Genomic DNA, 71,766 nt, shown 5'->3' on the forward strand with positions numbered 1-71,766 from the left:
GCAGAGACTGAATTCAGGGTAAACGCTGAATATGTTGTATTGAATAAATGTTCAATTGTTTTAGGAATTTAGACTGTTGTTGTCATTAATTTCCACTGACTGGAGAAATGAACAAATCAAGAGCTTTTTCCCACTTGAAATGAATGTTGAATATCAGTCATACGAATTGTACAGTGCTTAGCTGTGTCTGAGCTCTGGCCTTGATGTCAGAACATCAATGTTCCAAAACACCTTGTTCTTCATTTTAACTCCAGTGTGGATCCACATAACTGTTCCAAAACACCAGAGAATCTTGTCCTTCATTCTGACTCCAGTGTAGATCCACATAACTGTTCCAAAACACCAGAGAATCTTGTCCTTCATTCTGACTCCAGTCTGGATCCTCCCCACAGCCCATTGGCTCAGAATAACACTTTGTATGTAGGAGGTATAAAACTTGGGCTGATTTCCCAGACACAGATTAAGCCTAGTCCTGGACTAAAACGTGTGTTCAATGAGAATATCAATGGAGAATGTGTTTTAATCCAGGACTAGGCTTAATCTGTGTCTGGGAAAATGGCCCGGGTGTTCGGGCTTGGTTTCAACAATAGACATTTTCACATAAATACATACAAACTAATATACAATATATATTCACATATTCCAACCCAGTCAGATTAGTAGTTACAACCAACCCTAACCCTAATACAAGTATTGCCAGTAAATAAACTGTATTGTGACTAAACATCAAACATGACACACAATATGAGGAGACAAGGGAGAGGAGAATCTTGACTTTTGTCCCAGTAATCTTTGCTCTGTAGCCTGAGCAATGAGGGCATGCCTTCCTTTCTGTTGACTCCACTGGCACGTGACCATGATGCAGTCTTCGGTAATATTATGATGCATCAAATGCTGATGGGTAGGTTAGGGTCAGGTTAGGGTTAGGGTTAGGGTCAGGTTAGGGTTAGGTCACTGGTGCTGGTTAGGGTCAAGTTAGGGTTAGGGTTAGGATCAGGTTAGGGTCAGGTTAGGGTTAGGGTCAAGTTAGGGTAAGGGTTAGGGTTAGGGTTAGGGTCAGGTTAAGGTTAGGTCACTGGTGCTGGTTAGGGTCAAGTTAGTGTTAGGGTTAGGATCAGGTTAGGGTCAGGTTAGGGTCAAGTTAGGATTAGGGTCAGGTTAGGGTCAGGTTAGGGTTAGGGTTAGGGTTAGGGTCAGGGTCAGGTTAGGGTTAGGGTTAGGGTTAGGGTCAGGTTAGGGTTAGGGTTAGGTTAGGGTTAGGATCAGGTTAGGGTTAGGGTTAGGGTTAGGTTAGGGTTAGGATCAGGTTAGGGTTAGGGTTAGGTTAGGGTTAGGATAAGGTTAGGTTTAGGTTAGGGTTAGGGTCAAGTTAGTGTTAGGGTTAGGTTAGGGTTAGGATCAGGTTAGGGTTAGGATCAGGTTAGGGTTAGGTTAGGGTTAGGATCAAGTTAGTGTTAGGGTTAGGATCAGGGTTAGGGTTAGGTTAGGGTTAGGTTAGGGTTAGGATCAGGTTAGGGTTAGGGTCAGGTTAGGGTTAGGTTAGGGTTAGGGTCAGGTTAGGGTTAGGGTTAGGTTAGGGTTAGCATCAGGTCACTGGTGCTGATGCTGGTTTTGAAAGAAGGGATTCAGGGTCAGTGCCAACCTTTGCTCCGTCCATGGCTGAGATTTTTCCATGTGTGGAAGTTTCCTTCAGGATTATGACTGGACCACTGGAGTATTTACTAATCGTCATACTAACCTACGCTACTCTAAACATCAACATTAATCAGTGTTGGGGAAGCTGCTCTAAACATCAACATTAATCAGTGTTGGGGAAGCTGCTCTAAACATCAGCATTAATCAGTGTTGGGGAAGCTGCTCTAAACATCAACATTAATCAGTGTTGGGGAAGCTGCTCTAAACGTCAACATTAATCAGTGTTGGGGAAGCTACTCTAAACATCAACATTAATCAGTGTTGGGGAAGCTGCTCTAAACATCAACATTAATCAGTGTTGGGGAAGCTACTCTAAACATCAACATTAATCAGTGTTGGGGAAGCTGCTCTAAACATCAACATTAATCAGTGTTGGGGAAGCTGCTCTAAACATCAACATTTATCAGTGTTGGGGAAGCTGCTCTAAACATCAGCATTAATCAGTGTTGAGGAAGCTACTCTAAACATCAGCATTAATCAGTGTTGGGGAAGCTACTCTAAACATCAGCATTAATCAGTGTTGGGGAAGCTACTCTAAACATCAGCATTAGTCAGTGTTGGGGAAGCTACTCTAAACATCAGCATTAATCAGTGTTGGGGAAGCTACTCTAAACATCAACATTAATCAGTGTTGGGGAAGCTGCTCTAAACATCAACATTAATCAGTGTTGGGGAAGCTACTCTAAACATCAACATTAATCAGTGTTGGGGAAGCTACTCTAAACATCAGCATTAATCAGTGTTGTGGAAGCTACTCTAAACATCAACATTAATCAGTGTTGGGGAAGCTGCTCTAAACATCAGCATTAATCAGTGTTGGGGAAGCTGCTCTAAACATCAGCATTAATCAGTGTTGGGGAAGCTGCTCTAAACATCAACATTAATCAGTGTTGGGGAAGCTGCTCTAAACATCAACATTAATCAGTGTTGGGGAAGCTACTCTAAACATCAGCATTAATCAGTGTTGGGGAAGCTACTCTAAACATCAGCATTAATCAGTGTTGGGGAAGCTACTCTAAACATCAGCATTAATCAGTGTTGGGGAAGCTGCTCTAAACATCAGCATTAATCAGTGTTGGGGAAGCTGCTCTAAACATCAGCATTAATCAGTGTTGGGGAAGCTGCTCTAAACGTCAACATTAATCAGTGTTGGGGAAGCTACTCTAAACATCAGCATTAATCAGTGTTGGGGAAGCTGCTCTAAACGTCAACATTAATCAGTGTTGGGGAAGCTACTCTAAACATCAGCATTAATCAGTGTTGGGGAAGCTGCTCTAAACATCAGCATTAATCAGTGTTGGGTAAGCTACTCTAAACATCAACATTAATCAGTGTTGGGGAAGCTGCTCTAAACATCAGCATTAATCAGTGTTGGGGAAGCTACTCTAAACATCAGCATTAATCAGTGTTGGGGAAGCTGCTCTAAACATCAACATTAATCAGTGTTGAGGAAGCTGCTCTAAACATCAGCATTAATCAGTGTTGGGGAAGCTACTCTAAACATCAACATTAATCAGTGTTGGGGAAGCTGCTCTAAAAAGATAGATTACCAAGATACCAATTACTTCACACTAGAAGAAGTTCATCTACACTAAAGCTAACCTTAAGTATAGTTTAGTTAACTAAAGTTACTTTAAAAAAAGTAGTTCACTACATACAAAGTACTTTGTGAAAAATGATCATATGTAAATCTGAAATGTCCATACAAACTACTTTGTGAGAAATTATCATATGTAAATCTGAAATGTCGTGGACTACAAATGGCAAGAACAGTTTACTCTGGAGTCAGATGTTAACATAATGTGTGTTTTAGCCTATTAGACACAAAAACTATGTTTGAAAGTGAGAATAAGGTAGGTCTGATGCTGGTAAACTCTGAAACATTAGTACACACATCATAGTCTGAAGAGGTTGACCTTAAGCATGTAATTCTACTAATTGAGTATGATCAAGGTTGTAGGATAGATAGAACAGTAGCTTTCTGACCCTAACGGGCATTAACATGACAAACACCCCCCCTTACTGGTTGGACATCTTTATTACACTCAGTGTGGCTAGGAAGTAAGTGTAATGTACCAGTGTGTTCCGACGGATGGAATTCGTGTAACACTCATTGAACAGCGTGTTCACGTCACCGTTTGTTCTAGTAATGTAACGCATCCCTACAAGAGGAGAAGCAAATAACATATGTGTTGTCAGATACGTCCATATTTAACGCCATGATGGATGCGGTGTTCCAGGCACCCAAACGGCGGCCCAGAGTGTATGAGGCGTACGACGCCCCGTTTCCGGTCCCTCTTGCTGCGGTGGATGCGAGGCTGCAGCAGACCCTCATCTACAGAGCAGATATGGTCAACCAGCATGTCGTTGTCAGGGACCCTGAACACATACAAGCTCTCTACGGCAAGGTGTGTAGCAGCCAGCAGGCTCTGTTGATAAAATACAGTTGTTTAGCTAAATATTCAATAAACATTCACTGTTGAGAGGAGCCTACTAACGGTAGTATGATGAAGTTAGCTACTAGTCCCTCACTACTTCAGTAACTAGCCATAGTAAAAGACTTCGTTCTGTTACAAGATTATGGAGCTGCTCATTTTGACTTTGTCATGTTTTTTTTTATTATCAAGGGTTACTTTGGTAAAGGCATCTTGTCAAGAAGCAGACCAGACCACAGTATCTCACACCAATGGGAAAGTGAGTATTAACCAGGCTTGTCGATAATTGGATTGGTCAACAGTGTTGTAGAGCTGGCCCATCTTAACGTGTCCTCTCTCTCTCTCTGTCTCTGTAGAGTTTGGTGAGAGAGTTCTACCTGTCATCTCCCTGTTCAAGTAAGTAGCTGCTGATAGAGCAGGACTAGATGGCTACAGCAGTCGACACAAACAGTAGTAGTTTTCATCTGGATGTTCTGCAGGTACACTATATATACAGCAGTATGTGGACACCCCTTCATACACTATATATACAGCAGTATGTGGACACCCCTTCATACACTATATATACAGCAGTATGAGGACACTCCTTCATACACTATATATACAGCAGTATGAGGACACCCCTTCATACACTATATATACAGCAGAATGAGGACACCCCTTCATACACTATATATACAGCAGTATGTGGACACCCCTTCATACACTATATATACAGCAGTATGTGGACACCCCTTCATACACTATATATATATACAGCAGTATGTGGACACCCCTTCATACACTATATATACAGCAGTATGAGGACACCCCTTCATACACTATATATAGCAGTATGAGGACACCCCTTCATACACTATATATACAGCAGTATGAGGACACCCCTTCATACACTATATATACAGCAGTATGAGGACACCCCTTCATACACTATATATACAGCAGTATGTGGACACCCCTTCATACACTATATATACAGCAGTATGAGGACACCCCTTCATACACTATATATACAGCAGTATGAGGACACCCCTTCATACACTATATATATATACAGCAGTATGTGGACACCCCTTCATACACTATATATACAGCAGTATGAGGACACCCCTTCATACACTATATATAGCAGTATGAGGACACCCCTTCATACACTATATATACAGCAGTATGAGGACACCCCTTCATACACTATATATACAGCAGTATGAGGACACCCCTTCATACACTATATATACAGCAGTATGTGGACACCCCTTCATACACTATATATACAGCAGTATGAGGACACCCCTTCATTCACTATATATACAGCAGTATGAGGACACCCCTTCATACACTATATATACAGCAGTATGAGGACACCCCTTCATACACTATATATACAGCAGTATGAGGACACCCCTTCATTTACTATATATACAGCAGTATGAGGACACCCCTTCATACACTATATATACAGCAGTATGAGGACACCCCTTCATACACTATATATACAGCAGTATGAGGACACCCCTTCATTCACTATATATACAGCAGTATGAGGACACCCCTTCATACACTATATATACAGCAGTATGAGGACACCCCTTCATTCACTATATATAGCAGTATGAGGACACACCTTCATACACTATATATACAGCAGTATGTGGACACCCCTTCATACACTATATATACAGCAGTATGAGGACACCCCTTCATACACTGTATATACAGCAGTATGTGGACACCCCTTCATACACTATATATACAGCAGTATGGGGACACCCCTTCATTCACTATATATACAGCAGTATGTGGCCCCTTCATACACTATATATACAGCAGTATGAGGACACCCCTTCATACACTGTATATACAGCAGTATGTGGACACCCCTTCATACACTATATATACAGCAGTATGAGGACACCCCTTCATTCACTATATATACAGCAGTATGAGGACACCCCTTCATTCACTATATATACAGCAGTATGTGGCCCCTTCATTCACTATATATACAGCAGTATGAGGACACCCCTTCATACACTATATATACAGCAGTATGAGGACACCCCTTCATTCACTATATATACAGCAGTATGTGGACACCCCTTCATACACTATATATATACAGCAGTATGAGGACACCCCTTCATTCACTATATATACAGCAGTATGTGGCCCCTTCATTCACTATATATACAGCAGAATGAGGACACCCCTTCATACACTATATATACAGCAGTATGAGGACACCCCTTCATACACTATATATACAGCAGTATGAGGATACCCCTTCATACACTATATATACAGCAGTATGAGGACACCCCTTCATACACTATATATACAGCAGTATGAGGATACCCCTTCATACACTATATATACAGCAGTATGAGGACACCCCTTCATACACTATATATACAGCAGTATGAGAACACCCCTTCGAATAGTGGACTCTGCTATTTCAGCCACATCCGTTGCTGACAATGGTCCGTACAGAAGAGCTCAGTGACTTTCAACGTGACAGTCATAGGATGCCACCTTTCCAACAAGTCAGTTTGTCAAATTTCTGCCTTTCTAGAGCTGCCCCGTTCAACTGTAAGTGCTGTTATTGTGAAGTGGAAACGTTTCGGAGCAACAACGGCTCAGCCGAGAAGTGGTAGGACACAAGCTCACAGAACGGGACCTCGGAGTGCTGAAGTGCGTAAAAATCGTCTGTCCTCAGTTGCAACACTAACTACTGAGTTCTAAACTGCCTCTGGAGCAAGTCAGCACAATAACTGTTTGTTGGGAGCTTCATGAAATGGGTTTCCATTGCCGAGCAGCATCACACAAACCTAAGATCACCATGCACAATGTCAAGCGTCGGCTGGAGTGGTGTAAAGCTCACCGCCATTGAACTCTGGAGCAGTGGAAACACGTTCTCTGGCGTGATGAATCACGCTTCACCATCTGGCAGTCCAATGGACGAATCTGGGTTTGGTGGATGCCAGGAGAACACTACCTGCCCCTATGCGTAGTGCCAACTGTAAAGTTTGGTGGAGGAGAAATAATGGTCTGGGGCTGTTTTTCTTAGTTTGAGCCCCTTAGTTCCAGTGAAGGGAAATCTTAACGCTACAGCATACAATGACATTCTAGACGATCCTGTGCTTCCAACTTTGGGGAAGCCCTTTCCTGTTTCAGCATGACAATGCCCCCGTGCACAAAGTGAGGTCCATACAGAAATGGTTTGTTGAGATCTGTGGAAGAACTTGACTGGCCTGCACAGAGCCCTGACCTAAACCCCATCGAACAGCTTTGGGATGAATAGGAATGCCGACTGCGAGCCAGGCCTAATCTCCCAACATCAGCGCCCAACCTCACTAATGCTCTTGTGGCAGAATGGAAGCTGCAGTCTCTGCAGCAATGTTCCAACATCTAGTGGAAAGCCTTCCCAGAAGAGTGGAGGCTGTTATAGCAGCAAAGGGGGGAACAACTCCATATTAATGCCCATGATTTTGGTATGAGATGTTTGACGAGCAGGTGTCCACTTACTTTTGATCATGTAGTGTATTGCTGTCTACCAGTTACACAGCATGAGTCTACCTGTCTCCTCTCTCCCAGGTACCAGAAGCATTTGAGCTGGGCACGGGACGTACTCCTAGCTCAAGGATTGGAGGAGGAGGTTGTCAATCAGATGCTGCAGAGACTTAGTCAGCCAATGGAGCCAGAGCTCAGAGAGGAAAATGGAAATGATGACTGCCCAGCCAGCCCTCACAGAAGTGAGGAAACGGGGTCAGGGGCAGGTAAACCCCAGGACATGGCCTCAGAGCAGGCAGGGACAGGGAGACAGCAGGGCCAGGCATCAGCCTCCTGGAGCCCAGAGGACCAGGGGGAGCAGGACAGTCAGTGTCCCCAGGCTAAGAGGCCTAGGAGTCAAGGAGATGGTCGGTTCGACCCACTGTCTGAGCTGTACCCCCAGGAGCCCCAGCAGATAGACCCAGCGGCCCTGGCTACGGTCCGGTGCCCCAGGCATGATGACTGGCTGGTTGACTGTGGCTGTCGCCTGGAGGACAGCGTGCTGGGGACCCTCACCCTGCAGAGAGACAGACAGACAGAGGCAGGCCGACAGGGGGCAGACCGTGGGTATGAGTATGTACTGGTGATGGAAGAGGAGAATAGTGTTGTCAAGGTACGGTGTAATTATCAGGACAAATCATTTAACACATTTTCTCACAAGTTGTTCCTGACCAGGTGGCCCAACCAGGAAAACCTCTGGGCCCTAGTTGTAGTCAGGAGTTTGTCCTGGTCAGGTCTTGTGGTCAGGAATAACCCTGGTCTGACTTGTTATTCAGTGTGATGGTCTGTATGAACTAGAACCATGTGTTCTGTGTAGCCTAGGCCTACTGTGTCAGACCTTGCTGACAGTGTTCTTATTGACATGTAATATAATAATAATGTAACTGATGTGTTTTATATATATATTTAATTATTATTCGTTGTAGAATTTTTTTTCTCCCCTTTTTCTCACCAATTTCGTGATATCCAATTGGTAGTTACAATCTTGTATCATCGCTGCAACTCCCCAACGGGCTCCGGAGAGGCGAAGGTCAAGTCATGTGTCCTCCGAAACGTGACCCGCCAAGCCGCGCTGCTTCTTAACTTCTATGGGCTAGGTGGGACGCTAGTGTCCCACCTGCGGGACACAGCCAGTGAAATATCAGGGTGGCAAATTCAAAAACAACAAAATGTCATAATTCAACTTTCTCAAACATACAACTATTTTACACCTTTTTAAAGATACACTTCTCCTTGATGTAACCACATTGTCCGATTTCAAAAAGGCTTTACAGCGAAAGCAAAACATTAGATTATGTTAGGAGAGTACATAGACAAAAATAATCACACAGCCATTTTCCAAGCAAGGACATGTGTCAATAAAACCCAAAACACAGCTAAATGAAGCACTAACCTTTGATGATCTTCATCAGATGACACTCCTAGGACATTATGTTACACAATACATGTATGTTTTGTTCGATAAAGTTTATATTTATATCCAAAAACAGCATTTTACATTGGCGCATGATGTTCAGAAAATGTATTCCCACCAAAAAGCCTGGTGAATGTGCACATCAATTTACAAATATACTCATCGTAAACGTTGACAAAATATATAACAATTATTTAAAGAATTATAGATAGACTACCCCTGGATGCAACCGCTGTGTCAGATTTTAAAATAGCTTTACAGAGAAAGCACATTTTTCAATATTCTGAGTACATAGCTCAGCCATCACGGTGAGCTATTCAGACACCCGCCAAGTTCGGGGCAACCTAAACTCAGAATTAGTATTAGAAATTTTCTCTTACCTTTGCTGATCTTCGTCAGAAGATCGTGCACTCCCAGGACTGCTACCTCCACAAGAAATGTTGTTTTTGTTCAAAATAATCCATTTTTATGTACAAATACCTCAGTTTTGTTCGTGCGTACAGATCGCTTATCCAAAGGCATAACGCGCGAGTGCAGAACGAGAGATGAAAAGTCAAAATGTTCCATTACTGTACTTAGAAGCATGTCAAACGCTGTTTAAAATCAATCTTTATGGTATTTTTTACGTAAAATTGCGATAATATTCCAACCGGACAATAGCTTATTCATTCAAGAAGAAAAAGGAGGGGTGTGCTCGCGGGACCGAGCATATCCAATCCCTTTGTTGCCAGGCAGATAACTCAGTAACTGAGCTCCTATTATCTGCCCAGTGACAGGAAAATGCTCAAACCACTTTTTGAAGGCTTTAGACAGCCAATGGAAGCCTTAGGAAGTGCAACGTCCCCCACAGACACTGTAGCTTCGATAGAGAATCAAAAGAAGAACTACAATTCTTTCCACTTCCTGCTTAGATTTTTCTCTGGTTTTTGCCTGCCATATGAGTTCTGTTATACTCATACACCATTCAAACAGTTTTAGAAACTTCAGAGTGTTTTCTATCCAAATCTACTAATAATATGCATATTCTAGTTTCTGGGCCAGAGTAGTAACCTGTTTAAATTGGGTACGTTTTTCATCCGGCTGTGAAAATACTACCCCCTAGCCCAGACAGGTTAACACCCGCTCGCTTAATCCGGAAGCCAGCCGCACCAACGTGTCGGAGGAAACACTGTTCAACTGATGACTGAAGTCAGCTTGTAAGCACCCGGCCCGCCACAAGGAGTCGCTAGAATGCGATGGGCCAAGGAAAGCCCCCCGACCAAACCCTCCCCTAACCCGGTGCGATGCTGGGCCAATTGTGGGCCGCCCAATGGGTCTCACAGGACCGGGCTGTGACATAGACCACCATGGGATCATGTTTTTAACTGATGTTTTGTGGTTCTGTGTGTTCCAGCAGGGCAGAGCAGGGCCAGGGACGACACTGAGGAGAGTGTGTAGAGTCAACCCCTTCAGACTGCTAGAGTACCTTCAACTGACTCTGGAGGAGGTAAGACACCATCCACTCTGCTCTTCTCTGTATTCTTCTCTACTCTAGTTGTCCTGAACAATAGTTTGGCTGTGATAGAGGGAATCAATAACATGTTAATGAGGATTGTATTGTTACAGCTGGATCTGATGATGATGAGGAGGAGTTGTGTTATTGAAACGTGTTTGTCAGTGCTAGGACCAACCCTCAGTCCTCATGACTCTGGAATAATCAACAGCTCAGCTCTGGCACTCCAGCAGAATACATGGTTTTCTTTTTTCTGATGAGCTGCTGGTGTGAGGTCTGATTGGGTCTGCTGGTGGTGTGGGGTCTGATCGGGTCTGCTGGTGGTGTGGGGTCTGATCGGGTCTGCTGGTGGTGTGGGGTCTGATCGGGTCTACTGGTGGTGTGGGGTCTGATCGGGTCTGCTGGTGGTGTGGGGTCTGATCGGGTCTGCTGGTGGTGTGGGGTCTGATCGGGTCTGCTGGTGGTGTGGGGTCTGGTCGGGTCTGCTGCTGGTGTGAGGTCTGATCGGGTCTGCTGCTGGTGTGAGGTCTGATCGGGGCTGGTGTGAGGTCTGATCGGGTCTGCTGCTGGTGTGAGGTCTGATCGGGTCTGCTGCTGGTGTGAGGTCTGATTGGGTCTGATCGGGTCTGCTGGTGGTGGGAGGTCTGATTGGGTCTGATCGGGTCTGCTGGTGGTGTGAGGTCTGATTGGGTCTGATCGGGTCTGCTGGTGGTGTGAGGTCTGATCGGGTCTGCTGGTGGTGTGAGGTCTGATCGGGTCTGCTGGTGTGAGGTATTGGAGGTGATTGTGTGACCTCACAGAGCTGTTAGTGTTCTGAAGTGAGGCTGAGTGACTCAACTCACCGCCGTCTCCACAACCCTCCCTGTCCACTGTCCCCACAACCCTCCCTTGTCCCCACCACCCTCCCTGTCCACTGTCCCCACCACCCTCCCTGTCCCAACAACCCTCCCTGTCCACTGTCCCCACCACCCTCCCTGTCCACTGTCCCCACCACCCTCCCTGTCCACTGTCCCCACAACCCTCCCTTGTCCCCACAACCCTCCCTTGTCCTCTGTCCCCACCACCCTACCTGTCCTCTGTCCCCACCACCCTACCTGTCCTCTGTCCCCACCACCCTCCCTGTCCTGATGACACCTCCACTAGCACCACCAATACTGTGCCCCTAGTGCACTAGAGTGCCATTATCTAGAGTGTTGTAAAGCAACCTTTTCTGAGCCAAGATCACTTTCTGAGTCAAAATGCATGCCGAGATCTACTGCTCAAACTTTTTTTAAATTACTTTAAAAAAATCGTAAGCCTATGCAACATTAACCTATTAAAAAGTACTGTAGCAATGAGGTTTGTGCAGTTGGCTATAGGCCCAATACATTATCACTGCATATTGGCTGTGCTTGAATTGCCCTGCCAATGTTGTTCTTCACCAACCATTTTAAAATGATATTTCAACACGTGAGGTATACAGTGCATTCGGAAAGTATTCAGACCCCTTGACTTTTTCCACATTTTGTTACATTACAGCCTTATTCTAAAATTGATTAAATTGTTTATTTCCCTCGTCAAATCTACACACAATACACCATAATGACATCACAATACCCCATAATGACAAAGCAAAAACAGATTATTAGAAATGTTAGCAAATTTATAAAAAATTAACAAAGTATCACATTTACAGAAGAATAATTCAGACCCTTTACTCAGGACTTTGTTGATGCACCTTTGGCAGTGATTACAGCCTTGAGTCATCTTGGGTATGATGCTACAAGCTTGGCACACCTGTATTTGGGGAGTTTCTCCCGTTCTTCTCTGCAGATCCTCTCAAGCTCTGTCAGGTTGGATTAGGAGAGTCGCTGCACAGCTATTTTCAGGTCTCTCCACAGATGTTCGATCGTGTTCAAGTCCAGCCTCTGGCTGGGCCACTCAAGGACATTCAGAGACTTGTCCGAAGCCACTCCTGCATTGTCTTGGCTATGTGGTTAGGGTTGTTGTCCTGTTGGAAGGTGACCTTTGCCCCAGTCTGAGGTCCATAGCGCTCTGGAGCAGGTTTTAATCAAGGATCTCTCTGTACTTTGCTCCGTTCATCTTTCCCTCGATCCTGACAAGTGTCCCAGTCCCTGCCGCTGAAAAACATCCCCACAGCATGACGCTGCAACCACCATGCTTCACCATAGGGATAGTGCCCGGTTTCCTTCAGACGTGACACTTGGCATTCAGGCCAATCTTGTTTTCATCAGACCAGAGAATCTTGTTACTCATGGTCTGAGAGTCCTTTAGATGCCTTTTGGCAAACTCCAAGCGGGCTGTCATGTGCTTTTTTGCTGAGGAGTGGCTTCCGTCTGGACACACTAGCATAAAGGCCTGATTGTTGGTGCTGCAGAGATGGTTGTCCTTCTGGAAGGTTCTCCCATCTCCAGAGTAACTCTGGAGCTCTGTCAGTGACCATCGGGTTCTTGGTCACCTCCCTGACCAAGGCCCTTCTCCCCCGATTGCTGTTTGCCCGGGCGGCCAGCTCTAGCCAGAGTCTTGGTGGTTCCGAACGTCTTCCTTTTAAGAATGATGGAGGCCACTGTGTTCTTGCTTCAATGCTGCAGAAATGTCTTGTTACCCTTCCCCAGATCTGTGCCTTGACCCAATTCTGTCTCAGAGCTGTACGGACAATTCCTTCAACCTCATGGCTTGGTTTTTCTCTGACATGCACGGTCAGAGAAATCATATCCAATCAGTTGAATTTACCACAGGTGGACTCCAATCAATTTGTAGAAACATCTCAAGGATGGTCAATGGAAACAGAATGCACCTGAGCTGAATTTCGAGGCTCATAGCTAAGGGTCCATATACTTATGCAAATAAGATTTTTCTGTTTTTTTTTAAATACATTTGCAAACATTTCTAAAAACCTGTTTTTGCTTTGTCATTATGGGGTATTGTGTGTAGATTGATGACGGGAAAAAATATAGATTTAATCCATTTTAGAATAAGGCTGCAACGTAACAAAATGTGGAGAAAAGGAAGGGGTCTAAATACCTTCCGAATGCATTGTACGTTAGAGGCTCAGTAATCGAGGAAGACACTGATTTCACCAAAGAGGCACCAATCTCATCATGACCTGCTGCTGATATCTTTAAGTTACCAATTACCTCCATTACATCAGGAGATGTAGTTGACTATCAACTTCGCTGTGGGATCGTGGAAGCTGCAGGTGATCTGAGCTATTTGATAGGCTAGCGCTAGTGTAACGGTTGTCGTACTGTAGAGAAGACCAAGGCGCAGCGGATTGCGTGCTCAACATCATAATTTATTAAATAATGACAACACGGAAAAACAAGAAAATAACGAAGGACAAACCGACAGTTCTACAGGCTATATAGATACTTACAGCAGTGCAAAATAAACAACCCACAACCCCAAGAGAAAAACACACACCTAATATATGACTCCCAATCAGGAACAACGATATCCGATATCCGGGAGTCACACAGACTAACACAGAAACAGAACAACTAGAAACTACATACAACTTCTGCCACGTCCTGACCAAATACTAAACAACTACTCCCTCTGCTGGTCAGGACGTGACAGTTAGGCCTATAAGTGCACTTGATTTGCTCTCTAGGCCCGCCCGGTAGGCGGAGTTTGTACCTTCAGACACATGAAATGGTTCAAAATCAGAACACTTTGACTACCCGCTGCGCTGGTCAGCTGAATCAAGTGCACCTACCGCTACCAGACAGAGCTAAACAAAATAGGAATGCAAGGCTTTATCATTGGGCTTTTTACAGAAATGTTTGGCGATCAACTAGGAAAGGCTTGGAGATAGACCAGTCGCTCACGCAATCGTGACCACTGATCAATGGGATAGATGCCATTTTAAACGTTAGGAATAGGCTCCTCCCTCTAAGACTGCACTGTATTTCTCCTCTTTTTCCTGATCTTTTGAACATTTATTTTCTTCTTTCAGGCTTTCTTCTTGGTCTATGCATTAGGATGCCTTTCAGTTTACTACAATGAGGTAAGAAGCTACAGTCTTATAAACATATACGTCTTATTAACTAAAGCCTTTGCTGTTATGGTGCATGTTTGTTTAGTGCGAGTCTTGCTTATTCTGACTTCCTCTTCAGGAGCCATTGTCGGTGCTCCAGCTCTGGGAGATGTTCCGGTCGGTTCAGCCCCACTTTGAGACGTCATACATGGCCTACCATTACTTCCGCAGCAGGGGGTGGGTGCCCAAGCCTGGGGTGAAGTACGGGACTGACCTCAGTGAGTTAATAATTCATTAATTGTAGACTGTTCTAGTGCCCTTGCCAAGTGTGTGTGTGTGTGTGTGTGTGTGTGTGTTCACACTACCTTTCAAAAGTTTGGTGTCCCTTAGACATAGTTTTTGAAAGAAAAGCACATTTTTTTTGTCCCTCAAATTGATGAGAAATACAGTGTAGACATTGTTAATCTTGTAAATGACTGTTGTAGCTGGAAACGGTAGATTTTTCTTTTAACAGTGCCACCGACACGGCCCGCTACCAAGGACTGTGGGCTCTCCTTCTCTGTGGCCGACGTAAGACATTTAAACGTGTTAACCCTCTCAAGGCTGCCGGCCCAGGCGGCATCTCTAGCCGCGTCCTCAGAGCATGCACAGACCAGCTGGCTGGTGTGTTTACGGACATTTTTAATCTCTCCCTATCCAAGTCTGCTGTCCCCACATGCTTCAAGATAGCCACCATCGTCCCTGTTCCCAAGAATGCAAAAGTAACTGAACTAAATGACTATCGCCCCATTGCACTCACTTCTATCATCATGAAGTGCTTTGAGAGACTAGCCAAGAATCATATCACCTCCACCTTACCTATCACCCTAGACCCACTTTGCTTACTGCCCCAATAGGTCCAGAGACGATGCAATTGCCTGCACATTGCCCTATCCCTTCTGGACAAGAGCAATACCTATGTAAGAATGCTTTTCATTGACAATAGCACAGCATTCAATACCATAGTACCCTCCAAGCTCATTAATGAGAGAGTCACTGATATGATGTCAGCTGGTCTTTTTGTGGCAGAGCTGAAATGCAGTGGAAATCTTTTTGGGGGATTCAGTTCATTTGCATGTCAAAGAGGGACTTGGCAATTAATTGCAATTCATCTGATCACTCTTCATAACATTCTGGAGTATATGCAAATTGCCATCATACAAACTTTATGAAAATTAATATTTGTGTCATTCAAAACTTTTGGCCACGACTGTAGGCTGCAGTCTCTCTGTGCTAGTGATAGCTATTTAACGGTCTGATGGCCTTAAGATAGAAGCTGTTTTTCAGTCTCTCGGCTCCCAGCTTTAATGCACCAGCACTGACCTCACCTTCTGATGCACCAGCACTGACCTCGCCTTCTGGATGATAGCGGGGTGAACAGGCAGTGGCTTTGGTGGATGTTGTCCTTGATTATCTTTTTGGCCTTCCTTTGACATTGGTGTCTTGGAGGGCAGGTAGTTTGCCCCCAGTGATGCGTTGGGCAGACCGCACCACCCTCTGGAGAGCCCTGCAGTTGTTGCCCTACCAGACGGTGATACAGCCCGACAGGATGCTCTCAATTGTGCATCTATAAAAGTTTGTGAGGATTTTAGGTGACAAACCAAATTTTTTCAGCCTCCTGAGGTTGAAGAGGCGCTGTTGCACCTTCTTCACCACACTGTCTGTGTGGGTGGAACATTTAAGTTTATCGGTGAGGAACTTTCCACCTTCTCCACTGGTGTCCTGTAAATATAGATCAGGCGGGTGCTCCCTCTGCTGTTTCCTGAAGTCCACGATCATCTCCTTTGTTTTGTTGACATTGCGTGTGAGGTTAATTTCCTGACACCGCACTCTCAGAGCCCTCACCTCCTCCCTGTAGGCTGTTTCATCGTTGTTGGTAATCAAGCCTACTTGTCGTCTGCAAACTTGATGATTGAGTTGGAGGCGTGCATGGCCACGCAGTCATGGGTGAACATGGAGTACAGAAGGGGGCTGAGCACGCGCCCTTGTGGGGCCCCAGTGTTGAGGATCAGCGAAGTGGAGCTGTTGTTTCCTACCTTCACCACTTGGGGGTGTCCCGTCAGGAAGTCCAGGACCCAATTGCACAGGGCGGGGTTGAGACCCAGGGCCTCCAGCTTAACCTCTCTGGGCCACCTACTCAACAGCCAGTGTAATCCCGTGGCGCGATATTCAAATACCTTAGAAATGCTATTACTTCAATTTCTCAAACATATGACTATTTTACAGCATTTTAAAGACAAGACTCTCGTTAATCTAACCACACTGTCCGATTTCAAAAAGCCTTTACAACGAAAACAAAACATTAGATTATGTCAGCAGAGTACCCAGCCAGAAATAATCAGACACCCATTTTTCAAGCTAGCATATAATGTCACATAAACCCAAACCACAGCTAAATGCAGCACTAACCTTTGATGATCTTCATCAGATGACAATCCTAGGACATTATGTTATACAATACATGCATGTTTTGTTCAATCAAGTTCATATTTATATCAAAAACCAGCTTTTTACATTAGCATGTGACTAGCATGTGACTAGCATTCCCACCGAACACTTCCGGTGAATTTACTAAATTACTCACGATAAACGTTCGGTGAAAGCACATTTTGCAATATTCTGAGTAGATAGCCCGGCCATCACGGGCTAGCTATTTTGACACCCACCAAGTGTGGTACTCACCAAACTCCGATTTACTATTAGAAAAGTTTGATTACCTTTGCTGTTCTTCGTCAGAATGCATTCCCAGGACTTCTACTTCAATAACAAATGTTGGTTTGGTTCCAAATAATCCATAGTTATATCCAAATAGCGGCGTTTTGTTTGTGCGTTCAAGATACTATCCGAAGGGTAAAGAAGGGTGACGCGCCCGACGTGTTTCGTGACAAAAAAATTCAAAATATTCTATTACCGTACTTCGAAGCATGTCAAACGCTGTTTAACCTCTCTAGGACCGGCGGGACGAATTCGTCCCACCTACGTAACAGCCAGTTGAATCCTGTGGCGCGATTTTCAAATACCTTTTGAAATGCTATTACTTCAATTTCTCAAACATATGACTATTTTACAGCTATTTAAAGACAAGACTCTCGCTAATCTAACCACACTGTCCGATTTCAAAAAGGCTTTACAACGAAAGCAAAACATTAGATTATGTCAGCAGAGTACCCAGCCAGAAATAATCAGACACCCATTTTTCAAGCTAGCATATGTCACAAAAACCCAGAAGACCGCTAAATGCAGCACTAACCTTTGATGATCTTCATCAGATGACACACCTAGGACATTATGTTATACAATACATGCATGTTTTGTTCAATCAAGTTCATATTTATATCAAAAACCAGCTTTTGACATTAGCATGTGACGTTCAGAACTAGCATACCCCCCGCAAACTTCCGATGAATTTACTAACAATTTACTAAATTACTCACAATAAACGTTCACAAAAAGCATAACAATTATTTTAAGAATTATAGATACATTACTCCTCTATGCACTCGATATGTCCGATTTTAAAATAGCTTTTCGGTGAAAGCACATTTTGCAATATTCTAAGTAGATAGCCCGGCATCACAGGGCTAGCTATTTAGACACCCACCATGTTTAGCCTTCACCAAAGTCAGATTTTCTATTAGAAAAGTTTGATTACCTTTCCTGTTCTTCGTCAGAATGCACTCCCAGGACTTCTACTTCAATAACAAATGTAGGTTTGGTCCAAAATAATCCATAGTTATGTTCCAACAGCGACGTTTTGTTCGTGCGTTCTAGACACTATCCCAATGGTAAATAACGGTCGTGCGCACGGCGCATTTCGTGACAGAAGATTTCTAAATATTTCATTACCGTACTTCGAAGCATGTCAACCGCTGTTTAAAATAAATTTTTATGCAATTTTTCTCGTAAAAAAGCGATAATATTCCGACCGGGAATCTGCAATTAGGTAAACAGCCGAAAGAAAATATATCACTGGGTCGACTCGGGCACGAGCCTAAGCCCTTTGTCCTCTGATGGGCCACTTTGGCAAAGGCGATAATGTGTTTCAGCCAGAGGCTGCCTCGTCATCGTTCAGGTTTTTCCCGGGCTCTGAGAGCCTATTGGAGCCGTAGGAAGTGTCACGTTACAGCTAAGATCCTGACTCTTCAATAAACAGAAGCAAGAACAACAACACCTTGTCAGACAGGCCACTTCCTGCATGAAACCTTCTCAGGTTTTTGCCTGCCAAATGAGTTCTGTTATACTCACAGACACCATTCAAACAGTTTTAGAAACTTTAGGGTGTTTTCTAAGCAAAGCCAATAATTATATGCATATTCTAGTTACTGGGCAGGAGTAGTAACCAGATTAAATCGGGTACGTTTTTTTATCCGGCCGTGTCAATACTGCCCCCTAGCCCTAAGAAGTTAACCTCTTACATCTAGACGTTCCGCTAGCGGAACACCTGCTCCAATATCCAGTGATGGGCGTGGCGCGAAATACAAACTCCTCTAAAATCCGAAAACTTCCATTTTTCAAACATATGACTATTTTACAGCATTTTAAAGACAAGACTCTCGTTAATCTAACCACACTGTCCGATTTCAAAAAGGCTTTACATCGAAAGCAAAACATTAGATTATGTCAGCAGAGTACCCAGCCAGAAATAATCAGACACCCATTTTTCAAGCTAGCATTTAATGTCACAAAAAACAAAACCACAGCTAAATGCAGCACTAACCTTTGATGATCTTCATCAGATGACAACCCTAGGACATTATGTTATACAATGCATGCATGTTTTGTTCAATCAAGTTCATATTTATATCAAAAACCAGCTTTTTTACATTAGCATGTGACGTTCAGAACTAGCATACCCCCCGCAAACTTCCAGTGAATTTACTAAATTACTCACGATAAACGTTCACAAAAAACATAAAAATAATTTTAAGAATTATAGATACAGAACTCCTCTATGCACTCGATATGTCCGATTTTAAAATAGCTTTTCGGTGAAAGCACATTTTGCAATATTCTCCGTAGATAGCCCGGCATCACAGGGCTAGCTATTTAGACACCCAGCAAGTTTATCCTTCACCAAACTCCGATTTACTATTAGAAAAGTTTGATTACCTTTGGTGTTCTTCGTCAGAATGCACTCCCAGGACTTCTACTTCAATAACAAATGTTGGTTTGGTCCAAAATAATCCATAGTTATATCCAAACAGCGGCGTTTTGTTCGTGCGTTCAAGACACTATCCGAAGTGTAAATAAGGGTCACGAGCATGGCGCATTTCGTGACAAAAGATTTCTAAATATTTCATTACCGTACTTCGAAGCATGTCAACCGCTGTTTAAAATCAATTTTTATGCCATTTTTCTCGTAAAAAAGCGATAATATTCCGACCGGGAAAGCGTGTATACGTACAAAGAGAGAGAAAATAAAAGCATGCTATCCCCTCGTGCACGAGCCTGAGTCTCATAGTACTGTTACTGGCCACTATCCAAACGCGCTAATGTTTTTCAGCCAGAGCCTGCAAAGCCACGATTCAGCTTTTTGCCGCCTTCTGAGATCCCATGGGAGCCGTAGGAAGTGTCACGTAATAGCCGAGATCCCCTGTAATGGATAGAGATAATCAAGAAGGGCAAGAAATGGTCAGACAGGGTACTTCCTGTACAGAATCTTCTCAGGTTTTGGCCTGCCAAATGAGTTCTGTTATACTCACAGATACCATTCAAACAGTTTTAGAAACTTTGGAGTGTTTTCTATCCAAAGCTAATAATTATATGCATATTCTAGTTTCTGGGCAGGAGTAATAATCAGATTAAATCGGGTACGTTTTTTATCCGGCCGTGAAAATACTGCCCCCTAGCCATAACAGGTTTTAACACAGGTGTGAGTGTTGACGAGGACAAGGCTGGAGATCACACTGTCATGCTGATTGAGTTCGAATAACAGACTGGAAGCTTCAAAAGGAGGGTGGTGCTTGGAATCATTGTTCTTCCTCTGTCAAATATGGTTACCTGCAAGGAAACACGTGCCGTCATCATTGCTTTGCCCAAAAAGGGCTTCACAGGCAAGGATATTGCTGCCAGTAAGATTGCACCTAAATCAACCATTAATCGGATCATCAAGATCTTCAAGGAGAGCGGTTCAATTGTTATGAAGAAGGCTTCAGGGCACCCAAGAAAGGCCAGCAAGCGCCAGGACCGTCTCCTAAAGTTGATTCAGCTGCGGGATCGGGGCACCACCAGTACAGAGCTTGCTCAGGAATGGCAGCAGGCAGGTGTGAGTGCATCTGCACGCACAGTGAGGCGAAGACTTTTGGAGGATGGCCTGGTGTCAAGAAGGGCAGCAAAGAAGCCACTTCTCTCCAGGAAAAACATCAGGAACAGACTGATATTCTGCAAAAGGTACAGGGATTGGACTGCTGAGGACTTGGGTAAAGTCATTTTCTCTGATGAATCCCCTTTCCGATTGTTTGGGGCATCCAGAAAAAAGCTTGTCCGGAGAAGACAAGGTGAGCGCTACCATCAGTCCTGTGTCATGCCAACAGTAAAGCATCCTGAGGCCATTCATGTGTGGGGTTGCTTCTCAGCCAAGGGAGTGGGCTCACTCACACTTTTGCCTAAGAACACAGCCATGAATAAAGAATGGTACCAACACATCCTCCGAGAGCAACTTCTCCCAACCATCCAGGAACAGTTTGGTGACGAACAATGCCTTTTCCAGCATGATGGAGCAACTTGCCATAAGGAAAAAGTGATAACTAAGTGGCTCGGGGAACAAAACATCGATATTTTGGGTCCATAGCCAGGAAACTGCCCAGATCTTAATTCCATTGAGAACTTGTGGTCAATCCTCAAGAGGCGGGTGGACAACCAAAAACCCACAAATTCTGACAAACTCCAAGCATTGATTATGCAAGAATGGGCTGCCATCAGTCAGGATGTGGCCCAGAAGTTAATTGACAGCATGCCAGGGCGGATTGCAGAGGTCTTGAAAAAGAAGGGTCAACACTGCAAATATTGACTCTTTGCATCAAATTCATGTAATTGTCAATAAAAGCCTTTGATACTTATGAAATGCTTGTAATTATACTTCAGTATTCCATAGTAACATCTGACAAAAATATCTAAAGACACTGAGGCAGCAAACTTTGTGAAAATATATATTTGTGTCATTCTCAAAACTTTTCGCCACGACTGTACATAGACTTGAAATCATTGGCCACTTTAATAAATGGAACACCAGTCACTTTAATAATGTTTACATATCATGCACCACTCATCTCATATCAATTGTATCTCAGTCTATGCCACTCTGACATTGCTCATCCATATATTTATATATTCTTAATTTTTTAAACTTAGATTTGTGTGTATTAGGTATTTGTTGTGAAATTGTTAGATATAACTTGTTCAATACTGCTACACTGTCAGGAACTAGAAGCACAAGCATTTCGCAACACACGCAAAAACGTGCTAAACACGTGTATGTGACAAAGAAAATTTGATTTAAGGTGAACTTCAAATCAAATTTTATTGGTAACATGCAGATGTTAATGCGAGTGTAGAGAAATGCTTGTGCTTCTAGTTCCGACCATGCAGTAATATCTAACAAGTAATCTAACAATTTCACAACAACTACCTTATACACACAAGTGTAAAGGAATGAATAAGAATGTGTACATATAAATATATGGATGAGCGATGGCTGAACGGCATAGGCAAGATGCAGTAGATGGTATAGAGTACAGTATATGAGATGAGTAATGTATGTAAACATTATATGAAGTGGCATTGTTTAAAGTGACTCGTGATACATTTATTACATCCAATTTTTTATTATTAAAGTAGCTAGAGATTTGAGTCAGTATGTTGGCAGCAGCCACTCAATGTTAGTGATGGCTGTTTAACAGTCTGATGGCCTTGAGATAGAAGCTGTTTTTCAGTCTCTCGGACCCAGCTTTGATGCACCTCTACTGACCTCGCCTTCTGGATGATAGCGGGGTGAACAGGCAGTGGCTCGGGTGGTTGTTGTCCTTGATCTTTTTGGCCTTCCTGTGACATCGGGTGGTGTAGGTGTCCTGGAGGGCAGGTAGTTTGCCCCCAGTGATGCGTTGTGCAGACCTCACTACCCTCTGGAGAGCCTTACGGTTGTGGGCGGAGCAGTTGCCGTACCAAGCGGTGATACAGCCCGACAGGATGCTCGCGATTGTTTATCTGTAAAGCTTTGTGAGTGTTTTTGGTGACAAGCCAAATTTCTTCAGCCTCCTGAGGTTGAAGAGGCGCTGTTGCGCCTTCTTCACCATGCTGTCTGTGTGGGTGGACCATTTCAGTTTGTCCGTGATGTGTATGCCGAGGAACTTAACTTTCCACCTTCTCCACTACAGTCCCGTCGATGTGGATATGGGGGTGCTCCCTCTGCTGTTTCCTGAAGTCCCTGAAGTTCATCTCCTTTGTTTTGTTGACGTTTAGTGTGAGGTTATTTTCCTGACACCACACTCCGAAGTCCCTCACCTCCTCCCTGTAGGCCGTCTCGTCGTTGTTGGTAATCAAGCCTACCACTGTAGTGTCATCTGCAAACTTGATGACTGAGTTGGAGGCGTGCATGGCCACACAGTCATGGGTGAACAGGGAGTACAGGAGAGGGCTGAGAACGCACCCTTGTGGGGCCCCAGTGTTGAGGATCAGCGGGGTGGAGATGTTGTTTCCTACCCTCACCACCTGGGGGCATCCCGTCAGAAAGTCCAGGACCCAGTTGCACAGGGCGGGGTCGAGACCCAGGGTCTCGAGGTTAATGACGAGTTTGGAGGGTACTATGGTGTTAAATGCTGAGCTGTAGTCGATGAACAGCATTCTTACATAGGTATTCCTCTTGTCCAGATGGGTTAGGGCAGTGTGATTGCATTGTCTGTGGACCTATTGGGGCGGTAAGCAAATTGGAGTGGGTCTAGGGTGTCAGGTAGGGTGGAGGTGACTAGTCTCTCAAAGCACTTCATGATGACGGAGGTGAGTGCTACGGGGCGATAGTCGTTTAGCTCAGTTATCTTAGCTTTCTTGGGAACAGGAACATTGGTGGCCCTCTTGAAGCATGTGGGAACAGCAGACTGGGATAGGGATTGATTGAATATGTCCGTAAACACCAGCCAGCCAGCTGGTCTGCGCATGCTCTGAGGACGCGGCTAGGGATGCCGTCTGGGCCGGCAGCCTTGCGAGGGTTAACACGTTTAAATGTTTTACTCACGTTGGCTGCGGTGAAAGAGAGTCAGCAGGTTTTGGTAGCGGGCTTTGTCAGTGGCACTGTATTGTCCTCAAAGCGAGCAAAGAATTTGTTTAGTTTGTCTGGGAGCAAGACGTCGGTGTCCGCGACGGGGCTGGTTTTCTTTTTGTAGTCCGTCATTGGCTGTAGACCCTGCCACATACCTCTCGTGTCTGAGCCGTTGAATTGCAACTCCACTTTGTCTCTATACTGACGCTTAGCTTATTTGATTGCCTTGCGGAGGGAATAGCTACACTGTTTGTGTTCGGTCATGTTTTCGGTCGCCTTGCCCTGATTGAAAGCAGTGGTTCGCGCTTTCAGTTTTGCGCGAATGCTGCCATCAATCCACGGTTTCTGGTTGGGGAAGGTTTTAATTGTCGCCGTGGGTACAACATCACCGATGCACTTGCTAATAAACTCGCTCACCGAATCAGCGTGTACATCAATGTTGTTCGACGCTATGCGGAACATATCCCAGTCCACGTGATCGAAGCAGTCTTGAAGCGTGGAATCCGATTGGTCGGACCAGCGTTGAACAGACCTGAGCATGGGCGTTTCCTGTTTTAGTTTCTGTCTATAGGCTGGGAGTAACAAAATGGAGTCGTGGTCAGATTTGCCGAAAGGAGGGCGAGGTAGGGCTTTGTATGCGTCGCGGAAGTTAGAGTAGCGATGATCCAGAATTTTGCCAGCCCGGGTCGCGCATTCGATATGCTGATAAAATGTAGGGAGCCTTGTTTTCAGATTAGTCTTGTTAAAATCCCCAGCTACAATAAATGCAGCCTCAGGATGTGTGGTTTCCAGTTTACATAGAGTCCAATGAAGTTCTTTCAGGGCTGTCGAGGTGTCTGCTTGGGGGGGATATACACGACTGTGATTATAATCGAAGAGAATTCTCTTGGTAGATAATGCAATCGGCATTTGATTGTAAGGAATTCTAGGTCAGCTGAACAAAAGGACTTGAGTTCCTGTATGTTGTTATGATCACACCACAACTCGTTCATCATAAGGCATACACCCCCTTCTTCTTCTTACCAGATAGATGTTTGTTTCTGACGGCGCGATGCGTGAAAAAAACAGGCGGCTGTACCGACTCTAACGTATCCCGAGTGAGCCATGTTTCCGTGAAACAGAGAATGTTACAATCTTTGCCCCAGTCTGAGGTCCTGAGCCCTCTGGAGCAGGTTTTCATCAAGAATCTCTCTGTACTTTGCTCCGTTCATCTTTCCCTCGATTCTGACTAGTCTCCCATTCCCTGCCACTGAAAACATCCCTACAGCATGATGCTGCCACTACCATTCTTCACCATAGGGATGGTGCCAGCTTTTCTCTAGACGTGACACTTGGCATTCAGGCCAAAGAGTTCAATCTTGGTTTCTTCAGACCAGAGAATCTTGTTTCTTATGGTCAGAGTCCTTTAGGTGCCTTTTGGCAAACTCCAAGCGGGCTGTCGTGCCTTTTATTGAGGAGTGGCTTCTGACTGTCCACTCAACCATAAAGTCCTGATTGGTGGAGTGCTGCAGACATGGTTGTCCTTCTGGAAGGTTCTCCCATCTCCACAGAGAAACTCTGGAGCTCTGCAGCTCTGTCAGAGTGGCCATCGTGTTATTGGCCACCTCCCTGACCAAGGCCCTTCTCCCCCGATTGTTCAGTTTGGCCGGGTGGCCACCTCTACAAAAAAGTGTCTCTGTGCCTTCTCATTTTTTATTAAAAAAATTTCATCCAAGGGGTACTATATTGTGATAACCTCTGCACAGGGGGAAGCCATGGAGCTTCCTGCAACTCTCCTGCAATTGTTGGGCTCAAGGGCTTTGACACCTCTTACTTCACACCACAGTGCTAATTGAAGTTGTATCTGGATCTGTTCTGTCCTAGTAAGCTTGGTAGCCTTAATTTAGTATCCAGTCCTTTTAAATTAAAATAGATTATTGTGATGTCTTTTTCTTCTTGGCTTTAAAAGTAGCTTCAGACTAAATATGACTCACTCAGTTCCAGGTTGGATGGTAGGTTCAGGTTTCTGTTTCTTTTGCTGGTTGTTGGTTTGCCAGAGCATTTGCTCTATAGTCCTTGGGAATAAGAATCCTGTATGTATGTCCTACATGCATTTCGCTACACCCGAAATAACATCTGCTAAACATGTGTATGTGACAAATAAAATTAGATTTTATCCAAGTTTATCCAACTCTAAATCTATCTTTTTGTAAAACATGCTGAAAAATTAAGTGGCTCATCTGCTCATGATCTCTCTTTTTTGTAATGGGTTGACTGGTGGTACAGTTTCTCTGTTAGTTTAATGGGTTGACTGGCGGTACAGTTTCTCTGTTAGTTTAATGGGTTGACTGGCGGTACAGTTTCTCTGTTAGTTTAATGGGTTGACTGGCGGTACAGTTTCTCTGTTAGTTTAATGGGTTGACTGGCGGTACAGTTTCTCTGTTAGTTTAATGGGTTGAATCTGAATGTTTGCAGTATAGACCTTGTTGCACTGTTAGCTGAATGGGTTGACTGTGATCCTCCAGCTATAAAACACTAGACACTCAGATGTGAGATGCTATGATAATTCTTAGTCTTATTGTCTTGTACTGTATTTTCTCTTCCATGCAGTGCTTTACCGAAAAGGACCACCTTTCTACCATGCAAGGTTTGTATGAATTACAGTACATTAACATTTCCATTGAGATCCAGTAATTGTTTAAATAGTGTTTATGTGAAATATTTATCTCCCTCTAGTTATTCTGTGGTGGTGGAGAAGGTAGACCAGCCATGTAGGGGAGGGGCTCTCCGTCCGTTCAGCTGGAGGTCTCTGGCTGCTCTCAGTAGGATTACCGGCAACGTTTCCAAGGTAACACACCTTCACCTTACTACCTGGGTCCAGCCCACCATAGAATTACAATGTTATTTCTAATTTAATTATTTGTATACACCCCTACCTAGCCTTGGGGCATATTCATGGCGGTATCTTCCCTTAATACAAAAATATGTTCTCCACAATAACATATACAAAGTAACTATAAATCAACCGTATGGTATTCCAGGAGTTGATGCTGTATCTACCCATTTCACCTGACAGATACCTCTGACAGTGTTGTACATAGAAATAAGATGTAGAAATACACTGAGTGAACAAAACATTAAGAAAACCTTTCTAATATGGAGTTGTATTATAGTTAGTATATGCAGTGTGTAGTGTATATATTATGGTACGTATATGGAGTGTGCATTATGTAGTCTATGTAGTAGTTAGTATATGTAGTGTATGTGGTGTGTATATATATGTAATGTGTAGTATATAGTCTATGCAGTAGTTAGTATATGCTGTGTGTAGTGTGTATGTATTATGGTAAGTATATGGAGTGTGTGGGATGTTAGGTCCTGAGGTACTGACCTGTTGCACCCTCGAAAACCACTGTGATTATTATTATTTGACCCTGCTGGTCATCTGTGAACATTTGAACATCTTGGCCATGTTCTGTTATCTCCACCCGGCACAGCCAGAAGAGGACTGGCCACCCCTCATAGCCTGGTTCTTCTCTAGGTTTCTTCCTAGGTTTTGGCCTTTCTAGGGAGTTTTTCCTATCCACCGTACTTCTACACCTGCATTGCTTGCTGTTTGAGGTTTTATTCTGGGTTTCTGTAGATCACTTTGTGACATCAGCTGATGTAAGAAGGGCTCTATAAATACATTTGATTGAAATTTCATGTAGTCTATGTACTGTGTAGTATATATTATTGTAAGTATACGGAGTGTGTAGGATGTAGTCAATGTAATATGTATATGTATTGTGTAGTATATAGTCTATGTAGTAGTTACTATATGTAATGTATAGTATATAGTCTTATGTTGTTCTGGGATTGATTTGCACTTTTCGCACCAAAGTACGTTCATCTCTAGGAGACAGAACGCGGCTCCTTCCTGAGCGGTATGACGGCTGCGTGGTCCCATGGTGTTTATACTTGCGTACTATTGTTTGTACGGATGAATGTGGTACCTTCAGGCGTTTGGAAATTACTCCCAAGGATGAACCAGACTTGTGGAGGTCTGCAATTTTTTTCTGAGGTCTTGGCTGATTTCTTTTGATTTTCCCATGATGTCAAGCAAAGAGGCACGGAGTTTGATGGTAGGCCTTGAAGTACATCCATAGGTACACCTCCAATTGACTCAACTGATGTCAATTAGCCTATCAGAAGCTTCTAAAGCCATGACATAATTTTCTGGAATTTTCCAAGCTGTTTAAAGACACAGTCAACTTAGTGTATGTAAACTTAGGTTAACATGTGTAAATAAAGGTTAACGTGTGTAAATATTTGTATGAACGTAACAAGATTCAACAACTGAGACATAAACTGAACAAGTTCCACAGACATGTGACTAACAGAAATTGAATAATGTGTCCCTGAACAAAGGGGGGGGTTGAAATCAAAAGTAAGTCAGTTTCTGGTGTGGTCACCAGCTGCATTAAGTACTGCAGTGCATCTCCTCCTCATGAACTGCACCAGATTTGCCAGTTCATGAGTTCTTAAGTCGCTCTTAACCAGAGCGACTTACAAATTAATTATGACATAACATTGAAGGTTGTGCAATTGTGGTGGCTAATTTCTGCATTACCAAATGAGGAGAGTTACAAACACACCAGTCTGAGTTAAACTACATCTTTAATACTTAAGATACTTTTGCAAAAGTACTTTGACCTTCAATAATGCACTCTCTCGAATGAACCAGGAAGGTTTTAACACAATGGCTACTGAGATATTTTATACCCAAGAACCACCCCTTCAACGTACATTGACGAACCACAAATCTTAGGAACAGTTCACAAAGGTTAAGTTTTGTATGAAAAGATATCTATAAAGCACAGCAGACAGCAACTGCTATCTCAACAGTGTTCATTATATAGACCGGTGTCTGGTCTCCCTAGAACCGTCCCTCCCTGGTACGGTATAGAACAGAACCATTAGCTCATGTCCTCTGGAATGCTTTTTAGGCGTTCTTATCAAAATACATCATAAATCTCCTTTGTCAGTGCTATCTCAGAGGCCCATCCTCAGTAAGACACCTCTTGTTCCCACTCCTGGACAAGCTCACTGAGGGGAGTGACCTGCGCACAGACATTGTGGAGACAAATAATTGGTTACCCATTAATCACGCCATCCCTTCACATGGTTTAAGAATAGGTAAAGACACTCACATATGAAGACAATATTTCATTCTGTCCTCCCTGTCTGATATTCTGCATAGCAACAGAGACATGTAAAAAACAAGTCTGACCTCTCCCCTCTCTGGGCCCCAAGTGACTGAGCCCCAGCTGAGGGAAACGTGCAACTGAAAGACACCAGAGTCCAAAGGACACTTTCTAATGACAAGTATCTCACATAAGCATATTATACTAATAAAACATCTTAATTATCTATGTTACCCAACTAATTCTGGTTCATCCACCACACAATGTAACAGGAACATTTAGACTTATGGATGCCACCCGTTAGGTTAAATACGGAACGGTTCCGTATTTCACTGAAAGAATAAACGTGATAGTTTCCGGATTCGACCATATTAATGACCTAAGGCTCGTATTTCTGTGTGTTATTATGTTATAATTAAGTCTATGATTTGATAGAGCAGTCTGACTGAGCGATGGTAGGCAGCAGCAGGCTCGTAAGCATTCATTCAAAATAGCACTTTCGTGTGTTTTGCCAGAAGCTCTTCGCAATGCATTGCGCTGTTTATGACTTCAAGCCTATCAACTCCCAAGATTAGGCTGGTGTAATCGATATGAAATGGCTAGCTAGTTAGCCGGGTGCGCGCTAATAGCGTTTCAAACGTCACTCGCTATGAGACTTGGAGTAGTTGTTCCCCTTCCTCTACATGTGTAACGCTGCTTCGAGGGTGGCTGTTGTCGATGTGTTCCTGGTTCGAGCCCAAGTAGGAGTGACGAGAGGGATGGAAGCTATACTGTTACACTGGCAATACTAAAGTGCCTATAAGAACATCCAATAGTCAAAGGTATATGAAATACAAATTGTATAGAGAGAAATAGTCCTATAATTCCTATAATAACTACAACCTAAAACTTCTTACCTGGGAATATTGAAGACTCATGTTAAAAGGAACCACCAGCTTTCATATGTTCTCATGTTCTGAGCAAGGAACTTAAACGTTTTTACATGACACATATTGCACTTTTACTTTCTTCTCCAACACTGTGTTTTTGCATTATTTAAACCAAATTGAACATGTTTCATTATTTATTTGAGGCTAAATTGATTTTATTGATGTATTATATTAAGTTAAAATAAGGGTTCATTCAGTATTGTTGTAATTGTCATTATTATAAATAAATTTAAAAAATCGGCCAATTAATCGGTATCGGCTTTTTTGGTCCTCCAATAACCAGTATCGGCGTTGAAAAATCATAATCGGTCGACCTCTAACCCGGACTATTTGCATTGTGTGCCCCCAACCCCTCTTTTTACGCTGCTGCTATCTGTTTATCATATATGCATAGTCACTTTAACTATACATTCATGTACATACTACCTCAATTGGCCCGACCAACCAGTGCTCCCGCACATTGGCTAACCGGGCTATCTGCATTGTGTCCCACCACCCGCCAACCCCTCTTTTACGCTACTGCTACTCTCTGTTCATCATATATGCATAGTCACTTTAACCATATTTACATGTACATACTACCTCAATCAGCCTGACTAACCGGTGTCTGTATGTAGCCTCGCTACTTTTATAGCCTCACTACTGTATATAGCCTCTCTACTGTATATAGCCTCTCTACTGTATATAGACTGTCTTTTAACTGTTGTTTTATTTCTTTACTTACCTATTGTTCACCTAATACCTTTTTTGCACTATTGGTTAGAGCCTGTAAGTAAGCATTTCACTGTAAGATCTACACCTGTTGTATTCAGCGCACGTGACAAATAAACTTTGATTTGACAATGCCAGGTCTCTGACCTCCCTATAGGCTGTCTCATCTGTAAACTTAATGATGGTGTTGGAGTCGGGCTTGGCCATGCAGTCGTGGGTGAACAGGGAATACAGGAGGAGACTAAGCACGCACCCTTGAGGGGCCCCAGTGTTGGGGGTCAGCGTGGCAGATGTGTTGTTACCTACCCATACTACCTGGGGGCAGCCCGTGAGCTTTGTGGGCTCTATGGTGTTGAATGCTGAGCTGTAGTCAATGAACAGCATTCTCACGTAGGTGTTCCTTTTGTCCAGGTGGGAAATGTCAGTGTGGAGTGCTATTGAGATTGCGTCATCTGTGGATCTGTTGGGGCGGTATGCAAATTGGAGTGGTTCTAGAGTTTCTGGGATGGTGGTGTTAATGTGAGCCAACCTTTCCAAGCACTTCATGGCTGCAGTCATTTAAGCAGGTTACCTTGGTGTTCTTGGGCACAGGGACTATGGTGGTCTGCTTGAAACATGAAGGTATTAGAAACTGGGTCAGGGAGAGGTTGAAAAAGTCAGGGAAGACACTTGCCAGTTGGTCAGCGCATGCTCTGAGTACACATCCTGGTAATCCGTCTACTCCTGCGGCTTTGTGAATGTTGACCTGTTTAAATGTCTTACTTTCATCGGCTACGGAGAGCGTGATCACACAGTCATCCGGAACAGCTGGTGCTCTCAAGCATGCTTCAGTGTTGCTTGCCTCAAAGCGCGCATTGAAGTCATTTCTCTGTCCATAGGAGTAACAACATGAATTTGTGCATGTGGCAGAAGTAATGCGGTGCGACTTGTTTCGCCATTCCTTTTTTGTCAGTGGAGGAAAGGGAGAGCGGAGGGATGTTGAGGCGGACCCTCATCTGCTGCTCTCTCCCTCCGCTGACAGAGATGCAGGCACCATCAGCCCAGTAAAATAAAAAGCAAATGATTTACATGTATGCTCACTCAGCTGTGCCTCACAAGTAATACAACAACTGATCTATTACCAGTGTGATCACCTCCAATTTTGAAATATATATATTTTTTAAATGGCCTGAACAACCATGCATTGGCAGGGCTATTCAAGCAAAGCTAATATATTGGGCCTACAGCCTACTGCACAAACCTCATTGATAGGTTAATGTTGCGTAGGCTTACGTTATTTAAGTCTGAGTGGTAGATCTCGGCTTGCATTTTTGACTCAGTGATCTTGACTCAGAAAAGGTTGGTGACCACTGTTCTAGAGTTTTCCATGTTAACACTATCAATGTTTCCTTTTTCTTTGGCAATTGTAATAGAATCAACACAATATTAGATACCAAAATGAACTATGCAAGAGATCTTGTTGTAGGCAGAACGTATAGGTGTAGGATTCTATTGCATTGACATGCACTACTCAGCCCCTACACAGACCAGTGCGGCATAACCAATCAGAGCTGCAGTAGGCCTATATGCAAATAAACTATTGCCATATATGGATCTGTGCCATTTACTTTGAACTGGACTGTGTTTACAGCATAGGCGGTCATGAGTGGATGCGCTTGTTTGAGATCAAAGCGAGATGTTATGGGATGCATTTTCTCCGTTGTTTTTTATGGTAGACCACTCTGGTAGGCCTACATTATGATCAATAGCCACAGTAGCCTACTTGGCCTCTGTTAAAACTGTAACTTAAAGCGGGTACAGCCTTAGTGTTTACAGTAAACACACGCTGGAAGTTGCACAGAATTTTCACAACGTTCAAGTTTGCGCTCAGCAGATCTGAAATTTGCTCAGTCCCGAAAATAATTTGAAGAAACATTGAGCACTACATCCAATGGATTTGGATGCTGATTTCTGCGGTATTAGTAAAGATGTGATCAATACATTGTGCATGATTCCTGTCTGTGTGTTGTATTCTAGGACTTGATGCTGTGCTACGTCATCTACCCATCTCACCTGACAGAGGAACATCTCTCCTCTCCAGACTGTCTCTGCAGGGTCAAAGTTCAGGTACGACTTCCGCCTAACCCTTTTTTCTGTTAACCCTTTCTCTGTTCTTTCCCCTCTACCTGTCATCTCTCTAACCTCTTTCTTTCTAATCTGTTGTTCTTTAGGAGATTATTTTAAGCAGATGGATATCATCACGAGAGCGGACAGAGACGGACGACATATGACTTATTTTTTTTTGTCTGCTGTGTAAATATACAGCACCTTCAGAAAGTATTCACACCCTTTGACTTGTTCCACATTTTGTTGTTACAGCCTGAACTTAAAATGGATAACATTTCAATTTTGTGTCCCTGGCCTTAACACAATGCCCCATAATGTCAAAGTGGAAATATATTTTTTTATAAAAATGTAAACTGAAATGTTTTGAGTCAGTAAGTATTTAACCTCTTTGTTTTGGCGATCCTATATCGTTTCAGAAGTACACATTTTGCTTAACAAGTCACATAAGTTGCATGGACTCTGTGTGCAATAATAGTGTTTAACATGATTTTTGAATGACTACGTCATCACATACAATTATCTGTAAGGTCCCTCAGTCGAGCAGTGAATTTCAAGTACAGATTCAACCACTAAAAACCAGGGAGGTTTTTCAGTGCCTCGCAAAGAAGGGCGCTTATTGGTAGATGTGTAATAAAAAATAAATAAAAAAACAGACATTGAATATCCCTTTGAGCATGGTGAAGTTATTAAATACACTTTGGATCGTGTATCAATACACCCAGTCACTACAAAGATAAAGGCGTCCTTCCTAACTCAGTTGCCGGAGAAGAAGGAAACCGCTCAGGGATTTCACCATGAGGCCAATGGTGATTTTAAAATGGTTTAATGTCTGTTTGGGACAAGTCCAACACATCACGGAGTACTACTCTTCATATGTTCACGCATGGTAGTGTCTGCATCATGTTAAGAGGTATGCTTGCCATCGGCAAGGACCAGGGAGTTTTCTAGGGAAAAAAAGAAACAATAGAGGTAAGTACAGGCAACATCCTAGAGGAAAACCTGGCTCAGCCTGCATCCTAGAGGAAAACCTGGCTCAGTCTGCATCCTAGAGGAAAACCTGGCTCAGTCTGCATCCTAGAGGAAAACCTGGCTCAGTCTGCATCCTAGAGGAAAACCTGGCTCAGTCTGCATCCTAGAGGAAAACCTGGCTCAGTCTGCATCCTAGAGGAAAACCTGGCTCAGTCTGCATCCTAGAGGAAAACCTGGCTCAGTCTGCATCCTAGAGGAAAACCTGGCTCAGTCTGCATCCAAGAGGAAAACCTGGATCAGCCTGCATCCTAGAGGAAAACCTGGATCAGCCTGCATCGTAGAGGAAAACCTGGATCAGCCTGCATCCTAGAGGAAAACCTGGATCAGTCTGCATCCTAGAGGAAAACCTGGATCAGCCTGCATCCTAGAGGAAAACCTGGATCAGCCTGCATCCTAGAGGAAAACCTGGATCAGCCTGCATCCTAGAGGAAAACCTGGCTCAGCCTGCATCCTAGAGGAAAACCTGGCTCAGCCTGCATCCTAGAGGAAAACCTGGCTCAGCCTGCATCCTAGAGGAAAACCTGGCTCAGTCTGCTTTCTAACACATACTGAGAGACAAATTCACCTTTCAGCAGGACAATAACCTAAAAAAGACAAATATACACTGGAGTTGTTTACCAAGACGACATTGAATATTCTTGAGTGGCCTAGTTAGTTTTGTTTTAAATCAGCTTGACAATCTATGGCAAGACTTGAAAATGGCTATCTAGCAATGATCAACAATAAACTTGACACAGCTTGAAGAATTCTAAGAAGAATATTGTGCAAATATCGTGCTATCCAGGTGTGCAAAGCTCTTAGACTTACCCAGAAAGACTCACTGCTGTAATCACTGCCAATGGTGATTCTAACGTGTTGAGTCAGGGAGCTAAATAGTTATGTAAATGAGATTTCAGAATTTCATTTTCATATGTATTGATTGACACAGGGAGCTGAATACTTAGGTAAATTAGATTTCAGTATTTTATTTTCAAGAAATTGGCAAAAATGTCTAAACATGTTTTCACTTTGCCACTATGGGGTATTGTGTGTAGATGGGTAAGAAAATAATTATTGAATTCAGGCGAACACAAAATATGGAATAAGTTAAGGGGTATGAATACTTTCTGAAGGCATTCCATCCATTTCAATGATTGGTTTTCAGTGGAATTTAGTGTTGTTACTTAACATGTGAATGTATCAATAAACATTTGTTTTTGAACATGCTTTATAACAGACATTTTTCTGTTTGATTGAAGTGAAAGTAAAAATTCAGATTATGATTAAAAATATGATATAATTTGTCTTGTTTTAATCAATTAGCTCTGTGTGTAAAGTGATGGTTTCTAAAGGAGACCTGGGTAATTCCCAGTGTTCTAGTGTAGAAAGACAACATGGCCTCACAGTCAAATCAAATTTTATTTGTCACATTCTTCGTAAACAACAGGTGTAGACTAACAGTGAAATGCTTACTTATGGGCCCTTTCCAACAATGCAGAGAGAAACATTATAGAAAGATAACATGAGGAATAAATACACAATGAGTAACGATAACTTGGCTATATGAATCTTTTTCCCAATGCAGTTAAGCCAAAACCACGCTCCGTTATTCAGAGACGCATTCTACAACGCTTTGAGCGTTCTCCAAGTCCGGAAGTGAATATCAAGTAGCGTGAAATTTCAGTCACTGATTGAATAATATTTGCCCTTGTATTTCAAGACTGAAAAATCTAACATAATGTTGTGGACCGAGCTAGCCATTAACCTCCCTTAACGCTCAAAGACAGATTCAATGGCTGTAGCGTATTCGACTGAATGATTAGCTAATAAATATGAGAAAATATGATAATAGATAATAGACTACTAATGATAATATAACAACTTTAAATACCGACCTAGTAACGTTAAGTAGCCTAGGTTAACTTAGCTGACCTTCAATACAGGGAATTCAGCAGCGTTCTCTGAGACATTTTTACAACTCATTGAAACTCTGAAAATGAATACATGGGCAAATGTTACCAAACATGATGATAATTGGCCTGCATTACTGTAGGCAGCTAACTGTTAAATTACACTTTCCATCCTTACCTTGGAAGGTCACCGTCTCTGCGCTGATCACCTGAGAGTGAGACAACGCTAGCTAGCCAATGGGAGCATAGTAGAACGCCCCTCTGAATAACGGGGCCTGGTTTTGGCTTAACCGCGTTGGGACGCTGGCTATATACATGGGGTACCAGTATCGATGTGCAGGGGTATGAGGTAATTGAGGTAGATGTGTACATCTAACTAGGAATAAAGTGACAGATAGGAAACCGTACCAGCAGCTTATGGGCGGCAGGTCGCGTAGCAGGTAGCGTAGTGGTTAAGAGCATTGAGGTAGTAACCGAAAGGTCACTTCTTTGAATCTCTGAGCCGACTAGGTGAAAAACCTGTCTGTGCCCTTGAGCAAGGTACTTAACCCTAATTGCTCCTGTAAGTCACTCTGGATAAGAGTGACAAAATGTTTTAAATAAGTCAAAGTTAGTGCAAAAAGGATCAATGCAGATAGTTAAATAGTTAACCAATAGCTACCCAGACTAACTATTCATCAGTCTTATGGATTTGGGGTAGAAGCTGTTCAGGGTCCTGTTGGTTCCAGACTTGGTGTGTTTGTACTGCTTGCCGTGCAGTAGCAGAGAGAACAGTCTATGGCTTGGGTGGCTGGAGTCTTTGACAATTTGTAGGGCCTTCCTTTGACACCACCTGATATAGAAGTCCTGAATGTAGAGGCCTTCACGGGTCCAAAAAGTTGGACCCGTCCCAAAAATGTATCTGGGGCTTTCCTGTCTGGAACCAGTATGCATAAATTAGTTTAAATGTTGAAATATTGAGACCCCTTCCGAACGGACCCGAGATCAACTAGACCCGTTCCATATAGACCTGGCCAGATCCAGGCCAGATCCAGTTCAGATCCAGGCCAGGGCTGATCCGAGTGAGGGAGCAGCAGTAAAGTACATTTTTAAGATATTTATTAACCTCCAAGTATTTTTTAAGATGGTCATACCATGGATCATTTGAAAATTTGATTTGGGATTTTAGGACCCCTGTATAGTAAATAAATAAAAATTGATAGAACATTGAATTTAGCATCTACTACTATAGCCAATAGAAACGCATTGAATAACACATTCAGAAATCACAAAACAGACAGTCCCCCATAAGGACTAAGGTTTTGGAGTGTGTCCTATATCTAGGAGATATAAGAAAGCACAGGAAATATTTTTGTTTTTTGGACACATATTTAACCCTTTTTTTTGTTGACGCAAAACTACCTCCATACTTCTATTCATTTTTTAAAACTGGTACCGAGTTACCTTCATAAGAGTCCCATGACTCTTGTGGGGTCGTAGAGCAAAACGGAGATAGTGTTCGTGAGAACCTCCCCTTTCCATAGTGGGGTCATATTATACTGAACAAAAATATAAATGTAAGGTGCTGTTCCCATGTTTCATGAGCTGATATAAAATATCCCAAAAATGTTCCATACGCCCAAAAATCAGATTTCTCTCAAATTTTGTGCACAAATTTGTTTACATCCCTGTTAGTGAACATTTCTCATTTGCCAAGATAATCCATCCACCTGACAGGTGTGGCATATCAAGAAGATGATTAAACAGAATGATCATTACACAGGTGCACCTTGTGCTGGGGACAATAAAAGGCCACTCTAAAATGTGCAGTTTTGTCAAACGACACAATGCCACAGATGTCTCAAGCGTGCAATTGACATGCTGACTGCAGGAATGTCAACCAGAGCTGTTGCCATATAATTTAATGTTAATTTCTCTACCATAAGCCACCTCTGATGATGTTTTAGAGAATTTGGCAGTACGTTCAACAGGCATCACAACCACAGACCATGTGTAACCACGCCAACCCAGGACCTCCACATCCAATTTCTTCACCTGCTGGATGGTCTGAGACCAGCCACCCGGACAGCTGATGAAACTGTGGATTTACACAACCGTAGAATTTCTGCACAAACTGTCAGAAACAGTCTCAGGGAAGCTCATCTTTAGTTTATTTTTATTTCATCTTTATTGAACCAGGTGGCCAGTTGAGAACAAGTTTTCATTTACAACTGTGACCTGGCCAAGATAAAGCAAAGCAGTGCGACACAAACAACAACACAGAGTTACACATGGAATAAACAAACATACAGTCAATAACACAATAGAAAAATCTGTATACAGTGTGTGCAAATGAAGTAAGGAGGTAAGGCAATACATAGGCCATAGTGGCGAATTAATTACAATTTAGCAATTAACACTGGAGTGATAATTGTGCAGATGAGGATGTGCAAGTAGAAATACTGGTGTGCAAAAGAGCAGAAAACAAAAAACAAATATGGGGATGAGGTAGGTAGTTGGTTGGATGGGCTATTTACAGATGGGCTGTGTACAGATGGGCTATGTATCTGCGTGCTCGTCATCCTCACCAGGGTCTTGATCTGACTACAGTGGGTAAATGCTCATGTTTGATTGCCACTGGCACGCTGGAGTAGTGTGCTCTTCATGGATGAATCCCAGTTTCAACTGTACCGGGCAGATGGAGTGTATGGTGTCATGTGGGCGAGCGGGTTACTGATGTCAACGTTGTGAACAGAGCGCCCCATGGTATCGGGGTGGGGTTAAGGTATGGGCAGGCATAAGCTATGGACAACGAACACAATTGCATTTTATCAATGGAAATTTTAATGCACAGAGATACCGTGATGAGATCCTCAGGCCCATTGTAGTCATCCGCCGACATCACCTCATATTTCAGCGTGATAATGCATGACCCATGTCACAAGGATCTGTACGCAATTCCTGGAAGCTGAAAATGTCCCAGTTCTTCCATGGCCTGCATATTCACCAGACCCATTGAGGGATACTCTGGCTTGACGTGTACTACAGCTTGTTCCAGTTCCCACCAACATCCAGCAACTTCGCATAGCCATTGAAGAGGAGTGGGACAACATTACACAGGCCACAACCAACAGCCTGATCAACTTTATGTGAAAGAGATGTGTCGCGCTGCAGGAGGCAAATGGTGGTCACACCAGATACCGACTGGTTTTCTGATCCACGCCCCTACTTTTTTTTTTAAGGTATCTGTGACCAACAGATACAGTTGTAGTCAGAAGTTTACATACACCTTAGCCAAATACATTTAAACTCAGTTTTTCACAATTCCTGACATTTAATCCTAGTAAAAATTCCGTCTTAGGTCAGTTAGGATCAGCACTTTATTTTAAGAATGTGAAATGTCAGAATAATAGTAAAGAGAATGATTTATTTCAGCTTTTATTTCTTTCATCACATTCCCAGTGGGTCAGATGTTTACATACACCAAATTAGTATTTGGTAGCATTGCCTTTAAACTGTTTAACTTGGGTCAAACGTTTCGGGTAGCCTTCCACAAGCTTCCCACAATAAGTTGGGTGAATTTTGGCCCATTCCTCCTGACAGAGCTGGTGTACCTGAGTCAGGTTTGTAGGCCTCCTTGCTGGCACACACTTTTTCAGTTCTGCCCACACATTTTCTATTGGATTGAGGTCACTCCAATACCTTCACTTTGTTGTCCTTAAGCCATTTTGCCACAACTTTGGAAGTATACTTGGGGTCATTGTCCATTTGAAAGACCCATTTTCGACCAAGCTTTAACTTCCTGACTGATGTCTTGAAATGTTGCTTCAATATACACTGCTCCAAAAAATAAAGGGAACACTAAAATAACACATCCTAGATCTGAATGAATGAAATAATCTTATTAAATACTTTTTTCTTTACATAGTTGAATGTGCTGACAACAAAATCACACATAAATAATCAATGGAAAATCCAATTTATCAACCCATGGAGGTCTGGATTTGGAGTCACACTCAAAATTAAAGTGGAAAACCACACTACAGGCTGATCCAACTTTGTAATGTCCTTATTAAAACAAGTCAAAATGAGGCTCAGTAGTGTGTGTGGCCTCCACGTGCCTGTATGACCTCCCTACAACGCCTGGGCATGCTCCTGATGAGGTGGCGGATCGTCTACTGAGGGATCTCCTCCCAGACCTGGACTAAAGCATCCCCCAACTCCTGGACAGTCTGTGGTGCAACGTCGCGTTGGTGGATGGAGCGAGACATGATGTCCCAGATGTGCTCAATTGGATTCAGGTCTGGGGAACGGGAGGGCCAGTCCATAGCATCAATGCCTTCCTCTTGCAGGAACTGCTGACACACTCCAGCCACATGAGGTCTAGCATTGTCTTGCATTAGGAGGAACCCAGGGCCAACCGCACCAGCATATGGTCTCACAAGGGGTCTGAGGATCTCATCTCGGTACCTAATGGCAGTCAGGCTACCTCTGGCGAGCACATGGAGGGCTGTGCGGCACCCCAAAGAAATGCCACCCCACACCATGACTGACCCACCGCCAAACCGGTCATGCTGGAGGAGGTTGCAGGCAGCAGAACGTTCTCCACGGCGTCTCCAGACTCTGTCACGTCTGTCACATGTGCTCAGTGTGAACCTGCTTCATCTGTGAAGAGCACAGGGCGCCAGTGGCGAATTTGCCAATCTTGGTGTTCTCTGGTAAATGCCAAACGTCCTGCACGGTGTTGGGCTGTATGCACAACCCCCACCTGTGGACGTCGGGCCCTCATACCACCCTCATGGAGTCTGTTTCTGACCGTTTGAGCAGACACATGCACATTTGTGGCCTGCTGGAGGTCATTTTGCAGGGTTCTGGCAGTGCTCCTCCTGCTCCTCCTTGCACAAAGGCGGAGGTAGCGGTCCTGCTGCTGGGTTGTTGCCCTCCTACGGCCTCCTCCACGTCTCCTGATGTACTGGCCTGTCTCCTGGTAGCGCCTCCATGCTCTGGACACTACGTTGACAGACACAGCAAACCTTCTTGCCACAGCTCGCATTGATGTGCCATCCTGGATGAGCTGCGCTACCTGAGCCACTTGTGTGGGTTGTAGACTCCGTCTCATGCTATCACTAGAGTGAAAGCACCGCCAGCATTCAAAAGTGACCAAAACATCAGCCAGGAAGCATAGGAACTGAGAAGTGGTCTGTGGTCCCCACCTGCAGAACCACTCCTTTATTGGGGGTGTCTTGCTAATTGCCTATCATTTCCACCTGTTGTCTATTCCATTTGCACAACAGCATGTGAAATGTATTGTCAATCAGTGTTGCTTCCTAAGTGGACAGTTTGATTTCACAGAAGTGTGATTGACTTGGAGTTACATTGTGTTGTTTAAGTGTTCCCTTTATTTTTTTGAGTAGTGTATATCCACATAATTTCCCTACCTCATGATGCCATCTATTTTGTGAAGTGCAGCAGTCCCTCCTGCAGCAAAGCACCCCCACAACATGATGCTGCCACCCCCGTGCGTCACGGTTGGGATGGTGTTCTTCAGCTTGCAAGCATCCCCCTTTTTCCTCCAAACATAATGATGGTCATTATGGCCAAACAGTTCTATTTTTGATTTATCAGACCAGAGAACATTTCTCCAAAAAGTACGATCTTTGTCCCCATGTGCAGTTGCAAACAGTAGTCTGGCTTTTTTATGGCGGTTTTGGAGTAGTGGCTTCTTCCTTGCTGAGCGGCCTTTCAGGTTCATCTCTAGGAGACAGAACGCGTCTCCTTCCTGAGCGGTATGACGGCTGCGTGGTCCCATGGTGTTTATACTTGCGTACTATTGTTTGTACAGATGAACTTGGTACCCTCAGGCGTTTGGAAATTGCTCACAACGATGAACCAGACTTTTTCTGAGGTCTTGGCTGATTTCTTTTGATTTTCCCATAATGTCAAGCAAAGAGGCACTGGGTTTGAAGGTAGGTCTTGAGATACATCCACAGTTACACCTCCAATTGACTCAAATGTTGTCAAGTAGCCTATCAGAAGCTTCTAAAGCCATGACATCATTTTCTGGAATTTTCCAAGCTGTTTAAAGGCACAGTCAACTTAGTGTATGTAAACTTCTGACCCACTGGAATTGTGATACAGTGAATTATAAGTGAAATAATCTGTCTGTAAACAATTGTTGGAAAAATGACTTGTGTCATGCACAAAGTAGATGTCCCAACCGACTTGCCAAAACTAGAGTTTGTTAACAAGACATTTTTGGAGTGGTTGAAAAACAAGTTTTAATGACTCCAACCTAAGTGAATGTAAACTTCCGACTTCAACTGTACATATCTGTATTCCCAGTTGTGAAATCCATAGATTAGGGCGTAATGAATTTCAATTGACTGATCTCCTTATATGAACTGTAACTCTGAGGGGCCCCCGTTGAGTGTCAGCGTGGTGGATGTGTTGTTGCCTACCCTCACCACCTGGGGGGCGGCCCATCAGGAAGTCCAGGATCCAGTTGCAGAGGGAGGTGTTCAGTCACAGGGTCTTTAGCTTAGTGATTAGCATAGAGTGCATTCCTTTTGTCCAGGTGGGAAAGGGCAGTGTGGAGTGCAATAGAGATTGTGGCATCTATGGATCTGTTGGGGCAGTATGCGAATTGGAGTGAGTCCAGGGTTTCTGGGATGATGGTCATTTTAACTCATGTTCTGTGTAGCACTGTGGCCATCACTCTAACAAGAATGTCCACTATATAGAAGTAGTTCTGTGATATCTCCCTGCACATTGATGTATTTACTATGTAGTATTAACAGGACTGTCCACTATATAGAAGTAGTTCTGTGATATCTCATTTTACATTTTAGTCATTTAGCAGACGCTCTTATCCAGAGCGACTTACAGTAGTGAATGCATACATTTCATACAATTTTACAAGTTATTTACTATGTATTTACTATGTAGTATTAACAGGACTGTCCACTATATAGAAGTAGTTCTGTGATATCTCCCTGCACATTGTGGTGTATTTACAGGCTCTCTTGATCTTGGGCAGGACGAAGCTCTGAGTGAACTGGTCTTTGGTCAGAGAGCCTTTCCCCTGTGTTGCTAGCACACGGTTTAGAAACATCAGAGTGTAGTTGTAGCAGTTGTGCGTCTCCTTGTTAAACCTACAAGACCAGAAGATAAACATGTTTATTACAGTACCTTTACCTCAATCTCAATGCCAAAACAACTGTTCCTCTGTCAGTAATACAGTAATATACTTTAACAACTGTTCCCCTGTCAGTAATACAGTAACATACTTTAACAACTGTTCCCCTGTCAGTAATACAGTAATATACTTTAACAACTGTTCCCCTGTCAGTAATACAGTAATATACTTTAACAACTGTTCCCCTGTCAGTAATACAGTAATATACTTTAACAACTGTTCCTCTGTCAGTAATACAGTAATAGAGACTTTAAAATATTGATGGGAGACTGTTACGGAGGAATGTAAATGCTTTTTTTAGGCTGGATCATGTTCTTGTATTGTATTGTTGTATGTTATAATTCTATAATGTATTGATTGTTGCTGCCTTCTTGGCCATGTCTCCCTTGAAAAATATACTCTGGTTCTCAATGGGCTTTTCCTGGTTAAATAAAAAACAAACTGTTCCTCTGTCAGTAATACAGTAATAGTGTCACGTCCTGACCATAGTAAGTTATTTTCTATGGTAGAGTAGGTCAGGGCGTGACAGGGGGTGTTTGTCTGTTTCTCTATTTCTATGTTCAGTTTCTAGTTTTGTATTTCTATGTTGTTGTTTTTTGGTATGATTTCCAATTAGAGGCAGCCGGTTGTCGTTGTCTCTAATTGGAGGTCCTATTTAAGTTGATGTTTGTCCCACTTGTTTTTGTGGGCGATTATCTTTTGAGTAGTGTGTTTTCCTCTCTACGTCACGGTTTGTTGTTTTTGTTTCTTCAAGTATTTAGTGTATTGCATTCAGTTTCACGTTTAATAAATATGTGGAACCACAACCATGCTGCGCGTTGGTCCGATCAATCAAACAGCCGCGACAAATAGAGACTTTATCAACTGTTCCTATATCAGTAATACAGTAATAGGATCTTAAAGTTCAATATGAAGGTGCACCTTTTGTATGCTGGGTCCCACATCTCGGCGTCTGAGAACTTGTTGAGGTATTGGTCCCACTGGTTGAGAAGGTTAAACATGTCTGGTTGGATAAGGGGAATACTGATACATATCTCCCAGCCTCGCTGGTCCTGCCGGACCCCTGGCTTAGTGTAGTTGAACACCACTCCTTTAGAACAAAGACACTGACTGTCAGTATTAAGCGTATCCAGTTTTAGTCCTAATGGCATTTTGATGTCAGTAATGTTAACTTTCCATTGAGTAAATTGTGAAGAGAAGTTGTAGCATGTACCGTTACAGTATGGGTGAAAAACCTACCATTAGTGTCTGTGATCCCAGTGTGTAGGTCTGAGCCGCCATCAAACTCCCTAAACACAGCAATCTACATTCAATCAATCTATGATGTGTGTAACAGCTGTCCGTGCATTGAGTTTGTGTTCATTCAATGTGCAGCAAACAGACCATCTGCTTAGAAGAGCATGTTGCCTTTTACACCAACACAGTAGTCATTGGTTACCTGAGGTTGTTTTCTTCAGCAGGTGCGACCAGGAAGCAGCATGGGGTTTTGTGTCCGTTAGAAAAAGGGTTAGGGATACGGATAGGAGCCTCTTCCAGCCTGCCACTGCTGAAGCTCACTCCACACTCTGGACATTTCTCTGGAACGAAGAAACAGAAGATGTCCTTCTGACAGTGGCTGAACTTAATCACACTCTTTTTCTCCATGGAAACAGATGGAATAGAACTTCCCTACTAGGTTGCTTACTAAGTTCCCAGTGCTAGGTCTTCACACTAACATCCTAGCAGGACAGCAGGGTAATTTAACCTATCTGGGCTGTGACGCTACACTCACACAACCTTCTCATTTGTCACTAACCGACTGGGGCCTATCAGGTTGCACCTATACTGGCCCCATTCTCTTCTGTTCAGCAGTCCTGGTTTTTGCTCATTCCTTAGTTCACTGTAAAGGGTTAGGGTCAGTCCTATACTGTCTAAGTAGTTCACTGTAAAGGGTTATGGTCAGTCCTATACTGTCTAGGTAGTTCACTGTAAAGGGTCAGTCCTATACTGTCTAGACAGTTCACTGTAAAGGGTCAGTCCTATACTGTCTAAGTAGTTCACTGTAAAGGGTTAGGGTCAGTCCTATACTGTCTAGACAGTTCACTGTAAAGGGTTATGGTCAGTCCTATACTGTCTAGGTAGTTCACTGTAAAGGGTTATGGTCAGTCCTATACTGTCTAGGTAGTTCACTGTAAAGGGTCAGTCCTATACTGTCTAGACAGTTTACTGTAAAGGGTCAGTCCTATACTGTCTAAGTAGTTCACTGTAAAAGGTTAGGGTCAGTCCTATACTGTCTAGACAGTTCACTGTAAAGGGTTATGGTCAGTCCTATACTGTCTAGGTAGTTCACTGTAAAGGGTTAGGGTCAGTCCTATACTGTCTAGACAGTTCACTGTAAAGGGTCAGTCATATACTGTCTAGACAGTTCACTGTAAAGGGTTATGGTCAGTCCTATACTGTCTAGACAGTTCACTGTAAAAGGTCAGTCCTATACTGTCTAGACAGTTCACTGTAAAGGGTCAGTCCTATACTGTCTAGGTAGTTCACTGTAAAGGGTTATGGTCAGTCCTATACTGTCTAGACAGTTCACTGTAAAGGGTCAGTCCTATACTGTCTAGGTAGTTCACTGTAAAGGGTTAGGGTCAGTCCTATACTGTCTAGACAGTTCACTGTAAAGGGTTATGGTCAGTCCTATACTGTCTAGGTAGTTCACTGTAAAGGGTTAGGGTCAGTCCTATACTGTCTAGACAGTTCACTGTAAAGGGTCAGTCCTATACTGTCTAGACAGTTCACTGTAAAGGGTTATGGTCAGTCCTATACTGTCTAGGTAGTTCACTGTAAAGGGTTATGGTCAGTCCTATACTGTCTAGGTAGTTCACTGTAAAGTGTCAGTCCTATACTGTCTAGGTAGTTCACTGTAAAGGGTTATGGTCAGTCCTATACTGTCTAGGTAGTTCACTGTAAAGGGTTATGGTCAGTCCTATACAGTCTAGGTAGTTCACTGTAAAGGGTCAGTCCTATACTGTCTAAGTAGTTCACTGTAAAAGGTTATGGTCAGTCCTATACTGTCTAGACAGTTCACTGTAAAAGGTCAGTCCTATACTGTCTAGACAGTTCACTGTAAAGGGTCAGTCCTATACTGTCTAGGTAGTTCACTGTAAAGGGTTATGGTCAGTCCTATACTGTCTAGACAGTTCACTGTAAAGGGTCAGTCCTATACTGTCTAGGTAGTTCACTGTAAAGGGTTAGGGTCAGTCCTATACTGTCTAGACAGTTCACTGTAAAGGGTTATGGTCAGTCCTATACTGTCTAGGTAGTTCACTGTAAAGGGTTAGGGTCAGTCCTATACTGTCTAGACAGTTCACTGTAAAGGGTCAGTCCTATACTGTCTAGACAGTTCACTGTAAAGGGTTATGGTCAGTCCTATACTGTCTAGGTAGTTCACTGTAAAGGGTTATGGTCAGTCCTATACTGTCTAGGTAGTTCACTGTAAAGTGTCAGTCCTATACTGTCTAGGTAGTTCACTGTAAAGGGTTATGGTCAGTCCTATACTGTCTAGGTAGTTCACTGTAAAGGGTTATGGTCAGTCCTATACAGTCTAGGTAGTTCACTGTAAAGGGTCAGTCCTATACTGTCTAAGTAGTTCACTGTAAAAGGTTATGGTCAGTCCTATACTGTCTAGACAGTTCACTGTAAAGGGTTATGGTCAGTCTTATACTGTCTAGACAGTTCACTGTAAAGGGTTAGGGTCAGTCCTATACAGTCTCGGTAGTTCACTGTAAAGGGTCAGAACAGAGTATGGTGTTGTCAATACCACATGGTATGGTGCTGTCAATAACACATGGTATGGTGTTGTCAATAACACATGGTGTGGTGTTGTCAACAACACAAGGGAAGGTCTGGTATTGTCAAAAACACAGGTTATGGTGTGGTGTTGTAAATAGCATAAGACGGTGTGGTTTTGTCAATAACACATGGGATGGTGTTGTCAAAAACACATGGTGTGGTGTTGTCAGAAATATATGGGATGGTGTTGCAACAACACATGGTATGGTTTGGTGTTGTCAATAACTCATGGTATGGTGTTGTCAATAACTCATGGTATGGTGTTGTCAATAACCCACGGGATGGTGTGTTGTTGTGAGTAACACACGGGATGGTGTGTTGTTGTGAGTAACACACGGGATGGTGTGTTGTTGTCAATAACACATGGGATGGTGTGTTGTTGTCAATAACCCACGGTATGGTGTTGTCAATAACACATCGTATGGTGTTGTCAACACCAAATGGGATGGTGTGGTGTTGTCAATAACAAATGTTGTGGTGTTGTCAACACCAAATGGGATGGTGTTGTCAATAACTCATGCTATGGTGTTGTCAAAAACCCATGGGATGGTGTTGTCAATGACACATTGTGTGGTGTTGTCAATAACGCAGGGGATGGTGTGGTGTTGTCAATAACCCATCGCATGGTGTTGTCAATAACAAATGGCATCGTGTGGTTTTGTCAACAACACAGGGCATGGCATGGTGTTGTCAATAACACATGGTGTGGTGTTGTCAATAACACATGGTGTGGTGTTGTCAATAACACATGGGATGGTGTTGTCAATAACACATGGTGTGGTGTTTATCAACAACACATAGGATTGTGTTGTCAATAACACATGGTGTGGTGTTGTCAATAACACATGGGAGGGTGTTGTCAATAACACATGGTGTGGTGTTGTCAATAACACATGGGATGGTGTTGTCAATAACACATGGGATGGTGTTGTCAATAACACATGGTGTGGTGTTGTCAATAACACATGGTATGGTGTTGTCAATAACCCATCGCATGTTGTTGTCAATAACATATGGTATGGTTGTCAGCAGCACATGGGATTGTGTTGTTGTGAGTAACACATGGGATGGTGTGTTGTTATCAATAACACATCGTATGGTTTTGTCAATAACAAATGTTGTGGTGTTGTCAACACCAAATGGGATGGTGTTGTCAATGACACATGGTGTGGTGTTGTCAATAACGCAACGTATGGTATTGTCAATAACACATGGTATCGTGTGGTTTTGTCAACAACTCAGGGTATGGTGTGGTGTTGTCAATAACACATGGTGTGGTGTGGTTTTGTCAACAACACTGGGCATGGTGTGGTGTTGTCAATTACATATGGGATGGTGTTGTCAATAACACGGTGTGGTGTTGTCAATAACACATCGTGTGGTGTTGTCAATAACACATGGTGTGTTGTTGTCAATAACACATGGTGTGTTGTTGTCAATAACACATGGTATGGTGTGGTTTTGTCAACAACACAGGGCATGGTGTGGTGTTGTCAATTACACATGGGATGGTGTGGTGTTTTCAATAACACATGGTGTGGTGTTGTCAATAACACATGGGATGGTGTTGTCAACAACACAGGGGATGGTGTGGTGTTGTCAATAACACATGGGACGGTGTTGTCAATAACACATGGTGTGGTGTTGTCAATAACACATGGTATGGTGTTGTCAATAACACATGGTATGGTGTTGTCAATAACACATGGTGTGGTGTTGTCAATAACCCATGGTATGGTGTTGTCAATAACACATGGTATGGTGTTGTCAATAACAAATCGTGTGGTGTTGTCAACAACACATGGTATGGTGTGGTGTTGTCAATAACACATGGGATGGTGTTGTCAATAACACATGTGATGGTGTGGTGTTGTCAACAACACATGTGATGGTGTGGTGTTGTCAATAACACATGGGATGGTGTTGTCAACAACACAAGTGCTGGTGTTGTCAATAACAAATCGTGTGGTGTTGTCAACAACACATGTGATGGTGTGGTGTTGTCAATAACACATGGTGTGGTGTTGTCAATAACTTATGGTGTGGTGTTGTCAATAACCCATGGGATGGTGTTGTCAATAACACATGGCAAGGTGTTGTCAATAACACATGGTGTGGTGTTGTCAATAACCCATGGGATGGTGTTGTCAATAACACATGGCGAGGTGTTGTCAATAACACATGGTGTGGTGTTGTCAATAACACATGAGATGGTGAGGTGTTATCAATAACCCATGGTGTGGTGTCAGGTTGCACCTATACTGGCCCCATTCTCTTCTGTTCAGCAGTCCTGGTTTTTGCTCATTCCTTAGTTCACTGTAAAGGGTTAGGGTCAGTCCTATACTGTCTAAGTAGTTCACTGTAAAGGGTTATGGTCAGTCCTATACTGTCTAGGTAGTTCACTGTAAAGGGTCAGTCCTATACTGTCTAGACAGTTCACTGTAAAGGGTCAGTCCTATACTGTCTAAGTAGTTCACTGTAAAAGGTTAGGGTCAGTCCTATACTGTCTAGACAGTTCACTGTAAAGGGTTATGGTCAGTCCTATACTGTCTAGGTAGTTCACTGTAAAGGGTTAGGGTCAGTCCTATACTGTCTAGACAGTTCACTGTAAAGGGTCAGTCCTATACTGTCTAGACAGTTCACTGTAAAGGGTTATGGTCAGTCCTATACTGTCTAGACAGTTCACTGTAAAAGGTCAGTCCTATACTGTCTAGACAGTTCACTGTAAAGGGTCAGTCCTATACTGTCTAGGTAGTTCACTGTAAAGGGTTATGGTCAGTCCTATACTGTCTAGACAGTTCACTGTAAAGGGTCAGTCCTATACTGTCTAGGTAGTTCACTGTAAAGGGTTAGGGTCAGTCCTATACTGTCTAGACAGTTCACTGTAAAGGGTTATGGTCAGTCCTATACTGTCTAGGTAGTTCACTGTAAAGGGTTAGGGTCAGTCCTATACTGTCTAGACAGTTCACTGTAAAGGGTCAGTCCTATACTGTCTAGACAGTTCACTGTAAAGGGTTATGGTCAGTCCTATACTGTCTAGGTAGTTCACTGTAAAGGGTTATGGTCAGTCCTATACTGTCTAGGTAGTTCACTGTAAAGGGTTATGGTCAGTCCTATACTGTCTAGGTAGTTCACTGTAAAGGGTTATGGTCAGTCCTATACAGTCTAGGTAGTTCACTGTAAAGGGTCAGTCCTATACTGTCTAAGTAGTTCACTGTAAAAGGTTATGGTCAGTCCTATACTGTCTAGACAGTTCACTGTAAAGGGTTATGGTCAGTCTTATACTGTCTAGACAGTTCACTGTAAAGGGTTAGGGTCAGTCCTATACAGTCTCGGTAGTTCACTGTAAAGGGTCAGAACAGAGTATGGTGTTGTCAATACCACATGGTATGGTGCTGTCAATAACACATGGTATGGTGTTGTCAATAACACATGGTGTGGTGTTGTCAACAACACAAGGGAAGGTCTGGTATTGTCAAAAACACAGGTTATGGTGTGGTGTTGTAAATAGCATAAGACGGTGTGGTTTTGTCAATAACACATGGGATGGTGTTGTCAAAAACACATGGTGTGGTGTTGTCAGAAATATATGGGATGGTGTTGCAACAACACATGGTATGGTTTGGTGTTGTCAATAACTCATGGTATGGTGTTGTCAATAACTCATGGTATGGTGTTGTCAATAACCCACGGGATGGTGTGTTGTTGTGAGTAACACACGGGATGGTGTGTTGTTGTGAGTAACACACGGGATGGTGTGTTGTTGTCAATAACACATGGGATGGTGTGTTGTTGTCAATAACCCACGGTATGGTGTTGTCAATAACACATCGTATGGTGTTGTCAACACCAAATGGGATGGTGTGGTGTTGTCAATAACAAATGTTGTGGTGTTGTCAACACCAAATGGGATGGTGTTGTCAATAACTCATGCTATGGTGTTGTCAAAAACCCATGGGATGGTGTTGTCAATGACACATTGTGTGGTGTTGTCAATAACGCAGGGGATGGTGTGGTGTTGTCAATAACCCATCGCATGGTGTTGTCAATAACAAATGGTATCGTGTGGTTTTGTCAACAACACAGGGCATGGCATGGTGTTGTCAATAACACATGGTGTTGTCAATAACACATGGTGTGGTGTTGTCAATAACACATGGGATGGTGTTGTCAATAACACATGGTGTGGTGTTTATCAACAACACATAGGATTGTGTTGTCAATAACACATGGTGTGGTGTTGTCAATAACACATGGGAGGGTGTTGTCAATAACACATGGTGTGGTGTTGTCAATAACACATGGGATGGTGTTGTCAATAACACATGGGATGGTGTTGTCAATAACACATGGTGTGGTGTTGTCAATAACACATGGTATGGTGTTGTCAATAACCCATCGCATGTTGTTGTCAATAACATATGGTATGGTTGTCAGCAGCACATGGGATTGTGTTGTTGTGAGTAACACATGGGATGGTGTGTTGTTATCAATAACACATCGTATGGTTTTGTCAATAACAAATGTTGTGGTGTTGTCAACACCAAATGGGATGGTGTTGTCAATGACACATGGTGTGGTGTTGTCAATAACGCAACGTATGGTATTGTCAATAACACATGGTATCGTGTGGTTTTGTCAACAACTCAGGGTATGGTGTGGTGTTGTCAATAACACATGGTGTGGTGTGGTTTTGTCAACAACACTGGGCATGGTGTGGTGTTGTCAATTACATATGGGATGGTGTTGTCAATAACACGGTGTGGTGTTGTCAATAACACATCGTGTGGTGTTGTCAATAACACATGGTGTGTTGTTGTCAATAACACATGGTGTGTTGTTGTCAATAACACATGGTATGGTGTGGTTTTGTCAACAACACAGGGCATGGTGTGGTGTTGTCAATTACACATGGGATGGTGTGGTGTTTTCAATAACACATGGTGTGGTGTTGTCAATAACACATGGGATGGTGTTGTCAACAACACAGGGGATGGTGTGGTGTTGTCAATAACACATGGGACGGTGTTGTCAATAACACATGGTGTGGTGTTGTCAATAACACATGGTATGGTGTTGTCAATAACACATGGTATGGTGTTGTCAATAACACATGGTGTGGTGTTGTCAATAACCCATGGTATGGTGTTGTCAATAACACATGGTATGGTGTTGTCAATAACAAATCGTGTGGTGTTGTCAACAACACATGGTATGGTGTGGTGTTGTCAATAACACATGGGATGGTGTTGTCAATAACACATGTGATGGTGTGGTGTTGTCAACAACACATGTGATGGTGTGGTGTTGTCAATAACACATGGGATGGTGTTGTCAACAACACAAGTGCTGGTGTTGTCAATAACAAATCGTGTGGTGTTGTCAACAACACATGTGATGGTGTGGTGTTGTCAATAACACATGGTGTGGTGTTGTCAATAACTTATGGTGTGGTGTTGTCAATAACCCATGGGATGGTGTTGTCAATAACACATGGCAAGGTGTTGTCAATAACACATGGTGTGGTGTTGTCAATAACCCATGGGATGGTGTTGTCAATAACACATGGCGAGGTGTTGTCAATAACACATGGTGTGGTGTTGTCAATAACACATGAGATGGTGAGGTGTTATCAATAACCCATGGTGTGGTGTCAGGTTGCACCTATACTGGCCCCATTCTCTTCTGTTCAGCAGTCCTGTTTTTTGCTCATTCCTTAGTTCACTGTAAAGGGTTAGGGTCAGTCCTATACTGTCTAAGTAGTTCACTGTAAAGGGTTATGGTCAGTCCTATACTGTCTAGGTAGTTCACTGTAAAGGGTCAGTCCTATACTGTCTAGACAGTTCACTGTAAAGGGTCAGTCCTATACTGTCTAAGTAGTTCACTGTAAAAGGTTAGGGTCAGTCCTATACTGTCTAGACAGTTCACTGTAAAGGGTTATGGTCAGTCCTATACTGTCTAGGTAGTTCACTGTAAAGGGTTAGGGTCAGTCCTATACTGTCTAGACAGTTCACTGTAAAGGGTCAGTCCTATACTGTCTAGACAGTTCACTGTAAAGGGTTATGGTCAGTCCTATACTGTCTAGACAGTTCACTGTAAAAGGTCAGTCCTATACTGTCTAGACAGTTCACTGTAAAGGGTCAGTCCTATACTGTCTAGGTAGTTCACTGTAAAGGGTTATGGTCAGTCCTATACTGTCTAGACAGTTCACTGTAAAGGGTCAGTCCTATACTGTCTAGGTAGTTCACTGTAAAGGGTTAGGGTCAGTCCTATACTGTCTAGACAGTTCACTGTAAAGGGTTATGGTCAGTCCTATACTGTCTAGGTAGTTCACTGTAAAGGGTTAGGGTCAGTCCTATACTGTCTAGACAGTTCACTGTAAAGGGTCAGTCCTATACTGTCTAAGTAGTTCACTGTAAAAGGTTAGGGTCAGTCCTATACTGTCTAGACAGTTCACTGTAAAGGGTTATGGTCAGTCCTATACTGTCTAGGTAGTTCACTGTAAAGGGTTAGGGTCAGTCCTATACTGTCTAGACAGTTCACTGTAAAGGGTCAGTCCTATACTGTCTAGACAGTTCACTGTAAAGGGTTATGGTCAGTCCTATACTGTCTAGACAGTTCACTGTAAAAGGTCAGTCCTATACTGTCTAGACAGTTCACTGTAAAGGGTCAGTCCTATACTGTCTAGGTAGTTCACTGTAAAGGGTTATGGTCAGTCCTATACTGTCTAGACAGTTCACTGTAAAGGGTCAGTCCTATACTGTCTAGGTAGTTCACTGTAAAGGGTTAGGGTCAGTCCTATACTGTCTAGACAGTTCACTGTAAAGGGTTATGGTCAGTCCTATACTGTCTAGGTAGTTCACTGTAAAGGGTTAGGGTCAGTCCTATACTGTCTAGACAGTTCACTGTAAAGGGTCAGTCCTATACTGTCTAGACAGTTCACTGTAAAGGGTTATGGTCAGTCCTATACTGTCTAGGTAGTTCACTGTAAAGGGTTATGGTCAGTCCTATACTGTCTAGGTAGTTCACTGTAAAGGGTTATGGTCAGTCCTATACTGTCTAGGTAGTTCACTGTAAAGGGTTATGGTCAGTCCTATACAGTCTAGGTAGTTCACTGTAAAGGGTCAGTCCTATACTGTCTAAGTAGTTCACTGTAAAAGGTTATGGTCAGTCCTATACTGTCTAGACAGTTCACTGTAAAGGGTTATGGTCAGTCTTATACTGTCTAGACAGTTCACTGTAAAGGGTTAGGGTCAGTCCTATACAGTCTCGGTAGTTCACTGTAAAGGGTCAGAACAGAGTATGGTGTTGTCAATACCACATGGTATGGTGCTGTCAATAACACATGGTATGGTGTTGTCAATAACACATGGTGTGGTGTTGTCAACAACACAAGGGAAGGTCTGGTATTGTCAAAAACACAGGTTATGGTGTGGTGTTGTAAATAGCATAAGACGGTGTGGTTTTGTCAATAACACATGGGATGGTGTTGTCAAAAACACATGGTGTGGTGTTGTCAGAAATATATGGGATGGTGTTGCAACAACACATGGTATGGTTTGGTGTTGTCAATAACTCATGGTATGGTGTTGTCAATAACTCATGGTATGGTGTTGTCAATAACCCACGGGATGGTGTGTTGTTGTGAGTAACACACGGGATGGTGTGTTGTTGTGAGTAACACACGGGATGGTGTGTTGTTGTCAATAACACATGGGATGGTGTGTTGTTGTCAATAACCCACGGTATGGTGTTGTCAATAACACATCGTATGGTGTTGTCAACACCAAATGGGATGGTGTGGTGTTGTCAATAACAAATGTTGTGGTGTTGTCAACACCAAATGGGATGGTGTTGTCAATAACTCATGCTATGGTGTTGTCAAAAACCCATGGGATGGTGTTGTCAATGACACATTGTGTGGTGTTGTCAATAACGCAGGGGATGGTGTGGTGTTGTCAATAACCCATCGCATGGTGTTGTCAATAACAAATGGTATCGTGTGGTTTTGTCAACAACACAGGGCATGGCATGGTGTTGTCAATAACACATGGTGTGGTGTTGTCAATAACACATGGTGTGGTGTTGTCAATAACACATGGGATGGTGTTGTCAATAACACATGGTGTGGTGTTTATCAACAACACATAGGATTGTGTTGTCAATAACACATGGTGTGGTGTTGTCAATAACACATGGGAGGGTGTTGTCAATAACACATGGTGTGGTGTTGTCAATAACACATGGGATGGTGTTGTCAATAACACATGGGATGGTGTTGTCAATAACACATGGTGTGGTGTTGTCAATAACACATGGTATGGTGTTGTCAATAACCCATCGCATGTTGTTGTCAATAACATATGGTATGGTTGTCAGCAGCACATGGGATTGTGTTGTTGTGAGTAACACATGGGATGGTGTGTTGTTATCAATAACACATCGTATGGTTTTGTCAATAACAAATGTTGTGGTGTTGTCAACACCAAATGGGATGGTGTTGTCAATGACACATGGTGTGGTGTTGTCAATAACGCAACGTATGGTATTGTCAATAACACATGGTATCGTGTGGTTTTGTCAACAACTCAGGGTATGGTGTGGTGTTGTCAATAACACATGGTGTGGTGTGGTTTTGTCAACAACACTGGGCATGGTGTGGTGTTGTCAATTACATATGGGATGGTGTTGTCAATAACACGGTGTGGTGTTGTCAATAACACATCGTGTGGTGTTGTCAATAACACATGGTGTGTTGTTGTCAATAACACATGGTGTGTTGTTGTCAATAACACATGGTGTGTTGTTGTCAATAACACATGGTATGGTGTGGTTTTGTCAACAACACAGGGCATGGTGTGGTGTTGTCAATTACACATGGGATGGTGTGGTGTTTTCAATAACACATGGTGTGGTGTTGTCAATAACACATGGGATGGTGTTGTCAACAACACAGGGGATGGTGTGGTGTTGTCAATAACACATGGGACGGTGTTGTCAATAACACATGGTGTGGTGTTGTCAATAACACATGGTATGGTGTTGTCAATAACACATGGTATGGTGTTGTCAATAACACATGGTGTGGTGTTGTCAATAACCCATGGTATGGTGTTGTCAATAACACATGGTATGGTGTTGTCAATAACAAATCGTGTGGTGTTGTCAACAACACATGGTATGGTGTGGTGTTGTCAATAACACATGGGATGGTGTTGTCAATAACACATGTGATGGTGTGGTGTTGTCAACAACACATGTGATGGTGTGGTGTTGTCAATAACACATGGGATGGTGTTGTCAACAACACAAGTGCTGGTGTTGTCAATAACAAATTGTGTGGTGTTGTCAACAACACATGTGATGGTGTGGTGTTGTCAATAACACATGGTGTGGTGTTGTCAATAACTTATGGTGTGGTGTTGTCAATAACCCATGGGATGGTGTTGTCAATAACACATGGCGAGGTGTTGTCAATAACACATGGTGTGGTGTTGTCAATAACCCATGGGATGGTGTTGTCAATAACACATGGCGAGGTGTTGTCAATAACACATGGTGTGGTGTTGTCAATAACACATGAGATGGTGAGGTGTTATCAATAACCCATGGTGTGGTGTTGTCAATAACACATGGCGAGGTGTTGTCAATAACACATGTGATGGTGTGGTGTTGTCAATAACCCATGGTGTGGTGTTGTCAATAACCCATGGTATGGTGTTGTCAATAACCCATGGTGTGGTGTTGTCAATAACCCATGGTGTGGTGTTGTCAATAACACATGGCGAGGTGTTGTCAATAACACATGGTGTGGTGTTGTCAATAACCCATGGTGTGGTGTTGTCAATAACACATGGCGAGGTGTTGTCAATAACACATGGTGTGGTGTTGTCAATAACACATGGTGTGGTGTTGTCAATAACCCATGGTGTGGTGTTGTCAATAACACATGGCGAGGTGTTGTCAATAACACATGGTGTGGTGTTGTCAATAACCCATGGTGTGGTGTTGTCAATAACACATGGCGAGGTGTTGTCAATAACACATGGTGTGGTGTTGTTTAAATGTTTGTTGGAGATTGTTTTTCCATGTCAGCTACTATACACTGTGGTTTCCTTTACATAGTGTAGAGCTCATTTAAAAAAGCACTCCCACTTCTGAGTTGTCTGGTTGCAGGTGATTGGGAATAATGTGAATACTTGAAATTAAAATGAGCCCTGCAAACTGCTCTTGCGAGTATCACTTATTTTATTCAAGCTTACTTGTCGGCCTCCAGGCCTTCTTCAGAGCTTTTGTGAAAGTTTGCTCAAGAGTATAAAATACAGACATTCATCTACCCATATTCAGTAAATTACTTTAAAAAATTAAAAGCATCAGGATGTATCTGTGCTGAACAACTAAGTATTAACAATATCAATTCTATACAACATCCAACAGGAGGTCCTTCAGCTTTATCCCAATCCCTCTGAAAATTACACTAAATACAAGCATCTTATATATCAGCTACGTAGAAACCATGTTGATGGATCTCTTGGTAGACTGTGATGTATCTGGAGGCAGTCTTAACGTGGGGCAGGACATGTTGCTGTGTGAAGTCATCCCTAGTGACTGACTCTCTGCCCTCTGCTCTCCTCAGCTGGTTCAGGAAGGACAGGGCAAAGCCATAGCAACACGAGCCAAACTCCCTCTCCTCTTCAAATCTGGAGCAAATACAGTGAGCTTCAGTGACACGTGTTGTTGTTTTGGCTCTGTACTCCACTTCGGATTTGAAATGATACAATGACTGAGGTTAAAGGGCAGACTGTCAGCTTTAATTTGAGGTTATTTTCATCTGTATCGGGTGAACCGTTTCAAAATTACAGCCCTTTTTGTACATACAGTAGTGCCCCCATATTAGGGGCCCAAATGTATTGGGACAAATTCACTTATGTGTATTAAAAACGTTTAGTATTTGGTTCTATATTATGATTATGAATAATCCTGAATTAATTGTGAATTATAATGAGTGAGAAAGTTAGACGCACATATTATACCCCCCCAAAATGCTAACCTCCCCAGTTATTGTAATGGTGAGAGCTTAGTATGTCTTGGGGGTATGATATTTGTGCGTCTAACTTTCTCACTTATCATTATCCACGATTCATTCAGAATTGATTATCTGTAATCATGGTAGCATTCACATGAAGAAGTGTAGAAGTGTTTAGAAACATATTCAATTCACAATGTAAGTGACTCCAAAATGACACAATACATTATTTAGCATTCATTTCTATTGGGCACAAAATAATCTGAAACACAACCAAAACAAACAGCAAATGCATCCAACAAATGTGTAGAGTCACAGGCTTCATGTAGTCACTGCGTGCTATGAAGGGGACCAAATACTTAACTTTTTACTACTTTAATACACATAAGTGTCCCAATACTTTTTGTTCCCTAAAATGGGGACGACTATGTACAAAAAGCTGTAATTTCCGACCAGTTCAGGGAGGGGGGAGGGGATTTCTAAACGGTTCACCTGATATGGATGAAAATACCCTCAAATTATTTGTATCGGTTAAAATCCAAAGTGCTGGAGTACAGAGCCAAAACAAACAAAAACATTGTCACAGTACAAATACTTTTGGAGATTAGTCTGTCTTAATCAAAATAATCATGTTGAAGTTTTTGTTATTGTAAACTACTTAGAACCCCTTTATATTAAAGGTATTCTTTATGTGGGGTTTATAAAGTGGAACCACCATCTTATATCTATTAGGTTTTCAGAATTAACTATTTCCATTTGTAATATTCACCTGTGTCGTGACCAGGTGGAGAGGAGGGAGAACTGTTCCAGCTCACTGTCCCACAGTGTCCCAGCTAGGCTGTCCCTGCCAGTCCCGGGGGCCACCAGCGGCACAGAGAGGCATTGCTCCCAGCCCTGTTCCTCTCTCTGGACCCCTGAGGAGGTGTAGCTGTACACCACACCTTGAACACAGACATCAGCTCTAGTTACCTAGTCCAGTCTAACACCCAAACTGGCTGTTTTGATATTCAAACTGCAAGTAAACTATTCTGAAGGCACCTTGTGAGTTAGTAACTCCAACATGCAGCTCCGAGTCCTGCCATTCACTGTGACAAACACCATGACAGGTCCGGTCAGGAAGACACATGAAAGTTGAAAATACACATTTAAAATGATTTACCTTTTAACATTCAATGTTGCAAAAATAAATAAACATTTGTTGACAATATGAGAATACAGTAAAAATATCAGTAAAGTGTTGGTTTTACCTAAGAAAAGCAGGTCCCAGTGAGGATCCAATGAGGAAGGCGCACCGGACCTTGTGTCCATTACTAAATGGACATGGAACTATGACAGGTGCCTCGAGGAGACTGAATCTCATCTGCTCCTGACAGATTGGGCATTTTCGCCCTGTGTTTTCTGTTTGGAGCCTATTTTTGTCAAAACTATAGATTTTTCTTCCACAATGGTTAAACTTCAAGACAGTGCAGTCCATTGGAAGGTTGAACCGGGAAGTGCAGAGCTAGGTGACACACACTGGCGTTTTTAAGGGTTATAAACGTTGCTAAAAAAAGGAAACAATTACAACGCGTTAAAAATTATTTTTTATTCATAAAGAATAACTGTTTATTTATTCTTAAAGATAATCGTTTTTAAACATACCTGTCGTATTCTCGAGAGACTCATACCTGGCTACCTACCTGTCTTGAACCTTCCCCTCGGAACCTTTCGTTCATTGAATCTGGGGGTTTATAGGCGGGAGTTTTTGCTTGCACTCAAACGTGACAACGGGAACATAAATACCGTCGCCCCAATGTTATTGAGCATAAAAAATGAACACGAAGCAAGTCACCTGCAGGTAGAACTTGTCCCGTGTTTACTGTTTGTTGAGTGTGTGTCTTGCTTCGAGCTGTTTCAGTTCTTGTATTTGGCAGATGTTAGCTTCTTAGCTAGCTAAAGTTAGCTGGGATGCCGCTAACGATACTGGTACGATATATTTGTGAAAACATGCTGCAGTGTGTTGTGCAAAGTGAACATTTCCATGAATCACGCGATTGGTGCTTTTGCTTGCTAGTTAGCACTAGAAAGTGCAGCTACCAGTAGCTAGCTATGTTAGCTGCTAGTTAGCTAGGCTAGCGTGTATGAATGACACCTACCAGCAAGAAGCTGATGATGTCAGACCGTTTCTGTTGCTAACCAGTAGCCTCCAATCACTCCAGTATATGAACCTAATCAGACTCTATCCCCGAACACCAGGCCTCAATACGTAGCTAGCAGTAGATATCATAGCTAACCTCTGCTAATTCTACCGGTTTCTTGTGTTGCTATGCAGGTATTTTCTCCATGGTGTCTGCCGAGAGGGGAATAGGTGCATGTTCTCTCATGACCTGACCACCAGTAAACCTTCAACCATATGTAAGTTCTACCAGAGAGGTGTGTGTGCCTACGGAGACCGCTGCAGGTAAGATCCAACATACTGACCACACCGATGGGCTGGAATGTAGGCTACAAATCACATTTTAATTGTCAAATGTTTTATAAAATAGGCCAACTGTGACATTATTACTTACAGGCCCTTCCCAACAACGCAAAAAACGAAAATAGAAAAGTAATAATACATAATAAATTCACAATGATAACGTGGCTATATATACATGGGGTACGAGGTAATTGAGGTAGATATGTACATATAATTAGGAATAAAATGACTAGGCAACAGCTAGATATAACAGTAGCAGCAGCGTAAGTGATCAAAGTTCATTGGTCGCGTACACAGATTATCATATGTGAAAGCAGGTGCAGCGAAATGCTCATGATGCTTACAGTGCAGTAAGTAACTAACAGTACAATACCAATATACAACATAATCCCCAATCTACAGTCACTGTATGCGTTTTATGTACATAGCCCAACCATCGTGTTCAATATCTGTTATTATGATGGTGTGTGACTCTCACTGTGTTGTAGGTATGACCACATCAAGCCGGCTGGTGGTGGTGGTGGAGGGGGGAGAGGTGTGCCCATGGACCTCCCTAACAGAAACCCCATCACTGCTGGGGCCTTCATTCCCCCTGGTGTTGCTGTCCCGGGACATCCAGGCAACTCTGCACCCCCACCCAGGCACAATGGAGGGAAGAAACCCCTGGTGCTGAGAGATAGAGGTACTGAACACTGTATGCTGGAAACACTCGGGTTTGTTATTTTAACTAAAACATAACCAATCTTTGTTAAACAAATACCAAACTTGTTTTTGCATGGATTCCGCGACGCGGTTAGCTTTTAACATCTAGAACCGCTATTGTCCCGGAATCCCGCTTAACTGACAAGTTCAAGTCTGCTTGAAAGAGCCTCTAAACTCCAAACGTTAGCCATCAAGCTAATGAAGTTAGTCCCAGATGAGTTTTGCAATGGAGCATCTTTATCTGGAGAAGTAAATGAATGGTTCCAGTGCTGTAGGAGCTGTATCTACTACGATCTGTTACAGGACAAACCAGACCACTGTGTTCCAGTGCTGTAGGAGCTGTATCTACTACGATCTGTTACAGGACAAACCAGACCACTGTGTTCCAGTGCTGTAGGAGCCGTATCTACTACGATCTGTTACAGGACAAACCAGACCACTGTGTTCCAGTGCTGTAGGAGCTGTATCTACTACGATCTGTTACAGGACAAACCAGACCACTGTGTTCCAGTGCTGTAGGAGCTGTATCTACTACGATCTGTTACAGGACAAACCAGACCACTGTGTTCCAGTGCTGTAGGAGCTGTATCTACTACGATCTGTTACAGGACAAACCAGACCACTGTGTTCCAGTGCTGTAGGAGCTGTATCTACTACGATCTGTTTCAGGACAAACCAGACCACTGTGTTCCAGTGCTGTAGGAGCTGTATCTACTACGATCTGTTTCAGGACAAACCAGACCACTGTGTTCCAGTGCTGTAGGAGCTGTATCTACTACGATCTGTTACAGGACAAACCAGACCACTGTGTTCCAGTGCTGTAGGAGCTGTATCTACTACGATCTGTTACAGGACAAACCAGACCACTGTGTTCCAGTGCTGTAGGAGCTGTATCTACTACGATCTGTTTCAGGATAAACCAGACCACTGTGTTCCAGTGCTGTATCTACTACGATCTGTTACAGGACAAACCAGACCACTGTGTTCCAGTGCTGTAGGAGCTGTATCTACTACGATCTGTTACAGGACAAACCAGACCACTGTGTTCCAGTGCTGTAGGAGCTGTATCTACTACGATCTGTTTCAGTACAAACCAGACCACTGTGTTCCAGTGCTGTAGGAGCTGTATCTACTACGATCTGTTACAGGACAAACCAGACCACTGTGTTCCAGTGCTGTAGGAGCTGTATCTACTACGATCTGTTACAGGACAAACCAGACCACTGTGTTCCAGTGCTGTAGGAGCTGTATCTACTACGATCTGTTACAGGACAAACCAGACCACTGTGTTCCAGTGCTGTAGGAGCTGTATCTACTACGATCTGTTTCAGGATAAACCAGACCACTGTGTTCCAGTGCTGTAGGAGCTGTATCTACTACGATCTGTTACAGGATAAACCAGACCACTGTGTTCCAGTGCTGTAGGAGCTGTATCTACTACGATCTGTTACAGGATAAACCAGACCACTGTTCCAGTGCTGTAGGAGCTGTATCTACTACGATCTGTTTCAGGATAAACCAGACCACTGTGTTCCAGTGCTGTATCTACTACGATCTGTTTCAGGACAAACTGGATCACTCAGAGTTCCAATGCGACAATTGTTTGCTTGCCGAGGATTTATAGTATTGAGGTGGCTTCGTTAATCATGCAGGTCGCCAACCTACGTAAGAAACTGGGGAAAACGCAGAGTGAAATGTTTACCTTTTCTATGCCGGTGGCTGGACGGTGTTTGCGCTTGTTGGATGCATCTCCGTTGGGGTTGCAAAATTCCAGGAACTTTCAATAAATTACATGGTTTTCCAGAAATCAGGAAGGAATAAGCAGGAAATCCAGACTACTCAAACCAGGATTTATGGAAAAACAGGGAATTTATTGAAAGTGCCAGTCATTTTGCAACCCTAATCTCCGCCTTGTCGTTGGTTGTTATCCGACTGGCCAGTGTTGCCCGGAGCTCCCCCACCTGATAGCGGTCGAAGGAGCACAGCCAGAGGAACATGGCAATCAACAATGTTCGCATGTCACGAGCCGTGGAAGCCGAACACAGCGGCCTCTCGCAAAGCAGTCTACACTCCTAACAAGAGGCCTGGAGCGGATGCAAACAACGAATAGTTAAACCGTCCTGGAGCCTGATCTTCCTGCACCTTCCACGCTGGGGTTACCTGTGTCTGGAGCCTGATCTTCCTGCATCTTCCATGCTGGGGTTACCTGTGTCTGGAGCCTGATTTTCCACGCTGGGGTTACCTGTGTCTGGAGCCTGATCTTCCTGCACCTTCCCCGCTGGGGTTACCTGTGTCTGGAGCCTGATCTTCCTGCATCTTCCATGCTGGGGTTACCTGTGTCTGGAGCCTGATCTTCCCTGCATCTTCCATGCTGGGGTTACCTGTGTCTGGAGCCTGATCTTCCACGCTGGGGTTACCTGTCTAGTTCCTGATCTTCCTGCACCTTCCACGCTGGGGTTACCTGTGTCTGGAGCCTGATCTTCCACGCTGGGGTTACCTGTGTCTAGAGCCTGATTTTCCCTGCACCTTCCACGCTGGGGTTACCTGTGTCTGGAGCCTGATCGTCCTGCATCTTCTATGCTGGGGTTACCTGTGTCTGGAGCCTGATCGTCCTGCATCTTCCACGCTGGGGTTACCTGTGCCTACTCCTTCTCCTTCCCCTAAGATTTCGAAGTTGACGTCGGCAACCTTCTGTCCCTGCTGTCCCGGCTTCTCCATCTGTCGGAGGCCTGCACCATCCTTTGAAACGTGGGAGTGGGCGGATATCCTCGCCAGCCGTGATTTTGTGCAGCTCCATGTTAAGAAATGACTATTCTTGGTGCAAAAACAATGTCCTATCCCGGAGCTCAAGTAAATTACATCACTAAGCTGCTCCCGAATGCACTACGCCAGGACATGGACATCGATTCTATCATAGTCCATGTGGGTTTTAATGACATTATGAAGGGCAGCTTTGAACAGTTGAAACTGGATTTTTGATTGACTCTGCTACACACTAATAAAAGACCCATCATATCTGGCCCTGTGCCCTGTCTGAATCATGGCATTAAACGCTTTAGCAAGATTATTTCTCTTCACAACTGGCTACGTGATTATTGCAGCTCAATGGGTGTTACTTTTGTTGACAATTTCGATACCTTTTGGAAACGAAACGGGTTTTATAAGGACGATGGGGTTCACCCAAATCATGCAGGATCCTGGATCATTTCACAGCACTATAAGGCTGCGTTGAGACAATGACTTATCAATGGCCCAGCTCAGTTCATCCCTACCATTGTGTCGCCGAGTCATCATAATGCTTTAGCAAATCACATTATACCAGGGGCAGTGGTAGACACAATGTAAGTAACCTAATTTATATCCCTCTGAAACTCACTTAGACAATACCTTTGATGATACAGTGGTAGCAATACAAGGTTATAACATTTACAGAAAAGACAAATGCCAGTGGTGGAGGTGTTGCTGTTTATATTCCTGTAAAGATTAGAGAGGATCTCATGTTAAATACTGTTGAAGTAATATGGCTACAGGTTCATCTGCCTCACCTAAAGCCCATTCTGGTGGGAAGCTGCTATAGACCACCAAGTGCTAACAGTCAGTAATGTGTGAAATGCTTGATAATGTATGTGCACATTTTTTGGGTGATTTTAAATATTGACTGGCTTTCATCAAGCTGCCCACTCAAGAAGAAGCTTCAAACTGTTACCAGTGCCTGCAACCTGGTTCAGGTTATCAGTCAACCTACCAGGGTAGTTGCAAACAGCACAGGAATGAAATCAACATGTATTGATCACATCTTTACTAACGCTGCAGAAATCTGCTCTAAAGCAGTATCCAGATCCATAGGATGTAGTGTTGTTCACAATATAATAGCCATATCTAGGAAAACCAAAGGCTGGGCCTAATACAGTGTTTTAAGAGGTCATACAATACGTTTTTTTGTAGTGATTCCTATGTTGTTGATCCGTGGTGTGTATTGAGAAGCAAACAGACTTGACACTTATGAAATTGCTTATTCCAGTTACTAGTAAGCATGCACCCATTTAAGAAAATGACTATTAAAAAATGTTAAATCCCCGTGGATTGATGAGGTATTGAAACATTTTATGGTTGAGTAGGATGAGGCAAAAGGAATGGCAAATAAGTCTGGCTGCACAACCGATTGGCAAATGTACTGCCAATGGAGAAATCATCTGAATTAAAAGAAGAAAGTACACTATAAAACAAAGGGGGCGGCAGGTAGCCAGGTGGTTAGAGCGTTGGGCCAGTAACCAGCAGGTAGCCTAGTGGTTAGAGCGTTGGGCCAGTAACCAGCAGGTAGCCTAGTGGTTAGAGCGTTGGGCCAGTAACCAGCAGGTAGCCTAGTGGTTAGAGCGTTGGGCCAGTAACCAGCAGGTAGCCTAGTGGTTAGAGCGTTGGGCCAGTAACCAGCAGGGTAGCCTAGTGGTTAGAGCGTTGGGCCAGTAACCAGCAGGTAGCCTAATGGTTAGAGCGTTGGGCCAGTAACCAGCAGGTAGCCTAGTGGTTAGAGCGTTGGGCCAGTAACCAGCAGGTAGCCTAGTGGTTAGAGCGTTGGGCCAGTAACCAGCAGGTAGCCTAGTGGTTAGAGCGTTGGGCCAGTAACCAGCAGGTAGCCTAGTGGTTAGAGCGTTGGGCCAGTAACCAGCAGGTAGCCTAGTGGTTAGAGCGTTGGGCCAGTAACCGAAAGGTTGCCAGATCGAATCCTCGAGCTGACAAGGTAAAAATCTGTTGTTCTGCCCCTGAACAAGGCAGAACTCTTCCTTGGCTGTCATTGTCAATAAGAATTTGTTCTTTACTGACTTGCCTAGTTAAATGAATGATAGTAAAAAGCTTAAATGAAATTTCTTGGAAAAAAGGCCAACTTGGATCAATTATTAATTGAATCAGATGGCTCATTCATCACAAAACTGACTGATATTGCCAATTACTTTAATGATTTTTTTCATTGGCAAACTTAGCCATGACATGCCCGCAACAAACTCTGACACTACACATCCAAGTATATCGGACCAAATTATGGAAGACAAGAATTTGAATTCCGTGAAGTCAGTGTGGAAGAGGTGAAAAATTGTATATCAACAATGACAAGCCACTGGGGTCTGACAACTTGGATGGAAAATTACTGCGGATACTATTGCCACTCCTATAAATCTTCAATTTAAGCCTACTAGAGAGCATGTGCCCTCAGGCCTGGAGGGAAACTAAAGTCATTCCGCTACCCAAGAATAGTAAAACCCCCTTTTACTGGCTCAAATAGCCGACCAATCAGCCTGTTATCAACCCTTAGTAAACTTTTGGAAAACATTTTTTGACCAGATACAATGCTATTTTACAGTAAACAAATTGACAAGACTTTCAGCACGCTTATAAGGAAGGACATTCAAGCACAGCACTTACACAAATGACTGATGATTGGCTGAGAGAAATTTATGATAAAAAGATTGGGGGGGCTGTTTTTTTATTTTTTTTTAGACATCAGCGCGGCGTTTGACATTATTGATCATAGTCTGCTGCTGGAAAAACATACAGTACCAGTCAAAAGTTTGGACACACCTACTCATTCAAGGGTTTTTCTTTATTTGTACTATTTTCTACATTGTAGTATAATAGTGAAGACATCAACTATGAAATAACACAAGGAATCATGTATTAACCAAAAAAGTGGTTAATAAATTAAACAAATCAAAATATTTTAGATTAGCCACCCTTTGCCTAGATGACAGCTTTGCATTCTCTCAACCAGCTTCAAGAGGAATGCTTTTCCAACAGTCTTGAAGGAGTTCCCACATATAATGATCACTTGTTGGCTGCTTTTCCTTCACTCTGTGGTCCAACTCATCCCAAACCATCTCAATTGGGTTGAGGTCAGGTGATTGTGGAGGCCAGGTCATCTGATGCAGCACTCCATCACTCTCCTTCTTGGTCAAATAGCCCTTGCACAGCCTGGAGGTGTGTTGGGTCACTGTCCTGTTGAAAAGCAAATGATAGTGGGACTAAGCGCAAACCAGATGGAATGGCGTTTTGCTGCAGAATGCTGTGGTAGCCATGCTGGTTAAGTGTGCCTTGAATTCTAAATAAATCAGTGTCACCAGCAAAGCACCATCACACCTCCTCCTCCATGCTTCACGGTGGGAACCACACATGCGGAGATCAACCGTTCACCTACTCTGCTTATCACAAAGACTCGGCGGTTGGAACCAAAAATCTAAAATTTGGACTCATCAGACAGATTTCCACCGGTCTAATGTCCATTGCTCGTGTTTGTTGGCCCAAGCAAGTCTCTTCTTCTTATTGGTGTCCTTTAGTAGTGGTTTCTTTGCAGTAATTTGACCATGAAGTCCTGATTCACGCAGTCTCTTCTGAACAGTTAGGGATGTTAAGATGTGTCTGTGTTATAGAATTTTGTTATCAATGTTCATAAACTTCAATGAATCTACTCAGTCTGCAACCCAGAGTTTGTAAAGTTCTGGTTTAAATGAAACAGACAGAATTCCCAGCTTACAATAGTCAAATCAATGTTTATTCACGAGAGCACTCTGAAGTTCATAATACAAAGACATCCATTTTATAGTTCACTCCTTACTTACGCACATACATCCACACAAACAGTAGGTCGGATGTATCCCTCCCCAGAGTTCTCACCACTGTTTATCACTACCCAGCGCTGTCCGTTCCATTCCCCCGAGATTAGAGGAACCTTGAAAATGACTCCCTGCCCTATCATAAGTTTCTCAGAGTTCTAGCCAGGTCGGGTCAAACACAGTTGAATTGTTCTCGGTATTTTCTTAGACACACACATTTCTATCCCTCACAGGTCTCTTCTGAACCTTGTTGGACTTACGTTTAGTACTTTAATTATTCATTATACATGCTACATAAACTACTAATTAGTTATGTTTCAGGGTGGAAATCTTTAATCATTACCTTTAAACATATAATTCCCTTATCAGTCTGTTACTTGAACTCTGAATAATTTTTTTGGGCTGCAATCTTAACTCAAATTAATGTATCTTCTGCAGCAGAGGTAACTGGGTCTTCCTTTCCTGTGGTGGTCCTAATGAGAGCCAGTGTTATCATAGCAGTGTATGCGACTGCACTTGAAGAAACTTTCAAAGTTATTGAAATTTTCCAGATTGACAGACCTTCATGTTTTTAAGTAATGATGGACTGTCATTTCTCTTTGCTTCTTTGAGCTGTTCTTGCCATAATATGGACTTGGTCTTTTACCAAATAGGGCTATCTTCTGTATACCACTCCTACCTTGTCACAACACAACTGATTGGCTCAAACGCATTAAGGAAAGAAATTCCACAAATTAACTTTTAACAAGGCACACCTGTTAATTGAAATGCTTTCCAGGTGATTATGTCATGAAGCTGTGCAAAGGAGTGTGCAAAGCTGCCATCAAGGCAAAGGGTGGCTACTTTACTACATGATTCCATATGTGTTATTTCATAGTTTAGATGTCTTCACTATTATTCTACAATGTATAAAATAGTTAAAAATAAAGAAAAACCCTTGAATTAGTAGGTGTGTCCAAACTTTTGACTGGAACTGTATGTGTAATGGCTTTATTGTGGATAGAGTTACCTGTCTAACAGAACACAGAGGGTGTTCTTTAATGGAAGCCTCTCCAACATAATCCAGGTAGAATCAGGAATTCCCCAGGGCAGCTGTCTAGGCCCCTTTTCTCAATCTTTACTAACGACATGCTACTGGCTTTGACTTAAGGCCTATGTGTGCGGATGACTCAACACTACACACATCAGCTACTACAGCGGCTGAAATTACTGCAACACTTAAAGAGCAGCAGTTTCAGAGTGGATAGCAAGGAATAAGTTGGTCCTAAATTTTCAAACCAAAAGTATTGTATTTGGGACAAATCATTCACTAAATCCTAAACCTCAAATTTTGTTATAAATAATGTGGAAATTGAGCAAGTTGAGGTGACTAAACTGCTTGGAGTAACTCTGGATTGTAAACTGTCATTTTCAAAACATATTGATACACCAGTAGCTAAAATGGGAGAAGTCTGTCCATAATAAAGCCCAGCTGTACCTTAACAGCACTATCATCAAGGCAGGTCCAACAGGCTCTAGTTTTGTCCCACCTTGACTACAGTTCAGTCGTGTGGTCAGGTGCCACAAAGAGGATCTTAAGAAAATTGCAATTGGTTCAGAACAGGGCAGCACGGCTGGCCCTTGAATGTACACAGAAAGCAAACATTAATAATATGCATGTCAATCTCTCCTTGCTCAAAGTGGAAGAGAGATTGACGTCATCACTACTTGTATTTATGAAAGGTTTTGAAATATTGAAAGCACAGAGTTGTCTGTTTTTAAATTACTAGCATACAGCTCAGACACCCATACATACCCCACAAGACATACCACCAGAGGTCTCTTCACAGTCCCCAAGTCCAGAACGGACTATGGGTGGCGCACAGTACTACATAGAACCATGACTACATGGAACTCTATTCCACATCAGGTAACTGATGAAAGCAGTAGAATCAGATTTAAAAAAACATAAAAATACACCTTATGGAACAGCAGGGACTGTGATGCAACACAAACAGACACATAAAACCCATGTGTGTGTCTTTTAGATATGAGGTAGTGGAGTAGGGGCCTGAGGGCACGCACTTAGTGCTGTGAAATATGTTACAGTTTTAAAAACATTACAATACATTCATAACGGCTTTACTCTTCCTGGGGTCTGGCAAAATTAACTGATGCCTTGGCAGCAGCTAATGGGTTAGGGTTAATAAATAGAAACCCCTGGTGCTGAGAGCGAAAGCTACAGTAGTAGAAACCACTGGTGCTGAGAGAGAAAGCTACAGTAGTAGAAACCCCTGGTGCTGAGAGAGAAAGCTACAGTAGTAGAAACCCCTGGTGCTGAGAGAGAAAGCTACAGTAGTAGAAACCCCTGGTGCTGAGAGAGAAAGCTACAGTAGTAGAAACCCCTGGTGCTGAGAGAGAAAGCTACAGTAGTAGAAACCCCTGGTGCTGAGAGAGAAAGCTACAGTAGTAGAAACCCCTGGTGCTGAGAGATAAAGCTACAGTAGTAGAAACCCCTGGTGCTGAGAGAGAAAGCTACAGTAGTAGAAACCCCTGGTGCTGAGAGAGAAAGCTACAGTAGTAGAAACCCCTGGTGCTGAGAGAGAAAGCTACAGTAGTAGAAACCCCTGGTGCTGAGAGAGAAAGCTACAGTAGTAGAAACCCCTGGTGCTGAGAGAGAAAGCTACAGTAGTAGAAACCCCTGGTGCTGAGAGAGAAAGCTACAGTAGTAGAAACCCCTGGTGCTGAGAGAGAAAGCTACAGTAGTAGAAACCCCTGGTGCTGAGAGAGAAAGCTACAGTAGTAGAAACCCCTGGTGCTGAGAGAGAAAGCTACAGTATGTAGTTTAGTTTGCCACTAGTAGTTCAATGTAATGCAGCCAACAGTATAATCCAGAGGTCTGTTCCCTTGAACTGTATCCTATTCTCTTTCCTGTGTGTGTGTGTGTGTTCCAGCCCAGGGCTGTGACAGCAGAATGATGCCTTATGGTGGAGATGGCCCAGAGGTAACCGAGGCGGAGTGTTGGGCGGAATACCATGAAAACAGCGCCCACGCCAAACCTCATTCCTACCTGGACGCCATCAGGACCAGTCTGGAGTGTTCTGCCACGGCCAGCCCCTACCCTGTCCCACTCCCTGTCTCCTGCCCCCAGCAACAACTCTGTCCCTACGCTGCTGCAGGACAGTGTCACTACGGAAACACCTGCCCCTATCTCCATGGTGACATGTGTGACATTTGCAGGCTGCAGGTGCTCCACCCACACGACCCTGAGCAGAGGAGAGCTCACGAGAAGGTAGGACCCATACTTTAACCCTAACCCCCACATGACCACGATCAGAGGAGGGCTCAGGAGGTAGGACCCATACTTTAACCCTAACCCCCACATGACCCCGATCAGAGGGCTCAGGAGAAGGTAGGACCCATACTTTAACCCTAACCCCCACATGACCACGATCAGAGAGCTCAGGAGAAGGTAGGACCCATATTTTAACCCTAACCCCCACATGACCACGATCAGAGGAGGGCTCAGGAGAAGGTAGGACCCATACTTTAACCCTAACCCCCACATGACCACGATCAGAGGAGGGCTCAGGAGGTAGGACCCATACTTTAACCCTAACCCCCACATGACCCCGATCAGAGGGCTCAGGAGAAGGTAGGACCCATACTTTAACCCTAACCCCCACATGACCACGATCAGAGAGCTCAGGAGAAGGTAGGACCCATATTTTAACCCTAACCCCCACATGACCACGATCAGAGGAGGGCTCAGGAGAAGGTAGGACCCATACTTTAACCCTAACCCCCACATGACCACGATCAGAGAGCTCAGGAGAAGGTAGGACCCATATTTTAACCCTAACCCCCACATGACCACGATCAGAGGAGGGCTCAGGAGAAGGTAGGACCCATATTTTAACCCTAACCCCCACATGACCCTGATCAGAGGAGAGCTCAGAAGGTAGGACCCATAATTTAACCCTAACTCCGATCAGAGGAGAGCTCAGAAGGTAGGACCCATACTTTAACCCTAACCCCCACATGACCCCGATCAGAGGAGAGCTCAGGAGAAGGTAGGACCCATACTTTAACCCTAACCCCCACATGACCCCGATCAGAGGAGGGCTCAGGAGAAGGTAGGACCCATACTTTAACCCTAACCCCCACATGACCACGATCAGAGAGCTCAGGAGAAGGTAGGACCCATATTTTAACCCTAACCCCCACATGACCACGATCAGAGGAGGGCTCAGGAGAAGGTAGGACCCATACTTTAACCCTAACCCCCACATGACCCCGATCAGAGGAGGGCTCAGGA

The 71,766-nt window shown here is 43.3% G+C and overlaps 4 protein-coding genes across 5 annotated transcripts in view; 2 read left to right on the forward strand and 2 right to left on the reverse strand.

Moving 5' to 3' along the window:
* The first annotated feature begins 3,781 nt into the window (after positions 1–3,781).
* On the forward strand, positions 3,782–33,123 carry tsen2 (TSEN2 tRNA splicing endonuclease subunit). Of its 2 annotated transcripts, none has more exons than XM_029692699.1 (11): positions 3,782–4,103; positions 4,323–4,389; positions 4,487–4,526; positions 7,725–8,292; positions 10,487–10,579; positions 14,544–14,594; positions 14,704–14,842; positions 26,443–26,479; positions 26,569–26,680; positions 32,675–32,764; positions 32,869–33,123. In XM_029692699.1, the coding sequence occupies exons 1-11, from the start codon at positions 3,915–3,917 to the stop codon at positions 32,926–32,928; spliced, it is 1,446 nt and encodes a 481-aa protein (XP_029548559.1). In that variant the 5' UTR covers positions 3,782–3,914; the 3' UTR covers positions 32,929–33,123. The 2 variants fall into 2 exon arrangements, with proteins under 2 accessions (XP_029548559.1, XP_029548560.1); XM_029692700.1 differs by having other exon boundaries at positions 10,490–10,579.
* A 9,449-nt stretch (positions 33,124–42,572) lies between these two features.
* Positions 42,573–44,598, reverse strand: mkrn2os.2 (MKRN2 opposite strand, tandem duplicate 2). The gene is made up of 4 exons (XM_029695164.1): positions 44,295–44,598; positions 44,096–44,145; positions 43,778–43,946; positions 42,573–42,812 (listed from the first exon to the last, which is right to left on the reverse strand). The coding sequence occupies exons 1-4, from the start codon at positions 44,498–44,500 to the stop codon at positions 42,599–42,601; spliced, it is 639 nt and encodes a 212-aa protein (XP_029551024.1). The 5' UTR covers positions 44,501–44,598; the 3' UTR covers positions 42,573–42,598.
* Positions 44,599–56,909: 12,311 nt separating this feature from the next.
* mkrn2os.1 (MKRN2 opposite strand, tandem duplicate 1) lies at positions 56,910–59,207 on the reverse strand. The gene is made up of 4 exons (XM_029692704.1): positions 58,955–59,207; positions 58,746–58,792; positions 58,477–58,648; positions 56,910–57,381 (listed from the first exon to the last, which is right to left on the reverse strand). The coding sequence occupies exons 1-4, from the start codon at positions 59,179–59,181 to the stop codon at positions 57,174–57,176; spliced, it is 654 nt and encodes a 217-aa protein (XP_029548564.1). The 5' UTR covers positions 59,182–59,207; the 3' UTR covers positions 56,910–57,173.
* A 253-nt stretch (positions 59,208–59,460) lies between these two features.
* LOC115149906 (probable E3 ubiquitin-protein ligase makorin-2) overlaps positions 59,461–71,766 on the forward strand; it is a 33,703-nt gene continuing 21,397 nt past the window's right edge. Inside the window, exons 1-4 of the mRNA XM_029692703.1 lie at positions 59,461–59,544; positions 60,019–60,147; positions 60,654–60,847; positions 70,403–70,740. Coding sequence (XP_029548563.1) covers positions 59,519–59,544; positions 60,019–60,147; positions 60,654–60,847; positions 70,403–70,740 — 687 coding nt within the window. The 5' untranslated portion in view covers positions 59,461–59,518. The remainder of the gene's footprint in view (positions 59,545–60,018; positions 60,148–60,653; positions 60,848–70,402; positions 70,741–71,766) is intronic.

Source organism: Salmo trutta, chromosome 16 (genome assembly GCF_901001165.1).
Source record: "Salmo trutta chromosome 16, fSalTru1.1, whole genome shotgun sequence".
NCBI lineage: Eukaryota > Metazoa > Chordata > Actinopteri > Salmoniformes > Salmonidae > Salmo > Salmo trutta.

What these genes read in the sequence shown, in the direction of transcription:
- mkrn2os.1 (XM_029692704.1), bottom strand. Translation starts at nt 59,181, where the DNA reads ATGGACTGCACTGTCTTGAAGTTTAACCATTGTGGAAGAAAAATCTAT. An exon ending in TGGAGTTACTAACTCACAAG is followed by an intron (nt 58,649 to 58,745) that starts GTGCCTTCAGAA and finishes TCTGTGTTCAAG; the next exon opens with GTGTGGTGTACAGCTACACC. An exon ending in TCCACCTGGTCACGACACAG is followed by an intron (nt 57,382 to 58,476) that starts GTGAATATTACA and finishes TATTTGCTCCAG; the next exon opens with ATTTGAAGAGGAGAGGGAGT.
- mkrn2os.2 (XM_029695164.1), bottom strand. Translation starts at nt 44,500, where the DNA reads ATGGAGAAAAAGAGTGTGATTAAGTTCAGCCACTGTCAGAAGGACATC. An exon ending in TGGGATCACAGACACTAATG is followed by an intron (nt 43,947 to 44,095) that starts GTAGGTTTTTCA and finishes TTTGTTCTAAAG; the next exon opens with GAGTGGTGTTCAACTACACT. An exon ending in TGGGACCCAGCATACAAAAG is followed by an intron (nt 42,813 to 43,777) that starts GTGCACCTTCAT and finishes CTGGTCTTGTAG; the next exon opens with GTTTAACAAGGAGACGCACA.
- tsen2 (XM_029692699.1), top strand. Translation starts at nt 3,915, where the DNA reads ATGATGGATGCGGTGTTCCAGGCACCCAAACGGCGGCCCAGAGTGTAT. An exon ending in CCTGTCATCTCCCTGTTCAA is followed by an intron (nt 4,527 to 7,724) that starts GTAAGTAGCTGC and finishes CCTCTCTCCCAG; the next exon opens with GTACCAGAAGCATTTGAGCT. An exon ending in TTACCGGCAACGTTTCCAAG is followed by an intron (nt 26,681 to 32,674) that starts GTAACACACCTT and finishes GTTGTATTCTAG; the next exon opens with GACTTGATGCTGTGCTACGT.